The 72,089-nt window shown below is 40.1% G+C and overlaps 2 protein-coding genes across 2 annotated transcripts; both read left to right on the top strand.

Annotated features, from left to right (window-relative positions):
* Nucleotides 1–31,608: 31,608 nt before the first annotated feature.
* TCN1 (transcobalamin 1) lies at nucleotides 31,609–44,802 on the top strand (the record flags this gene model as incomplete). Its single annotated transcript, XM_082661108.1, has 9 exons — nucleotides 31,609–31,720; nucleotides 34,293–34,472; nucleotides 35,496–35,636; nucleotides 37,003–37,158; nucleotides 38,528–38,715; nucleotides 40,890–41,076; nucleotides 42,374–42,560; nucleotides 44,450–44,568; nucleotides 44,741–44,802. 9 exons carry the CDS (start codon nucleotides 31,609–31,611, stop codon nucleotides 44,800–44,802), a joined length of 1,332 nt encoding a protein of 443 aa, XP_082517234.1.
* A 12,226-nt stretch (nucleotides 44,803–57,028) lies between these two features.
* Nucleotides 57,029–71,732, top strand: CBLIF (cobalamin binding intrinsic factor; the record flags this gene model as incomplete). The annotated part of the gene is made up of 9 exons (XM_082660973.1): nucleotides 57,029–57,107; nucleotides 57,806–57,982; nucleotides 58,726–58,839; nucleotides 59,255–59,395; nucleotides 61,311–61,492; nucleotides 65,592–65,769; nucleotides 67,133–67,334; nucleotides 69,496–69,614; nucleotides 71,671–71,732. The coding sequence occupies 9 exons, from the start codon at nucleotides 57,029–57,031 to the stop codon at nucleotides 71,730–71,732; spliced, it is 1,254 nt and encodes a 417-aa protein (XP_082517099.1).
* Between the last annotated feature and the right edge of the window lie 357 nt (nucleotides 71,733–72,089).

Below are 72,089 nucleotides of genomic sequence, written 5' to 3'. Positions count from 1 at the left end.
ACAGAAAATTTCAGATCAAATTCTTCATGTGCAAGTGATCGCAGCTACAGCACACCTATCCACCAGCCAACTGTAATGTCATTGATTATAAAGCCTCTAAAATTTGGATGTCTTATTATATGAAAAAAAAAATGTGCTTGTTAGAATGAATGAAATATGTTATATGCCAGGTTCTGTTCTAGGCACTGGAGATACAGAAGTGGAGGAAGGAATCTCCTGGAGCTGATACTATAACGAAGGGATACAGAGAATATGAAATAAATAAGTAAAATATGTATCATATTAGATGGTGATAAACACTACAAAAGGTTTAGAGCTGTACATGGGATAAAATTTAAAATAATTTTCTCAGTCAAGGAAGGCCTCACTGTACAACTGAATCACTTTACTGTAGACCAGAAACTAACACAACATTGTAAATCAACTATATGTCAACAAAAATTTATAAAAAAATAAATAAAACTTCACAGCACAAAAACAAAAGGCCTCACTGAGAAAGTAACGTTTAAGCAGAGACCTGAAGTTGTCAGGTGAGCCAGCCATAGAGGCATAGGGGGCAGTGAGAATTCTAGGCAGATCATCAAGGTGCCAAGGTCCTAAGGCAGGAGCATGCCTGGCCTATTCAACGAATGACAAGGAGGTCAAACAGCTAAAACAGAGTGAGGGCAGACATAGCAGATGTGTGGTTGCCAAGGGAGAGGGGAGCAGGGGAGGGTTGGATTGGGAGTTTGGGATTAGCAGATGCAAACCATTATATACAGGATGGATAAACAACAAGGTCCTATTGCATAGCATAGGGAACTATATTCAATATACTGTAATAAGCCATAATGGAAAAGAGTATGAAAAAGTATACGTATGTATAGCTGAATCCCTTTGCTGTGCAGCAGAAATGAACACAACATTGTAAATGCTTCAATAAAATAAATTTTTTAAAAATAGAGGAGGATGGGTTAGCCTGGTAGGAGCTGAGTGCTGGCACGCCCTAGCCCTCTTCCCTGGAATATAATAAAAACAGACTGCAGAGTGCTTCCTGGGCCATAATTAAGACTGGAGTTTTTACGGTGAGTCAGAATGGATGAATAGGCAGGGCACAGAGGTCTTTTAGGCAACGAAATTATTCTGTGTAATATTTTAATGGTGGATACATGCCCAAACCCATAAATGTACGAGCGTGAACATTAAGGTAAACTACAGACTTCGGGTGCGTATGATGAATCTACGCTGACACATCAACTGCAACAGAAGTGCTACTCTGGTGCGGGATGTTGATAATGGGAGGCTGTGTCTGGTGGGGGGGGCAGGGGTATATGGGAAATTCCTGTCCCTTCCTCTCAATTTTGCTGTGAACCTAAAACTGCTTTTATCTTTTTTTAAATATAAGAATACATATTATCCCTCTCTATTAGTAGTATTTAAAAAAACACCTTTACACATATTTTTTCCTCCCATTCTCTTATTTTTGTGCATGTGATAAGAACACTTAACCTAAGATCTATCCTCTTAGCAAAAGTTTAAACGTACAGTATTGTTAACCACAGGCACTATGGTGTACAGTAGATCTCTAGGACTTACATAGCATGGGGATAACTGGATATCCGCATGCAAGAGAATAAAATTGGACCCCTATGGTACACCATTCACAAAAATCAACTCAAAATGGATTAAAGACTTAAATATAAGACCTGAAACTGGAAAACTCCTAGAAGAAAACATAGAGAAAATCTTCTTGACATTGGCCTTGGCAATGATTTCTTGGATACGACACTGAAAGCACAAGTAACAAAAGCAAAAATAGACAAATGGGACCACATCACACTAAAAAGCTTCTGCACAGCAAAGGAAACCATCAACAAAGTGAAAAGGCAACCTATGGAATGGGAGAAAATATTTGCAAACCACATATCTGATAAAGGGTTAATGTCCAAAATAGCTTAAATAAATAAATAACCTGATTTTAAAATGGCCAAAGGACTTGAATAGGTATTTCTCAAAAGAAGACATACAAATAACCAACACATATATGAAAAAGTGCTCAATATCACTAATCAGGGAGATGCAAAACCACAGTGAGATATCACCTCACATCCGTTAGGGTGGCTATTATCATAAATGAAATATAACAAGTGATGGCAAGAATGTGGAGAAAAAGGAACCCTTGTGCACTGTTGGGAGGAATATAAATTGGTACAGCCACTATGGAAAACAGTAGGAAGAGTCTTCAAAAAATTAAAATAGAACTGACATAGGATGCAGCAATCCCATTCTGGGTATATATCTAAAGGAAATGAAAACAGCATCTCAAAGAGATATCTGTCCTCTCATGTTCACTGAGGCACCACCCACAATAGCCAAGATATGGAAGCAACCTAAATGTCCATCAGTGGATGAACGGATAAAGAAACTATTATATTTACATACAATGTGATATTATTCATCTTTTAAAAATAAGGAAATCCTGTCATTTGCAACTTCATGGATGAACCTGGAGTACATTATGCTAAGTGGAAGAAGCCAGACACAGAAGAACAAAGAAATACATGATCCCACTTATATGAAGCATCTAAATAACGTAAGTAATTAAACTCTTTGGAGAAAGTATCATGGTGGTTACCAGGGACTGAGGCAGAAAGGAGATGCCTTAGTCATCTAACAAGGAGATGTCGGTCAAAGGGCGTAAAGTTTCCCATTGGCCTTTGTTGTTAGGAGCAAATACTCCTGTCAAAACCCCCACGCTGAAGGCCCATCACTGGCAATCATTCAATTAAATCACCATCAACCCAATATATCTCACCTATTTGGCAACAGCCCAGACCTAATAAACATCAAGGGACTAAGGAAAAGCAGCTCTCTTAACCACACAGAGGCCTTCATCTTGATAATGAACGCTCCCAGCAAGGACTGTTCAGGAAACAGAAGGTGAAGGTTTAGGAAGCCTCACAACATTTTAGGCCTGTGCCTGTGCTCAGGTGCAGAGTTCTCCACCAAAGGAAAACGTTTACAGCACTAGCACTCAGCCTCCTGAAAGGAACACTTTTATGATGGCTCTGGTACTCAAAAGTGTACGTAGGGCTCATACAGTTAAACAGCTCTTTTCCATGTTCGTGGACCTGGGGGATCTCTGAAATTCCTGAGAGTCTGTCCTACACAGGTCAAGTGACTTATAGGGGCCTTTGTGGGATCAGTTTAGGGATGCCACGAAGCTTTGTCTTAACTGATGGGGTTCTTTGATTACGTACTCGAAGTCATTATTTCAGATTTAAGGTGAGTTCTCCAAAAATATTTTGTTAAAATGCATCTATCTCCCTCTGGGGCACTGAGGGGAGCAGCTACAACAGACTTGAAGGCTTTTATCCATCTAGACAGGCAAGCTGAAGGGAATTCAAACCTAGAGGACCATCCTAGCCTGCTATGGAAATAAGCTTGGTGGAATCCCACCCTCCAAAGTGAGTTCTTAATTAGCCTCAGATCAATTGAAAGTACTGTCAAATAAGAAATCCCAAACTCATTAGAAAAAAAAATTATCCATTTACCTTGTTCCTAGAATCCAAGAATGAAAATTAAACTCATCCTATTGACCTTGGAGAAAGGTAAAGAAATATTCTTACTACAGCTGTTCCCAATAGGCCTGCAGTGTAGTCAAGCCTTGTATTCTGTCTCATTGTTGACCCGATGGTGGTCATTTCCACCATGGCTACTAAACCTTTCTTAAAGGACTTAAGCTACCAACAGGAAAGGATTATTATGTTTCTACTGAATTGAAAATATGACGTGTCCACAATTCAGAAAACCGCTAAACAGTAGAACAGTACTGCCTGCATCTGCCAATATTAACAACATCTGTGGAAGATTAGCGTATAAAAGACACCATTCAGGTCTGGCTTTGCTTCTTGAAAATGGCAATTCCACCTCTTAGGCTTTGTTCTCTGATTTGAAAAGTGAACTTGATAAAGAACACCTTGTAAAAGTGCAGACACACAAGCCAATGTTATTCCGGCTCTATATTCAAGGTGTAATTTATAAGAAAAAGAAAAGAACTTTTCAAACAACTGGAAAATTAAAGGATATAACATTTATATGCCCACCACTCAGCTGTAACAGATTTTAACATTTTTATGTTTGTTTCAGATATATTTTAGAAATAAAACATGACAATGTTTTATTGTTTTAATGTTAGCCCTTCCACACCAGCACCATGTGCCCCTACTTAACGCAATTCTCCTTCCCTCTCCTGAGATAGTAACCATGATCCCCATGCATGGTTTTACACTTTTACTAAATGAGTATATATATATAGGTAGCGTTCGTTTTACAAATATAGCACATTTGCATATTTTTAAAGCTTTACAAGTGAGGTCATGCTAAAAATATTCTGCAACTCATCTCTAAGAGTATTAAACTGACAGACCTATGGCTTATTCATTGTATCTGCTACATAGGACTTAAAGTTTGAACATATGTTGTTCTCAAAGTTTTCCATAAATTCATTCATTTAGTCATTAAAACAGTCCTAGGAGGTAGATATTATTTTCCTCCCATTATACAGATGATCAAGTGATACATGGAGGAATTAAATAACCTGCCCCGAGTCACACAGCTAGTAAGTGGCATGTAATCTGCATAGGATCAGACTCTGAGATAAGGGTTCAAAGCTCAAGATTGGTTCAAAAGGAGCACAGTAATACAATAGCTAATATTGAGGAGGGTTCCTGGTGGGCAGGTGTGCTTCATTAAGTGACAGGTGGAACCACGCACCTTTCTGAAAGTTCTTTATCAACTCTGTCTTTTCCAGCTTCATCTTCGCTCACCATAAGAAGTCAAACTAAAAGAATTTGAATGCGTTACCAGACAAACTACCAGTACCTCTGTCCGTGGTTTACTGAATGCTACTAACAGCTGTGTGGGTGACAATGACCCTTCCACACCAGCCTCCCAGCTTAGGCCCTGTTTTGAGGTTAATTATTCAGACATCAAGAAGTATAGCCACAAAGACACAGCATGTTTTATTTGTAGAATCATCTCTCCATAAAAATTATATATTTATATATATCTTATCATAAGAGAATATGCAACGGCTACATTGCCACTTATTTATAAGAAACACTTTTTTAAAACATATAAAGCATTAGGCACTACCTGAACCCTAACTTCTAGATGACCTCTCAGGACGTGGCACAGAAAAGTTCCAAAATCTATATTGATGGGTTTTAAAATTAAAGAATGCTATCGTAACAGAGTTATCAAGATTGCCACAGAATAATCTAGAACAGAACCACATTTGCACTCTCATGAACTAAAGAATGAGGCATTTTAAGTGGAAGTGACTGATGGGATGGCTTTGCCAGCAGAATAAAAAGACAGGGAGTTAATAAACAGCTGCAGTGTAGTTGCTGACACACTCAGTACAGAGAACACACTGACTAACACTCTGACCACTGAATATTGAGCATCTACTATGTGCCGGTCGTCAGAGGGAATGGTTGAGGAGATTGAGACACTTGACGATTTTTATCCCAGTAAAAGCTATTTAAAGTGAATGGTTTGCTTATCAGATTATGTTTAAACCAGACTGGAGATTTAATGAATCTGACATGATAACTGGGGTGAGGGAAGATTTATCAATAAGACCAGAACATATATAAACACATGGAAATAGCATTTTCTTCCCAAACATGATTGTAATTAATGTAAGACATCACGTAGACACCATTTAAAACAAAAACCGAAAAACCAAAACAAAAACACTAATTAGCAGAGCTTTGGGCTTTTTCTTTCCTTATATCAACCCCAGCACCTGCTGCCTGTTCTAAGGATCCTCACCGAGGAGTGTTGGAAGTATGGAATCCAAGGCAATTCAAACAGGTAAGGGTTGGTTAAGTTCCAGGAAGAACAAGAACTGGTAGAGGGAATATCATTTTTGAACTTTGTAAGATTGTTGTTGATAGTGCTTGGAGTGGCATCCAAAAATGGTGAGCTACAAGTTTTAAAGAAGAGAAAATCTGCACGTCGGGTTACATTTAAAAATAAACCATCGAGTCTCATTTTGGCTTGATTCATTGCTGTCCACTCTACTTTAATAGTCATAGGTTCAAGACCACCACCACACTGCCCCTACTGGATTTTTTAAAAATTTTATTGAAGTGTAGTTGACTTACAATATTATATTAGTTTTAGGTGTACAATCTATTAAAAATTGCATATTTTTCTAGATTATACTCCATAAAAAGTTGTTATGAAATATTGACTGTTTCCCTGTGCTGCACATTATATTCTCGTAACTTATATTATACCTTGTAGTTTGTACCTCTTAATCCCCTTCACCTATGTTGCCCCTCCTCTCACTCCCTCCCCTTTGGTAACCACTAGTTTGTTCTCTGTCTTCGTGAGTCTGTTTTATGTTTGTTGTATTTTGCAGAGTCCACCCATCAACAGATGAATGGACAAAGAAGATGTGGTATATATATACAATGGAATATTAGGCATAAAAAAGAATGAAAATTTGACATTTGTGACAACGTTGATTTTGGGGGAGAGGGAGTGGGAATAACACTATTAAGAATTCCACCTCCGCCTCCCAATGACCCGCTATTGAAGAATCTATTCCCCAATATAGAGAGTGTTAGCTCTGATAGCCTTATGAAGAAGTTATCCAAAGACAGCTCTCACTAGCATAAAGTAAGAGTCCTAGATCTTTTAAATTTTCCACTCATAAAATACCAGAACAGTAAAAGGGTTATTTCATTGATCCTTAAAATATAAAAAAAAAAAGTTTAGGGGGGGCCTACCTGGTGGCGCAGTGGTTGAGAGTCTGCCTGCCGATGCAGGGGACACGGGTTCGTGCCCCGGTCCGGGAAGATCCCACATGCTGCGGAGTGGCTGGGCCCATAAGCCATGGCCGCTGAGCCTGCGCGTCTGCAGCCTGTGCTCCGCAACGGGAGAGGCCGCAGCAGTGAGAGGCCCGCGTACCGCAAAAAAAAACAACAAAAAAACTTGAGGACTTTTTCCCAAAAGCCATAGGGTCATGGTATCTATATTAAACAAGCACCCGAATTCCCTTTTAGAAAAAAACCTTTTTCAATCCAATTATGTGCATTCGGGTGTACAGGATTTATCTAAGTTACCAAAATTGGAAAACATTAGGTCTTGTATAGAATAGAGAATTATAAACTGAAGTCAGGATTTAATTTCTTCTAAATGTTTGGCCTTAAAGAGTGGACAATGAGGGCTTCTCTGGTGGCGCAGTGGTTGAAAGTCCACCTGCCGATGCAGGGGACACGGGCTCGTGCCCCGGTCCGGGAAGATCCCACATGCTGCGGAGCGGCTGGGCCCGTGAGCCATGGCCGCTGAGCCTGAGCGTCCCGAGCCTGTGCTCCGCGACGGGAGAGGCCACAACAGTGAGAGGCCCGCGTACCGCAAAAAAAAAAAAAAGGTCTTTTTTGTCCCATTAGGTTTTCTCCAGGGGAGTGATTTTTTAATCAGTTCTCTGTTGTAACATAATGCAGAAAGAGGTCACTGGAAAAATTCCTTTAAGGTGTATTGTTTTCAGGTGCGTGTCACAGGCCAGCTGGTTCTCATTTTACTTTCTATGAACTACTTGTTAAAAGTAAAATGTTTATAGCACAGGGAGATCAGCTTCAGTGCTTTGTGACCACCTAGAGGGGTGGGGTAGGGAGGGTGGGAGGGAGATGCAAGAGGGAGGCAGGCAGACTCTCAACCACTGCGCCACCAGGGAAGCCCAAAAAAGACCTTTTTAATTGAAGTATACCATCTCACACAGAAGTTTTAATGAAATTGGAACAAGAAACAGATCAATTCAAGATGTAAGATCTTTACATTAAAGTCTCTTCCCATGGATTCTGAAGAGACTGTTTCCACAAAGACCACTAAGAAAATTCCAGCTCAGGCTTTGGACCATCGGTGCCACCAGTTAGCATTTCTGGAGACTGAAATTGTGAAATTGAAATGATGAATGGCCAGGCTAGAAACAAAGGCTACAGCTTCTACTTAATAATTTTACTCGGGAGATTTGGCTTCCAACATTACCACAGTGCTAGAAAGATTACAGAGAAGCACTTTTATGTAACGCCATGATTGGAGTTTTGTGTCTTCTGACTACGTGCTTACTGGGGAGACATTCAAAAACACTGTGTTATGGCAAAATAAAAATTTCCATAATCCTAACACAGGGACAACCTCTGTAAACACATTTAGGTGTATACTTTTGCTGTTACTCATTTTTAAATTGTCATACTGGATTACCATTTTTCAACCTGTTAATTTATACAATAAATATTCTCATGTAAATAAAATATTTCCAAGGACATTTCATAGGCATATAACATTCAGTAACGTGTTGCTATTAAATGTGTTATTTCAATCAAAATTCTATTAACTGGGGCTTCCCTGATGGCACAGTGGTTGAGAGTCTGCCTGCCGATGCAGGGGACACGGGTTCGTGCCCCGGTCCGGGAAGATCCCACATGCCACAGAGCAGCTGGGCCCATGAGCCTGTGCGTCTGGAGCCTGTGCTCCGCAGCGGGAGAGGCCACAACAGTGAGAGGCCCACGTACCACAAAAAAAAAAAAAAAAAATTCTATCAATTGTATATAAAGTATGGAAAATGGATACTGTGTGCTCCTTATTTCTCTTATTAATTAAAAATATATTCAATAGTAAGTTCCAGTATAGCAGAATAAAGATCACCAAAAATTCACTTCTCCAAAAGGGAACCCTCCCTACACTGTTGGTGGGAATGTAAATTGGTGCAGCCACTACGGAGAACAGTATGGAGGTTCCTTTAAAAACTAAAAATAGAGTTACCATATCATCCAGGATTCCCACTCCTAGGCTTATGTCCAGAGAAGACTCTAATTCAAAAAGATACATGCACCCCAATGTTCATAGCAGCACTGTTTACAGTAGCCAAGACATGGAAGCAACCTAAATGTCCATCGACAGATGAATGGATAAAGAAGATGGGGTATATACACACAGTGGAATATTACTCAGCCATAAAAAAGAATGAAGCATTGCCATTTACAGCAACATGGATAGACCTAGGGATTATCATACTAAGTGAAGTAAGTCAGACAGAGAAAGACAAATATACGGTATCACTTAATGTGTGAAGTTTACAAAATGATACAGATGAACTTATTTACAAAACATAAATAGACCCACAGACATACAAAACAAATTTATGGTTGCCAGAGTGGGAAAAGGTGGGGTAATGGATAAATTAGGAGTTTGGGATTAGCAGACACAAACTACCATATGCAAAATGGATAAACAACAAGGTCCAGCTGTATAGTACAGGGAACTAGATTCAATATCTTGTAATAACTACAATGGAAAAGAATCTGAAAAGAATATATATATATATATATATATATATATATATATATATATATAACGGAATCCCTTTGCTGTACATCAGAAACTAACAACACTGTAAATCAATTATATTTCAATTAAAATAAAAAAAACACAAAAATTCACTTTTCTAAAAAATAAAAGACAAAAAAAACTGGCAGAAACTGTCAAATTTAACTTTCTCACAATTCTAGAAATTAACCTAAGGCTTGCAACCATCCAAGGAGCATGTATTCAAGACTAATGGTGGAATCTCACCGTTAGTGAGATTTGTGACACTCTAAGTTGTTCTATGCCAATTCCTATCTCCCCAACTCCATAGTAGCCATGAAAACCAACAGCCTAGCAGAACCCAAAGAACACAGAACAGTCTGGGGCTCCCTAAAATCCCATCCCCAGAGAACTGTCATTACTGGAGCTCTGTGGAAGTTTTCCTGAAACCCTGGTCTTAATTTGACTTAACTCAAAATATGCTCAATTTGAATAGACCTAGATCAAGTAAGCAGATTGAATTAATAATTAAACACTACCCACAAAGACAAAATCCAAGCCTACATGGCTTCACTGGTGAATTCTACCAAACATTTAAAGAATTAATACCAATGCTTCACAAACTCTCCCAAGAAACAGAAGAGGACAAAACTGCTCAACTCATTCTATGAAGCCAGTATTACCTGGATACCAAAACCAGACATCACAAAAAGAACTACAGACCAATATACTGTATGAATGTAGATATGAAATTCCTTAATAAAATACTAGAAAAGTGACACATAGACAAATGGAAAACAATAGGGAGAGCCCAGAAGTAAACTGTTACATATTATAGTCAATTAATTTATGACAAGCCAAGAATCCACATTAGGGAAAGTAGAGTGTCTTCAATAAATAGTATTGGGAAAACTGGACAGCCATATGCAAAAGAATGAACCTGGACCACTATATTACACCACATATAAAAATTAACCCAAAGTGGATCAAAGACTTGAACATAAGATCTGAAACCATAAAACTCCTAGAGGAAAACATAGGCAATATATTTCTTGACACTGGTCTTGGCAATGTTTTTTTTGTTTTGTTTTGGATCTGACTCCAAAAGCAAAGGCAACAAAAGTAAGAATAAACAAGTGAACTACATCAAACTAAAAAACTTCTGCACAGCAAAGGAAGTCATCAATAAAATTAAAAGGCAACCTACTGAATGGGAGAAAGTATTTGTAAATCATATATCTTATTAGGGGTTAATATCCAAAATATGTAAAGAACTCATACAATTCAATAAAAAAATCCAATTTTTAAAAACAGGCAGAAGATCTGAATAGACATTTTTCCAAAGACAACATGCAGATGGCCACTAAGTACATGAAAAAATGCTCAATCATCAGGGAAATGCAAATCAAAACCACAATGAGATATCATCTCACACCTGTTAAAATGGCTATTATCAAAAAGGCAAGAAATAACAAGTGTCAGTGAGGATGTGAAGAAAAGGGAACAACTGTGCACTGTTGGTGGGAATGTAAATTGGTGCAACCACTATGGAAATCAGTATGGAAGTTCCTCAAAAAAAATTAAAAATAGAATTACCATATGATCCAGAAATTCCACTTCTGGGTACTTATATGAAGAAAATGAAAACACCAATTCGAAAAAATGTCTGCACCCCACCATGTTCACTGTAGCATTGTTTACAATAGCCAAAACATGGAAACAACCTACGTGTCTACTGATGAATGAATGGATAAAGAAAATATATACACACACATACACACACACACACACAAATGGAATATTATTCCAGGATAAAAAATAAAATCTCACCATTCACGACAACATGGATGGACCTTGAGGGCATTATGCTAAGTGAGATAAGTCAGATAGAGAAAGACAAATACTGCATGATCTCACTTATATATGGAAAGTATACATAACATACTTAAAAAGCAAAAACAAACAAAAAAACCCAAGCTCACACACAGAACAGACTGGTCAGACTGGTGATTACCAGAGGCAGGGATTGGGGGTGGGCAAAATGGGCGAACAGGGTCAAAAGGTACAAACTTCCGGTTACAAAATCAATAAGTGATGGAGATGTAATGTACAACATAGTGACTCTAGTTAATAATACTGTTTTGCATATTTTCAGTATACTTTTAAGTATATCTTGAAAGTTCTCATCACAAAATATGAAAGTTTGAAGCTACGTGTGGTGATGCATATTAACTAGACTTATCATGGTGATCATTTTGTAATATATATATAAATATTGAATCATTATGTTGTACACCTGAAACTAATGTAATGTTATATGTCAATTATACCTCAATAAAAATTTTTAAAAAGAAAAGAAATTCATTCAATAAAAGATACGCAATATACATTAAAAGATACGCAATATCATTAATCACCAGGGAAATGCAAATCAAAACTACAATGATACCATTTCACACCCCTTAAGGTTACCAGAATCCAAAAGACAGAAAATAGCAAGTATTGGCAAGGATGTGGAAAAACTGGACCCTCATACACTGCATGTAAAATGCGACAGTCACTTTGGGAAAGTCTGGCAGTTCCTCAAAAATGTAGCATTACCACGTGACCCCGCAATTTAACTTCTACATATTTACCCAAGATAATTCAAAACTTGTGCACAAATGTGCATAGCAGCACTATTCATAATAGCCAGAAAGTGGAAACAACCCACCTGTGGTATATCCATACAATGAACTACTATTCAGCAATGAAAAGGAATTAAGTATTGATATATACAATATGGATAAACTTTGAATACATGCTAAGTGAAAGAATTCAGTCACAGAAGGCTACACCGTACATGGTTCCATTTATATGCAATGTCGAGAATATGCTAATTTATAGAAAGAGAAGTTACATTAGTGGTTTCCAGGAGCTGGGGGAAAGCAGACCGGGGAGTGACTGCTAATGGATATGATGAGGTGCCTTTTGGGGGTGATTAAAATACTCTGGAACTACATAGTGATGATGATTGTACATCTTTGTAAATATACTAAAACCACTATATTGTACACTTTAAAAATTTTTAAATAAACTATTCTTCCCTACTCCATGACGGGTAGTTAAACCAAGTGATAAAGCCCTGCTTTTTTTTTTTTTTTAATGCTAACTAATGGAATTCTAGATGCTACCCTTTGATGGAAAATCTTCATAATAAATAAAAGTAAACCTGAGAAAGAAATGAAGCCACCAAGGAAGAGATCCTTTGTACCATATAACTTGTTCAAAGAATCTGACTTGGTAAGGTGTTAAATCAAAATCCCCCTCCCCCACCCCTCCACCCAGTCCTGGAACTTGAGAATTTTCAAAACCATAAACCAAATTGTTCCACACATACAAATCTATCCTTGAAAGTATAATTTCAAAAGGGTCTTGTAATACTGAAAACTTTAAAACTGGTTTCCATGCCCTAAGAAAATAACCTTTAAAGAAATCTAGCTCTGATGGGTTGTTTCATTTCATAGTTTTCTGTCCCTGTCATAACATTGTAGTTGATCTCTGTGCATCGCTCTTACTATCTCTTATTTAATTCTATAAACTTTGTAAAGCCATGCTATCAATCTTTTAGCCTTTGTTGTTTTTTCCCTTATGCCCGTAATAAGTCATGCTTTGAAATATGAGAAAGGTACATGAAGGCAAAAGAAATTAGAAATATGCGTACTTCAAAAAAGAAGTTGAATTAGCAAGTTTTGTGGATGTAAAGTAGTAAACTGAAGGAAACTGGAATTGTTTATATCACTCACAAACCACACACCTCTCCATAGATAGTTGAGTTATTCTCCATATAATGTTTCTCTACATACATATTTTTTTAGTTCATGTTGTAAAACCACTGCATGTTAAGTGCAAAGTCCATTTTTTCTTCCTCCACCAAAGGTCAATGTTGAATTGCCTGAAAGTTCCTGTCAGAAAATCCAGGTTCGTTCCCGCTCTCCCGCTCCTTAGTTCTATTACCTTAGACAAGTTACCTAGACTTGACTTCACTCTAGCTATATAACCACAAAGAAAAATGAAAAATAGAGGAGGTTGTACCACCAAGGATCAAAAAATTACAACCTTAGCCAATAACTCCAAGGAGTATATTTGAAAGGGCAATTATAGACCAAACTCATTCACGGACAGAGATGTCAAAATTATCAAAGTACTAGCAAATTCACCTCTCGTCAAACATTCTCAGATCTCTCCTTCTGAATCGCCCTAGTGCTTTCTATCTCTGACAAACATTGCAATCCACAATTTTCCATTGCCTCCTTCTTCCAAAGAAGGATGTAAATCTCAATTTACCAGTATCTAAGCTTCAGTCCTTCCTCTGTTGGACAGCTCCATGACTTGGGGTAAATTGTTAGCCTTTTTAGCCTCAGTTACTTAACATGAAAACTGGGAATGATACGTTCTTTTCAGTGTTTCTAGACTTTAGGAGATCTAAGGACCAAAGATGTATGAGTGGTTGAAAAGTCATAATAAAATATATGGCAATGTATTCTCCCCAATGGGCCATGAGCTTTTCAAGGCCAAGTCCTGGGCCCCATTGGTCTTTCTATTCTAAAAGTATCAAACTCAAGTGTCATAAAAATGAGCAGGTTCTTCACCTTTGGCTTTGACCTTGACTCCACCCATCCTTCACCAGCTAGGCACAGCAGCCACTGCAAGGTAAGATGGGGGGCGTAGTTTGTTATTGTGAAATGGTCACAGGTCTTACCTCTTTCTGAATCCCACACTCAATGACAAGATAATTAAACTCATACCCCTTCTCAGTTAGGCTGGTGACAGGACAGCCAGTTCTCAGAGACACTTCATCAGAATGCAAGAGGTGGCCTTGACCAAGGAGAGTCAGTGGAATAACAGTCCAGAATGTACAAGTACACCCTATGGACACTGTTGAAAGAATCCAAAAAAGAAAGATTCAGATAGAAATTTTTGTCCTAGAGGACACTGAAAGAAAATGTGAGCTTCTTATTAAAATATATATATAGATACATATATATATTTATCTATGTATATGTATATATACCCCTTAGAACACCCTTGACAGATGCAGTGTGATTGTTCAGATAAAGTCATAACAGTTGTGAGTGAAAATTAACCTCAGGTCAGACTTGCAGGCTTATCTGGAGACATCCTCCATCTCCTTCACCCAGTGCCATTTCCTTAAAAACTACAGACTTAAGCTAAACGTGGGATGCTATCTCTGCTTCACTTGCTGTGTGGGATGGGCCCCAGACTGGAGGAGCCTCAAGCTGGTACGATGGCCTTGGGTCTACATGACAAAACCAGTGTAAATGATGGGTGGGACATGAAAACAGCAGCTTCTCTGTAGCCTCTGGCCCTCCTCTAAAGCAGCCAAACACACCTTTTGTGGGTGAAGAGACAAAGGAAACCATATATTCGAGCAATATATGGTTCTGCCAATGTAATGAAGATCTGTACCTGCTGTGTCTCCTGCCCTGTATCCTTCTATAAAGCAAAATGAAGATAGTCTTAGATTAAAGCCTATTGGCGTCTGGTGAGTCTGACTGTGAAATCGAATCATCCACAGCCGTGGGCCCTCATTAATTCTACTACAAGGAATATATCCTAAGGAAGTTTTTAGATAGAGATGTAAAGGCATTCTTACAAATAAAGCTATCCATCACTATATTTTCATGATAAGGAAATACTAGAAATAAAAAAATGTTTAAAGTACTACATAGAAAGTAAACTTATCTAGTGACTTTTTTAATAAAGAAAGAGATATAGAGTTTAGGTGAGAAACAATGACTGTAAAGTAAGCCACAGTTCTGACACATGGACAAAGTAAGTGGGTTGCAAATAAAACAACAGATATTACCAAAAAAAAAAAAAAAAGAAAAGAAAAAAATCCCACTAACTCAAAAAGATACATGGACTCCAATGTTCATAGCAGCATTATTTACAATTGCCAAGTCATGGAAGCAACCTAAATGTCCATCAACAGACATGGTGTGTGTGTGTGTGTGTGTGTGTGTGTGTGTACACACATATACATATATACAATGGAATACTACTCAGCCATAAAAAAGAAGGAAATCTGGCCATTTGCAGCAACATGGATGGACTTGGAGGACATTATGCTAAGTGAAATAAGTCAGACAGAGAAAGATAAACACTGTATGATATCACTTATATGTGGAATCTAAAAATATAACAAACTAGTGAATATAACAAAAAGAAGCAGACTCACAGGTATAAAGAACAAACTAGCGGTTACTGGGGGTGGGTGCATTATAGGGGTGGGAGAGTGGGAGGTATAAACTATTGGGTGTAAAGTAAGCTCAAGATTGTATTAAACAACACAGGGAATGTAGCCAATATTTTATAATAACTGATTAAATGGAAAGTAACCTTTAAAATAGTATAAAAGATTTTTAAGCAGATATAAAAGATAACTTTATGACTTAGGAAAAATAAATGAGGAGAGAAAAATGAAGACCTTTGTTTCCACGCCTCGATTTAGAAGTAACACACAAACACTCAAATAGAGTTACAGATGTAGAAAACAAAATTATGGTTCCCAGGGGGTAAGGGGCTGGGGGGGATAAATTGGGAGATTGGGATTGACATACACACACTACTATACATAAACTAGATAATAAGGACCTGCTGTATATCACAAGGAACACTACTCAATACTCTGTAATAAACTATATGGGAAAAGAATCTAAAAAAGAGTGGATACATGTAAATGTATAACTGATTCACTTTGCTTTGCACCTGAAACTAACACAACATTGTAAATCAACTATACTCCAATAAAAATTTTTTAAATAAATAAATAAATAAAAACAAGGGGACAGGGGATGACCAGAGATAGGGGGCTGGATGATGAGTAGATCAGAATGGGACATGGAAAAGAGAGCTGAAACTTCAAGCAGGGAAATCTTTTCCCCAACGCAGGGTGAATGAGGTGGAGAGCTGTGCAGTGGAAAATACCTACATCTAAAAGGAAACATAAAAAATAGCTCTTGACATCCACCAGAGGGCAGACAGCAGAAGCAAGAAGAACTACAATCCTGCAGCCTGCAGAAAAAAAACCACATTCACAGAGAGACAAGATGAAAAAGCAGAGGGCTATGTACCAGATGAAGGAACAAGATAAAACCCCAGAAAAACAACTAAATGAAGTGGAGATAGGCAACCTTCCAGAAAAAGGATTCAGAATAATGATAGTGAAGATGATCCAGGACCTCAGAAAAAGAATGGAGGCAAAGATCGAGAAGATGCAAGAAATGTGTAACAAAGACCTAGAAGAATTAAAGAACAAACAAACAGAGATGAACAATACAATAACTGAAATGAAAACTACACTAGAAGGAATCAATAGCAGAATAACTGACGCATAAGAATGGATAAGTGACCTGGAAGACAGAATGGTGGAATTCACTGCCACGGAACAGAATAAAGAAAAAAGAATGAAAAGCAATGAAGACAGCCTAAAAGACCTCTGGGGCAACATTAAACACAACAACATTCGCATTATAGCTGTCCCAGAAGGAGAAGAGAGAGAGAAAGGACCCGAGAAAATATCTGAAGAGATTATAGTCGAAAACTCCCTAACATGCGAAAAGAAATAGCCACCCAAGTCCAGGAAGTGCAGAGAGTCCCATACAGGATAAACCCAAGGAGAAACATGCCGAGACACATAGTAATCAAATTGGCAAATATTAAAGACAAAGAAAAATTATTGAAAGCAGCTAGGGAAAAATGACAACATACAAGGGAACTCCCATAAGGTTAACAGCTGACTTCTCAGCAGAAACTCTACAAGCCAGAAGGGCGTGGCATGATATACTTAAAGTGATGAAACGGAAGAACCTACAGCCAAGATTACTCTACCCAGCAAGGATCTCATTCAGATTCAGTGAAGAAACCAAAAGCTTTACAGACAAGCAAAAGCTAAGAGAATTCAACTACACCAAACCAGCTCTACCACAAATGCTAAAGGAACTTCTCTAAGTGGGAAACACAAAAGAAGAAAAGGATCTACAAAAACTAACACAAAACAACTAAGAAAATGGTCATAGGAATATACATATCGATAATTATCTTAAACGTGAATGGATTAAATGCTCCAACCAAACGACACAGGCTTGCTGAATGGATACAAAAATAAGACCCATATACATATGCTGTCTACAAGAGACCCACTTCAGACCTAGGGACACATACAGACTGAAAGTGAGGGGATGGAAAAAGATATTCCATGCAAATGGAAATCAAAAGAAAACTGGAGTAGCAATACTCATATCAGATAAAACAGACTTTAAAATAAAGAATGTTACAAGAGACAAGGAAGGACATAACACAATGATCAAGGGATCTATCCAAGAAGAAGATATAACAATTATAAATATATATGCACCCAACATAGGAGCACCTCAATACATAAGGCAACTTTTACCAATGGACAGATCATCCAAAATGAAAATAAATAAGGAAACAGAAGCTTTAAATGATACAATAGACCAGATAGATTTCATTGATATTTATAGGACATTCCACCCAAAAACAGCAGATTACACTTTCTTCTCAAGTGTGCACGGAACATTCTCCAGGATAGATCACATCTTGGGTCACAAATCAAGCGTCAGTAAATTTAAGAAAATAGAAATCATATAAAAAATATATTCTGACCACAGCGCTATGAGATTAGAAATGAATTACAGGGAAAAAAACGTAAAAAACACAAACACATGGAGGCCAACACATGGAGGTTACTAAATAACCCAGATCACTGAAGATATCAAAGAGGAAATCAAAAAATACCTAGAGAAAAATGACAATGAAAATACAACGATCCAAAACCTATGGGATGCAGCAAAAGCGGTTCTAAGAGGGAAGTTTATAGAAATACAATCCTACCTCAAGAAACAAGAAAAAATCCCAAATAAAAAATCTAAGCTTACACCTAAAGGAACTAGAGAAAGAAGAACAAACAAAACCCAAAATTAGCAGAAGGAAAGAAATCATAAAGATCAGAGCAGAAATAAATGAAATAGAAACAAAGAAATCAAAAGCAAAGATCAATAAAACCAAAAGCTGGTTCTTTGAGAAGATAACCGAAATTGACAAACCATTAGCCAGACTCATCAAGCAAAAGAGGGAGAAGACTCAAATCAATAAAATCAGAAATGAAAAAGGAGAAGTTACAACAGACACCACAGAAATACAAAGCATCCTAAGAGACTGCTACAAGCAACTCTATGCCAATAAAATGGACAACCTGGAAGAAATGGACAAATGCTTAGCAAGGTATAACCTTCCAAAACTGAACCAGGAAGAAATAGAAAATATGAAGAGACCAATCACAAGTAATGAAATTGAAACTGTGATGAAAAATCTTCCAATAAACAAAAGTCCAGGACCAGATGGCTTCACAGGTGAATTCTATCAAACATTTAGAGAAGAGCTAACATCCGTCATTCTCAAACTCTTCCAAAAAACTGCAGAAGGAACACTCCCAAACTCATTCTATGAGGCCACCATCACCCTTATACCAAAACCAGACAAAGATACTACAAAAAAAGAAAATTACAGACCAATATCACTGATGAATATAGATGCAAAAATCCTCAACAAAATACTAGCAAACAGAATCCAACAACACATTAAAAGGATCATACACCATGATCCAGTGGGATTTATCCCAAGGATGCAAGGATTCTTCAATATACGCAAATCAATCAATGTGATACACCATATTAACAAATTGAAGAAGAAAAACCATATGATCCTCTCAATAGATGCAGAAAAAGCTTTTGACAAAATTCAACACCCATTTATATAAAAACTCTCCAAAAAGTTGGCATAGAGGGAACCTACCTCAACATCATAAAGGCCATATACAACAAACCCACAGCAAAGATCATTCTCAATGGTGAAAAACTGAAAGCATTTCCTCTAAGATCAGGAGCAAGACAAGGATGTCCACTCTCACCACTATTATTCAACATAGTTTTAGAAGTCCTAGCCACGGCAATCAGAGAAAAAAAAGAAATAAAAGGAATACAAATCGGAAAAGAAGAAGTAAAACAATCACTGTTTGCAGATGACCTGATACTATACATAAAGAATCCTAAAGATGCTACCAGAAAACTATTAGAGCTAATCAATGAATTTGGTAACATAGCAGGATACAAAATTAATGCACAGAAATCTCTTGCATTCCTATACACTAATGATGAAAAATCTGAAAGAGAAATTAAGGAAACACTCCCATTTACCATTGCAACAGAAAGAATAAAATACTGAGGAATAAACCTACCTAGGGAGACAAAAGACCTGTATGCAGAAAACTGTAAGACACTGTTGAAAGAAATTAAAGATAATACCAACAGATGGAGAGATATACCATGCTCTTGGATTGGAAGAATCAGTATTGTGAAAATGACTATACTACCCAAAGCAATCTACAGATTCAATGCAATCCTTATCAAATTACCAATGGCATTTTTTACAAAACTAGAACAGAAAATCTTAAAATTTGTATGGAGACACACAAGACCCCGAATAGCCAAAGCAGTCTTGAGGGAAATAAATGGAGCTGGAGGAATCAGACTCCCTGACTTCAGATTACACTACAAAGCTACAGTAATCAAGACAAGATGGTACTGACACAAAAACAGAAATATAGATCAATTGAACAGGATAGAAAGCCCAGAGATAAACCCACGCACCCATGGTCAACTAATCTATGACAAAGGAGGCAAGGATATACAATGAAGAAAAGACAGTCTCTTCGATAAGTGGTGCTGGGAAAACTGGGCAGCTACATGTAAAAGAATGAAATTAGAACACTCCCTAACACCATACACAAAAATAAACTCAAAATGGATTAGAGACCTAAGTGTAAGACCAGGCACTATTAAACTCTTAAAGGAAAACATAGGAAGAACACTCTGACATAAATCACAGCAAGATATTTTTTGATCTATCTCCTAGAGTAATGGAAATAAAAACAAAAATAAACAAATGGGACCTAATGAAACTTCAAAGCTTTTGCACAGCAAAGGAAACCATAAACAAGACGAAAAGACAACCCTCAGAATAGGAGAAAATATTTGCCAATGAATCAATGGACAAAGGATTAATATCCAAAATATATAAATAGTTCATGCAGCTCAATATTAAAGAAACAAAGAAGCCAATTCAAAAATGGGCAGAAGACCTAAACAGACATTTCTCCAAAGAAGACATACACATGACCAAGAAGCACATGAAAAGCTGCTCAACATCACTAATTATTAGGAAATGCAAATCAAAACTACAATGAGGTACCACCTCACAGCAGTTAGAATGGGCTTCATCAGAAAATCTACAAACAACAAATTCTGGAGAGGGTGTGGAGAAATTGGAACCCTCTTGCACTGTTGGTGGCAATGTAAATTGATACAGCCACTATGGAGATCAGTATGGAGGTTCCTTAAAAAACTACAAATAAAATTACCATCTGATCCAGCAATCCCATTACTGGGCATATACCCAGAGAAAACCATAATTCAAAAAGACACATGCACCCCAATGTTCATTACAGCACTATTTACAATAGCCAGGTCATGGAAGCAACCTACATGCCTATCGACAGACGAATGGATAAAGATGTGGTACATATAAACAATGGAATATTACTCAGCCATAGAAAGGAACGAAATTGGGTCATTTTTTGAGACGTGGGTGGATCTAGAGACTGTCATTCATACAGAGTGAAGTAAGTCAGAAAGAGAAAAAAAATATCGTATATTAACACATATATGTGGAACCTAGAAAAATGGTAGATGAACCGGTTTGCAGGGCAGAAAGTGAGACACAGACGTAGAGAACAAAGGTATGGACACCAAGGGGGGAAAGCCGCGGGGGGTGGGGGTGGGGGTGGGCTGAATTGGCCGATTGGGATTGACATGTATACACTGATGTTTATAAAACTGATGACTAATAAGAACCTGCTGTATAAAAATAAATAAATAAAATTCAAAAATTAAAAAAAAAATAGCTCTTCTCCCAAGCATGAGGATAAACTAGATAAATCACTTGCTTTGGGAGGGTGCGGAGGTAGAGGGAAAAAAGAGAGGAAGCAACACCACTACAGAAGTCAGGAAAATAAAATGGCAAATCACTTCTACTCAAAACAGCACACAGCAAAAGACCCAGCAACCTCTACACCTTCAGCAAAACATGAGAGCTGCTCTAGTACCTGACTCTTCCTCAGAAAACGCCGAAATTATGCAGAGAAGTAAAGATGATCGGAACCCCACAGAAGCCTTCACGATGTCAGCTCCCAACCAAAGACCCTGGAAAAACACAGGAAATTGGTAGCACCTGGCCTGTTTTGAATACTTTTTATAGCCAATGCCACACCCAGCTGACTGCATTTACAAGTCACTTTGTGCTGATTGATTTTATTTTCCAGGAATATGGATTGTTTTTGCTGATTCAAATTGCTTAATATCTGGAAAATAGGGAAAGCACAAAGAACGAAATTAAACTCTTTATAAAAGCCACCATGTTTTATATTCAGAGAAAGACTTCTTTCTACCACCTGAAACTTGACATTCTCCTGATCACTCCAGTACAGAAATCAGGAATGCAAAGAAAGTACCACCACAAACCTTTGAGAATGTGACTTCTCCAGGCCCTCTGAAGTTCCTGGGAGAAGAAGAAGTTCCTGAAGTTCCAGAGTGTCAATGTGTGTTTATTGAATTGTTGGGGAATGACATTTAGGGAGATATTTTAAGCCAGTAGTTTTCCAACCTTAGCAGGATCAGAATCACCTGCAGGGCTTGTTAAAACACAGATTGCTAGGCTGTGCCCCAGATTCTAATTCGAGGCTGCCATGGGGCCTAAGAATGTGTTTCTGAAAGTTCCAGGTGATGCTGATGTGCCGGTCCCAGGACCACACTTTGAGAACCACTGACTCAGATAATATTACTTTAGAGAACCACATAGTTCAATGGCTCACAAACTTGAGGTTAATTATCAAAATTATCAGGAGGGTTATTTAAAAATGTAGATGTCAGGCTTCCCTGGTGGCGCAGTGGTTGAGAGTCCGCCTGCCGATGCAGGGGACACGGGTTTGTGCCCCGGTCCAGAAAGATCCCACATGCCACGGAGCGGCTAGGCCCGTGAGCCACGGCCACTGAGCCTGTGCGTCCGGAGCCTGTGCTCTGCAACGGGAGAGGCCACAACAGTGAGAGGCCCACATACAGCAAAAAAAAAAAAATGTAGGTGTCTTAGTTCCACTCCAGTCCAATGGGATCTAATTATAGCTGAAAGCTTTAGAGTACATCTGAATCACTGCAGGTTCTTCTGAAAAAATGTACATTTCTAGAGTCTAAACCAGAGGGACAAGGCCCAGGAATCTGCATTTTTAACAATTGCCCCAGGTGATTCATGGAGGCTCATACTTTGAGAAACCTGGAGCAGAGGTCCTCAGGACTACTGATGAGGGAGGGAGGGAGGGAGGCCTCCAGTTCTCCTTCAGTGATTTCCATTTCATTTTCATCTGTTTTACATTGGAGCCTTTTTTTTTTAACCACCAACGTTATAAATCCTCTATGTCCTTTGAAGTGTAAGATCTTAATATTAAATTAGAAACTAGATGTGACTAGAGGTTGCTCCATAAATGTCATCTTTGATACACCAATGAGGAATAAAAAAGTAGGATTCCAAATCCTACTTCCCTTCATATATTCTCCTGGTATTTCCAACACCTATATAATATAAATGCTATAAATGTAAAACAAATGTTTTATAAATTTATAAAATTATACATTTACAAATGTAACACATTTATGTTATTTGTGCTAGTAGTTGTGCTCTTTTGAGGATCTGGAATGATCTAAAAGAAAACAGAGAGACCAGTCCAACCAGCATGATACTGGACCTAATTCCAGAATCGGCAACCTGAACAAAAAGCCTTTCCATAAGAGGGAAGAAAAACCTTCACACGAGGCAGCACTTCCCTCCTCCCAACTGTAGCTTCTTCTAGACATCCACACATTATAATAGGAAAAAAGAGGTGGGATAAATCAGCATGCCACCAGGCCATTTTGTACCACCTCCAGATCTGGGAAGGAAGGACCTCTGCTCACGACTCAGGCTCTAGAGGGCTTCACTCTGGCCTTCTCCACTGTGCCCTTCGCCTGGGGGAGAAGATGTGTTGGATCAAGAGGACAAGCCACCCAGAGCCCAAACCTCCAGAATTTTCTACCCAAATGGCCCTCATTTCACACCCAAGGCCCACATGAGTCTCTCCCCTGAGGCTGTCCTCCCTGGTGTGGGTACCCCTTGGCCCAGTGGGTGACCAAAAGGTAGTTGCCTACTAGAAATATGACCAGAACTTGGACACGTCATTTGTAGTGTCCACACCCATGCTCTCCGTGTGTGTGGGGCCCCTCACAACACAGATTGGAGTGGGATTGGGAAGAGAGGAGAAATTGGGCCACAGGCTATGGGTGGGCCATAAGTGGAGTGGAGATAGATGGTGGCTTTCACCACATTGCAATGTTCCAACACAGAACTCTGAGGACTCTGAAAATTCCAAATTAAAATCTGCCTTTCTATCTCATTATGAAAGTTGGTTCGTCAAAATAGGAGGTCAGAACATATCTTGTTTAACAGTTTCTTTGATTGATTTATAAGTTTTATAAGATATCTGGAACATGTGCCTCCACTTGTACCCTTGCTGCTGTCCCCATATATGCTGGTTAGGAACGGACCTGGGCCATTTGGGCTCAGCTCAGAGTAGCTGGTCCTGGGCCATATCTACTGACCTCCTTGGAAGCTCTTAGGACCTTGTCTAGCTCAGCCAATGACCGTGAAGGACCTGGATTTTACTAGACTTCTTGGTTCACCCCTCAATGTTCACCTCTAGTAAATCAAGCAAATAAACGGAATTACATAAGTCGTGTTTAACAGCATGTACAGAGGCGAAACAAAAGGAGTACAGATTATCTCATAGTGCATTTACCTGATTAGATAAAGAAATACTGAATAATAGATGACTCTAATGTACTTAATACTTGGGTGACCTTGACTTCAGACCCTAGATGCTTAAATCCCGAATTCTCTCTCAGTCTTGCTGGAAACCTCCTCAATCTTCTACTTTTATTTTCTAGTTTGTTCCTATGTAAACTTCTAACATTTATCGCAGTGTGATTATAGGCCAATACATGTTATTAATTTATTATTTGGTTTAAGCATCTGGGGCGGTTCCTTTCAGCAAATATTTGACAACCTCTCATGTAGCAGGCATTCTGCATGGTGCAGTAGGAGATACAATGGTGAACAAGGAAGATTGACCCTTGCCTTTGAGGAGCTCACTGTCTGGCAGGGAAACAAACACAGTTAAGAAATATTGATAATTCTGCAAATAACTAATTGCATTTCTCGTATGTGCTACAAAGGAAAGTACAGAGTGCCAAGGGTGTAGATAACAGAGGAACATAACCAAGTCTGGAGGTGCCATGAGAGTGTCCCTGAGGAAGTACAGCTCCCCTTAACCACAAGGGATGCCTGAAACAGAGGATAGTACCAAACCCTATATATACTGTTTTCCCTATACGTACATAGCTATAATAAAGTTTAATTTATAAATTAGGCACAATAAGAGATTAAGAACAATAACTAGTAATAAAATAGAACAATTATAACAACATACTATAATAAATGGTAGGTGAATGTGGTCTCTCTCTCCCAGGATACCTTATTGTAAGAATGTAATGCCTTTTCCATTTTAAGGAAGCACTTTTCATGCACTGTGGCCTTCCCTTTTGCAGTTTGAGGTGGCTAGGTAGACTTGATCCTGGGTGAAGCCTACTGGGCCTCAATAGTTTGATCATGAATCTGTATCCAACCTCACTGGTGCTGGTAGAGCAGAGTAGACATCGCTGGCAGGAGATTGGAGGGTGGGAGAAAAGGAGGATCTAGGGTATTTCTCCCCCTTAATCTCTCCTCATGAGACATCTCCAGTGAGGGTACCCCTGCCAGGCAGCACTACCTTCCACAGTTCCATGGCTTCCGTTGGCCCCTCCAAGTCTAGGGTAGTGACAGTCTGCAGTTGCTAAACTCTGGGGTGCCTCATCTTCTCCTATTTACTCTTTCAGCTCTTCTAAAACCCCTCGTTATTAGCAGAAAATGAGATATTAATAATCTGTGGCACGTGGTGGCATCACACTACTTAATTTGCCACCCGTTGCTTCTTACGATGATGAGCCAGTTGAAGGCAAGATTTTTGAAGGTCGGTTAGCTTCTGCAGTTGGCTGTGATAGCGACAGGAATGATTTAGGAGAATATGGGGTGAGATGGCTACTTCTGACGTCATGGACCACCTTACAGGAATAAAATTTGAAGTTCAAGATCTTAAGTTCTCTGTTTGACTTATGTTCAGAAAACCAGAGAACTTCTATACAAGCCTGACAAGATGTCATTATTTCTTATACCCACAGGCCAGAGGAGGCTGAGAATTAATGCCAAGAGCTAACTGTACAGCTTGCAGAATTATAATGCAAGTATAGCTTACAGCCCACCAAAGTCTCTGTTGTAAGGATTTGATCATTGACTAGGAAGGAGTGGGACCCTAAGAATCAAGATAGGTATTTTGAATATACTTGAAAGGACCTGAGAATCTTAATCATCTAATCAATTTGAAACTTTCTTGTTAAAAGAATTAGCTTCTCCTATCCTGGCTGAACAGCCTAGGCTTCCTTTGCTTAAAGACCCTATAATAATCTAATTTGCGGCAGTTTTCCTGCAAGGATACGGCTGTTCTCCTTAAAGCCTAGACCTATGACCACTCATTGTCTCTGGAACCATCACTAGGGTTAGATCCCACTATGCCCCAGGAAGACAAGTGCAAAGTTTGATCCAACAGGAGACAGCTTAAACACAAAAATAATTACGAGATCTTTCTAATTTACATTTGCAGAAACCTAGGAAAGATATTTGTAATTGGATTCTTGGCATATTAGATCAAAGAAAACAGAATATAATGTTGGATCATGAGAAATATTAATGTAGATGCAGTTATCAGAGACTACGAATTGTGCTAACTTTAGCTATAGGAAGTGACCCCAACATTTTACTTGGTTGAAAGCTGGACTTAATAGTGACCTACATTAGGAAGAATGAGAGGCCAGAAATGCACTGTCAGATGCTTAAGGAGATGGGAATGTTGAAGAGAATTTATGTCATGTGCAACCCACTCACCTAGCCTCTCTCTTCCTTGGGAAAGTCCAGAGAATACTCTCCTAAATACAGTATGCTAACACATATATATGGAATTTAAGAAAAAAAAAATGTCATGAAGAACCTAGGGGTAAGGCAGGAATAAAGACGCAGACCTCCTAGAGAACGGACTTGAGGTTATGGGGAGGGGGAAGGGTGAGCTGTGACGGGGCGAGAGAGAGTCATGGACATATACACACTAACAAACGTAGTAAGGTAGATAGCTAGTGGGAAGCAGCCACATGGCACAGGGATATTGGCTCGGTGCTTTGTGACAGCCTGGAGGGGTGGGATAGGGAGGGTGGGAGGGAGGGAGACCGCAAGAGGGAAGAGATATGGGAACATATGTATATGTATAACTGATTCACTTTGTTATAAAGCAGAAACTAACACACCATTGTAAAGTAATTATACCCCAATAAAGATGTTAAAAAAAAAAAAAAGAAATGAACTAGTGATGGGAAATGGATGAGAATGATAGTGAGAGACTTGACCATTGAAATTATCTCAGTCAGTCTGATGTGATCCTAAATTAGCCAAGATTAGATGACACTACTTAACCATCAAAGATAAGGTTGGAGCAATTACTATAACTGGTAAGAGAACCAGAGTGACAATAGAAGTGTTTTGACTGATAGACATCAGCTAATGAATAATGAGGTAGCTAGAAATGAAATAGATGGTCAGCTTACGAAAGTATTGCTTGAACTATATAACTGGAAAAAATTCTAAGTATCACATGTCAGTTATCGACTGCTGTGTAACTAATCACTCCAAAACCTAGTAGATTAAAAATCATTTTCTCACAAATCTATGGGTCATCAATTTAGGCTGGATTTAGCTGGATAGTTATTCTATTAATTTTGCCTGGGGTTATTCATGTTATTTTATTCATCTGGTGGCTAAACTAGTGCAAAATGATCTAGAATCACCTCACTCCTTGGCGGGGGTTGGCAGGCTGACAGCTAGACTGTCTCAGTTCTCCACAATACAGCCCTTCCATCAGGCTAGCTCATGTTCATACACACGGTGGGTCTCCAGATTCACACAACAGAACGCAGTGCAAAAGCAACTTTCAACCTTCCACTTTCATCATATTTGCTAACTTCCTATGGACCCAAGTGAGTCGCATGACCAAGCCCAAAGTCAAGTCTAGGATTAAGGAGATCTCCTGTATGGAAATATAAATTTTACAGACGTTAGTATACAGGTGTCACATAAAGCCTTGAGATTTAACGAGATCCAGGAACTGAACCCTAGAATATTACAACTTTTAGAAAATCAGGCAGTTACGAGGAACCAGCAAGAGAAAACGAAAAAAGGATCACTCAGAAAGGCAGGAAAAAAACTCCATAGGGCTTCCCTGGTGGCGCAGTGGTTGAGAGACCGCCTGCCGATGCAGGGGACGCCGGCTCGTGCCCCGGTCCGGGAAGATCCCACATGCCGCGGAGCATCTGGGCCCGTGAGCCATGGCTGCTGAGCCTGAGCGTCCGGAGCCTGCGCTCTGCAACGGGAGAGGCCACAACAGTGAGAGGCCCGCGTACCGCAAAAACAAAAACTCCATAAAAGGATGGTGTTCCAGCCAAGTAAAGTAAGTATTTGAGAAGAAAAGAGCAATCAATCATCAGGTGAGGTAAATGAGAATTTTAAATTCACAATGAAAGCAGCAGTGTGGAAGGGACTTTTGATCTCGATAAGACCAGTTTTAGTGAAAGGGTGAGGGTATTCAAGTCTAAATAGAATAGTTTTAAGCCAGAAATGAGAAAACAGTTTTTAGCTGCAGGACATTGCTTCTGATATAATAACTAGGAAAATATGACACATTTTTTTATTTTTCTCATTTTTATTGGCGTATAGTTGATTTACAATGTTGTGTTAGTTTCAGGTGTACAGCAAAGTGAATCAGCTATACATATACATATATCCAGTCTTTTTTTAGGTTCTTTTCCCATATAGGTCATTACAGAGTATTGAATAGAGTTTCCTGTGTTATACAGTAGATCATTATTCGTTATCTATTTTATATATAGTAGTGTGTATATGTCAATCCCTAACTCCCAATTTATCCCTCCCCCCCCTTAGATTGGAAAACTGTGGAAGTAATGCAGACTGAATGAATTAGAGGTAGTAGAATGTGACCAATAAACAGATCTGTCGACTGTAATGGACAACAGAGGTAAACCCATCAGTGATCAACATATCAGCATTAGCAGAGGAAAAAAATGGAGGAAAAGATGTCATAATTAAGCCCATAGCTAAGGTGATATATTCTCTTTTTTCCCAACTTTATTGAGATATAAATGACAAAAATTGTATATATATTAAGGTGAACAACAAGATGATTTGATATACATATATATTATGAAATGATCACCATAATCAAGCTAATTAACATTTCCATCATCTCACATAATACCATTTTTTTGTATGTGGGGGGAGAACACGTAAAATCTACTCTTAGCAAATTTCAAGCATACAATACAGTATTATTAACTATAGGCACTATGCTGTACATTAGGTCCCCAGAATATATTCATCTTATAGCTGAAAGTTTGTACCCTTTGTCCAACATTTCCCTTTTTCCCCCAATCCCCAACCCCTGGCAACCACCATTCTATACCATCTGCTACTATGACTTCGACTTTTTTTAGGTGCCACATATAAGTGATATCATACAGTATTTGTCTTTCTCTAATTTATTTCATTTAGCATAATGCCTTCAAGGTCCATCCATTTAGTCACAAATAGTAGGATTTCCTTCTTTCTCATGACTGAATAATATCACATTGTATATATATACCACGTTTTCTTTATCCATTCATCAGTTGACGGACACTTAGATTGATGCCATAATCCTGGCTGTTGGCAACAACGCTGCTAAGAATGTAGGAGTACAGATATCTCTGAGATACTGTAACTGTGCTTGTTTTTCAACCAAAGAATGGTTAATAGTTAAAGCTCAGGGGTTTGGTGGACTGGTTCCTGTTTCACTTTGAGTTTTTTGCTCTGTTTCTGCCTTTGTTCTTGTTTTTACAGAAATATATGACCACTGACCCATAGAACAGATATGTTGATCTGGACAATGTAATGACCACACTCAAGTTCTAATATCAGCAAGGTACTTCGTGATTAGTGTACACATCTCCGAAAACAGAAGAGCAGCCTACCCCCAGCAAGTAGCCTGCAGCCGTTTCCTGCTTCCCTTCTTATATAAATCCTGGCTAACACTTGAAGAGTTGGGAGTTGGTTCTTTCAGGCAGTAGTCCACTTTCTCCCCAGGTTGTCGGTTTCCTTAAAATAAAGCTACTTTTCCTTTACCCAACACTTGTTTCTCAGTGTTGGTTTCTTCAGCAAAAAGCAACAGAAACTGAGTTCCATCACAATACAGATTTCACTTCCTTTGGATATATGCCCAGAATTGAGATTGCTGAATCAAAAAATAGTTCTGTTTTTAACTTCTTAAGAAAATGCCATACCGTTTTCATGATGACTGTACCAATTTACATTCCCACCAACATGGCACAGGGGTTCCCTTTCCTTCAAATCCTCACCAACACTTGTTACCTCTTTTCTTTTTGACAACAGCCATCCTAACAGGCGTGAGGTGACATCTCACTGTGGTTTTGATTTGCATTTCCCTGACGATAGTGATGTTGAGCACCTTTGCATGTACTTACTGGCCATTTGTGTATCTTCTTTGAAAAATATCTGTTCAGGTCCTTTGCCCATATTCCAGTGGGATTATTTGGGTTTTTTGCTATTGATCTGTAGGAGTTCCTTATATATTTTAGATGTTAATACCTTATCAGGTATATGGTATCTAATAAATATTTTTTTCCCATTCCCTAGGCTGCCTCTTTATTTTGTTGATGGTTTCCTTTGCTATGCAGAAGCTTTTCAGTTTGATATAGTCCCGTTTGTTATTTTTGCTTTTGCTGTTTATGCTCTCAGTTGCATATACAAAAAAAATCATTGCCAAGACAAATGTCAAGGAGCTTCCTCCCTATGTTTTCTGTACATGTCTGTTAGGTCTACTTATTAGTTTCATTCGGTGGTGTCACGTTTGCCTGCTTCTTTGTGAACACAAGTCTGTTTCCTCTGGTTTGCTTTCTCTATACAGTCCTCCTTGATGGCTCCACTGGCGTTTTACAACCTCCTACCTGGAACCCATAGTTTCCACATAGGAACTTTTGTCCACGGATGGCTGCTAAGGTTACTATTGCTGTGGGGTTATATATGAGAGACCTCCTATTCCACCATCTTGCTGACCCAGAGCAAACATTGTAAAGCCAAACAGAGTATTCTCTAATAGTTTTTGGAAGAACTATGATAGACAACATTTCCTACATGTAGCATGTAGCATCCTTCCTGGCATACCCCCAAATCCACATTTGATGTATATCTCTATGGTTTTCCTCCTGGGCTAGAAAACTCTCAGGGCATCTATCTTAGGAAAAAAATTATAGGTCAAAAACCACTATGCTTAAAATAAAAAATAATAATAATAAAAAACCACTATGCCAAAGACCTTCCCATATGCCAGGCTCCCCCATCCTGCCTGTTCCAACTTCAGACTTACAACTTCTACTTCCATTTTTATATGTTGTAAGCCCTTGCCCCCATCAAATCCAATCTCTCAGGAGACATAAATAAAATACAACCAAAGTGGAACGGGAAAGAGAGAACATTACTGACAACAGTCATTCACATAATTTATTCTCATTGGGCTGAAGGCAAGTAGGGAATATGAATCCTAAAGTTTGGGGATAGGAAACAAAGAAAAATTATTTCCTCATTCTCCCTGACTATACTTTCAAGTCTTCTTCCTGGTTTATTACGTTATTTGGACAACCACACTTGACCACACCTCCTGACATTACTCAATATTTGCTTGAGTGAAAGAGACTGAGGCAAACTGAAGGAGCAGCTCTCATTACCCTCTGTCCATCACCCAGCAAACAGCCAGCCATGTCCTCACCATTCCTGTACACTGTTGGAGAGATGAGACCATCACACCAGCTGTGCCTACTGGGGTTGCTATTGTTTTCTCTTATTCCAAGTCAACTATGCCAGATCTGTGGTGAGTATGGTTTGACCTAAATTGCTCTAGCATGATAGTCTGAAGACTATTGACAGGGAGCTTTGTGTAGAGTTACCTGAGAAAAGACCTTATTCCAATTCTGTATGCCGTTGGACTCTATGAGTAACGTGAAGGGTGGCAGGAGATGGTGAGGAAAGTTCCACAATGTACGTTGTTTTAAGAGGGATCATAGATTCAACATTAACTTGCCTAACTCTTCTTCCTATGCTAAGAGCCTTTCTACCACAACAGACCTGCCCAGTAGCTGTCTATTCTTGTTCATTTTCAGTGATAGAAAACTCATGACCCAGAAATTATTCAAGATCATGGAAAGGTGTCTTTTGATTCTGAGATGCAATCTGTTTTTCCGAAGTTCAGCCTATGGGTTTTAGGTTAACTCCTTGTTTAACTATGAAGAAAAAAATAATGTTAATAATCTCTTTCAAATAACGAAGACTGTTCTCTTGTCATTATTGAGTTCAGATATTCCAAGCTACACATCTTCTTCTTTTCAACTCTTCCCCACAGGACGTGGGTAGAAACCCATCATCTCTCCTCTGCATGTAGGCTCCAGAGAGTATGTGATTCTATTTCAAAAATACTAACTAAGAGAAAGAAAAACTGGTTCAGGTATAGTCTGACCCCTTAATAGCCAAATGATCCAATGTTTCTGAATTTTTTTAGCTTCGTCTATAAATGGAGGATAATCAGGGAAAGGTGTTGAAGCAGGTGATTTCTTAAAGTCCGGTATAGCTCACAGGTGCATGATTTCTCTATTATAAGTCTTTACCCTGGAATTGAGCTTCAAACCAGTCCAAAGATGGTGCCACAATGTGGTGTCAGCTGCGGCTACATCTTCCTGGTCTCTACAGCCCACAGGAAGCAATCCATCGCACAGCAGAAACACTAAAGTTCCGAATCTGCCAGCTCTAATTGTTCTTCCTGGCCTGTCATTTCTTCTGTTGTATCCTAAGAACAGGGGGTCTCCGTGGAGGCTTTGGAGTTTCATTCATTGTACAAAATAATTAACTTTGTTTTTGTGGTTAAGGAAGCTGATTTGAGCTGTTGACCAGGAACTAAAAAGTCTATTTCAGTGCCAGAAAATCCGCTGAACTGGATGCTTCCATAAAATCTCAGAGGCGACTCACAGTTGTCCAGTTGTGCCTGTAACAAACCATGACCTTCTACAATCACTCCACTCAGATCTTCCCGACTCTCTCTTTTAAAGTGAAGAAAGGTGGGCAAGGAAAATAACATTTCCTGGACTCTCTAAGTATGTGATCCTTAGAAACTCGAGTTGAGCTAGAGGGAATAATATGTACAGTATTTTATAGTTTACTTAGTGGGGTTTTTTTTGTCCAATATCCATGAAGTAGGTGTTACTATCCACCATTTCAACTGAAGTCAAGAAAGTTACATTAACTTGGGGCTGCCCTGGCGGCGCAGTGGTTAAGAATCCTCCTGCCAATGCAGGGGGCACAGGTTCGAGCCCTGGTCTGGGAAGACCCCACATGCCGCGGAGCAACTAAGCCCGTGCGCCACAACTACTGAAGCCCGTGCGCCTAGAGCCCGTGCTCCACAACAAGAGAAGCCACCGCAGTGAGAAGCCCGTGCACCGCAACAAAGAGTAGCCCCCACTCGCCGCAACTAGAGAAAGCCCGCGTGCAGAAACGAAGACCCAACACAACCAAAAATAAATAAATTAAAAAAAAAACAAAAGAAAGTTACGTAACTTACCCCCAGTTATAAGTTAAGGAGCAAAGAATCCAGCCAAGGCCTGCCTGAACTCAGGGTTCATATTCTTCTCACGATTCTACAAACCCATGAGATAATCTGGAGGTGGGTAGGATTTTCTTAAGATTACGGTCAAAGAATATTTAGAAATGTTTTCAGTGATAGTTAACTCTTCTTATTCTCCAGTTCCTGGGGGGTCCGGATTCTCCTTTTATTTCCACAATGTAATGGGACTCCCTCCATCCTTGCCCCTGGGATTTGGACACGTCTTAGGCTAAAACCAGAAGGTTTTCCAAAGGGTCCATGATGCTGAATAACGATCTTGATGCCTGGCCAGTTGGGCAATCAGACAATGCAGCTTTGGGCTCAATCACCAATGACACGTAGAATTTTTGCCTTCTTTCTCTTCTCTCTTCTTCCCTTCAGCATTAACCCAAGTGAATTAGAAGAAGATGGAGAAGGAACCAACTGACTCTAGAAAGTAGATTGGGCTAGGCTCCAATGACCAAGGTCTCTTTAAGGATACCCTCTCTAGGCCTCAAATTAGGTAACGGTACTAGATCTACCAGGCAGGACTTATATTCTGCCAGGACACAATGGTAAGGCTGAATAGTTGTTAAAATAGTTAACACTTCCATGCTGGTTGGCAAAAAAAGTAATACCTGGCAGAGCGGGGCTCCAGACCCACCTTTGTATTGTTACAGCAACACTGCCAGCGACTACTGGAAGGGTCTATGCCTGTGCCACATCTGCTCCTAAATCTTTTAATATCATCCCTGTTCCTAGCCCTAATATTTCATGAGTGTGTGTTTCTTATTTCCTCCCTCCCTTGCCACAGAGGTAAGCAGAGAAAACTGCTCCTATCTAAATCCTCTAATAAACACAATGGTAAATGCAAACTATACCAAAGGAATCCAAAGTGCCAACATCCTGTTGACCTTCAGACTTGTTCAGATTCAGAACCAAAGGCTAGAACAACAGCTGACTCGACAAATTCAAGAAGATATAAAAAAAAGAGGTGAGTGCCTATATTCCCCGGAAGAGTTAGGAAAAGACTTACCTATCTATAAAGATGATCTCCAGGGAGTTCTAAAAATTGTGTGTCCAAAACATCCCTGATACATCAATCTTAGCTGTAGAAAACTTGAGGTGAACAGGGGTAGATATAAAATGTAGTACACTTGAAACTTATTTAATGTTATAAACCAATGTTACCTAAATTTAAAAAAAATCTAACACAAGTATGTAGTGGGGTTTTTTTTTGATAAAGTTCACATGAAATTCAAAAAAAAATTGAGATGACACAAAGGTACCTCAAAAGATCAATCCCCTGCCACTTACTCTAGAGCTAGGCCTTCCTTCTTTGAGCCCTGAAAATCATATTCCTTCAAGAAGTTACAAGGAAAAGCAAAAGAAATTATAGACTCTCATCCATTAAGACTGTTATATGATATAGTTGAGTTCATGACCAGAGAGGGTGTGGACCACAACCAAGAAAGCTGACAGTCGAGAGGCAACCACAGAGCAACAGAGATGTGGACTGGGTTTGAGACCAGATTCCACTTCGAGCCTTTCTTTTCAATACCGAGCTTTAGCTTTCTCATGAGTATAAGGGGGAAATACACCGCCCCCACCTACCTAGCAATATTATTGTGAGAATTAGGAGCAGCCTGAGAGTTTGGACGCTCTCTAAGGCAGAACATACAAGTCAATTATTCCTATCCAGGAAAGACGGCACCCACAAGGAGAGAAAATCCCAAGGCTTTATTATTTATCTATTTTTATTCTTTGTTCATTTTTATAAGGATTACATGATTCCAGAAAGAACCCATAATTTCACGGGAAAGATTAAGATCTCGCTTGCATTTATACAGTACTGCTAGAAAAGGCTCTGTTTGGGGGATAAAGAAGAGAACAACAAAATATTAGTAAAGAGTAGAACAGGAGAAAGGAGTGACAGCAATATAAGTCTCCAGGAAGACAGGAGGCCAAAAAAATTATAAGCATGTACCTTGTTTAACTTGAATACTTTTCTTTTCAGAGCCAGAGATAACCTCAGGAGAGCTGGCCTTGGCTATCCTGGCTTTGGGAGCGTGTAAAAACTCTAGTGAAGTGTTTATACGTGATGCTCATCTGGTTAGCAAACTAGGAGAGAAATTCAAAGCAGAAATTGAGAATATGGGTGAGAATCAAATGTTCAGAGACCCTGGACATCCTTGTCTTTTCCTCTACTGACTCAGAACTGTATGAAGTTTCCCCCTATTTTTTCCATCTCCTCTTCACTTCATTCATCCCACTATACCTTTGAAGATCACTTTCCCTTCTTCCTTCTTTCAACATGCATCTTGAGTTTTCTTTTCCAATATGTTCAACTGAGCATTGACCTTACGTTGGATGATGAATGCACACACCAACACACAAACATACAGGTCACAGTTCTCTAGTCCTCCAGAAGCTTGGCATTTAGACAAATTACACCAGAAATAGTTGAGCAATACGAGACACTGTGTCATAAGTATCAAAGCATATACATACGATTCTATAATATTACAAGGGCTAAAGATGGCAAAAAGTACTTTATCACTGGGAAAAATAGGTTGACCATCACAGCTGCTAGTGAGGTACATTTGTGCATTCTAGTCCTAACTATGTAACCACTTGAACATCAGGATAGTATTTTTTTTTAATATTTATTGGAGTATAGTTGATTTACAATGTTGTGTTAGTTTCAGGTGTACAGCAAAGTGAATCAGTTATACATATACATGTATCCACTCTTTTTTAGATTTTTTCCCACATAGGTCATTACAGTGTATTGCCCTGTGCTATACAGTAGGTTCTTATTAGTTATCTATTTTATATATAGTGGTGTGTATATGTCAGTCCCAATCTCCCAATTTATCCCTCCCCCCCTTATTCCTTGGTAACCATAAGTTTGTTTTCTACATCTGTGACTCTACTTCTGTTTTGTAAAAAAGTTCATTTGTACCCTTTTTTTAGATTCCACATATAAGCGATATCATATGACATTTGTCTTTCTATGTCTGACTTACTTCACTCAGTATGACAATCTCTAGGTCCATCCATGTTGCTGCAAATGGCATTATTTTGTTCTTTTTATGGCTGAGTAATATTCCATTATATACATGTACCACATCTTTATCCATTCCTCCATTGATGGACATTTATGTTGCTTCCATGTCCTGGCTATTGTAAATAGTGCTGCAGTGAACATTGGGGTGCATATATCTTTTCAAATTATGTTTTTTTCTGGATATATGCCTAGAAGTGGGATTGCCGGGAGTATTTTTTATACCTTTAGTGCTGAATCTCCTCAGTTATAAAATGAAACGAGTTGAGTTGAATTTGGTGGCCCTTAAGAACCTTTAAATTTCTCAACTTTGCCGATTCTATGAGCAATATCTCCCCTCTGTTATTCACCTCTCTTTAAATGTAAAGAAATGGAGATAAAGTAAGTAGAAATAAGTTAAAAATGTACTATTCCGGTACCACTTCCGTGACTAAGGTATTTCTTTTCTCTCTGCCAGAAACACACAGTGACAATCCGCTGACTAACTATTACCAGCTCAGCCTGGCCCTCCTGGCCTTGTGTCTGTCCAGTGGGAGCTACTCAACCACCAACGTTATTCCTTACTTCACTCCTGAAAATAAAAACTATTATTTTGGCGGCCAGTTCTCAGTAGGTGAGTCATTTAAACCCAATTCCCTTGGTTTCAAGGACATAGGCACCAATAGGCCTTGCTCTTTGAATTTTTCTACCAGTAAGTACTTGAATTTTTTCTATCCTCTTTACCCTAGTCTCCTCAGAAGAGAATTTTTGTTTAGAAGAATGGATATTGAGTAGTATTTAAGCCTCTTTATGGATGTGCAGTATAGTAGAAAGATGTGGTTCCTACTCACACTTCTGAGTAACCAACAGATGTTAACTCTTGACTTTAATTTTCCCATCTTTAAAATGAGGATAGATCATGAGACTCTTCAGATAAGACATCTTAGGAAGTATAAATATTAGAGAAAGGGAATGCGGTGGAATTCATTTATCTCAACCCTGCACCTTTCTCTCATCTATTGGGACCATTTGGATGTGTGGGATTACTTCCAAATAATAGATTTGGAAGTAATCTTTCTTCCAAAGAATAATAGATTTGGAAGTAATCTTCTCATCTATTGGGACCATTTGGATGTGTGGGATTATTTCCTAATAATAGAACCTCTCCAGTGGTCAGGCCCAATAGTTTGATCAATAAAGTGCGTATCCACCATGGAGAAGGACCAGAAATTCCCCACTGGATCCGCTTACACATCCAAAAAGAAGTCCCTTTAAGACAAGTAGTGTTGTTGCCCTAGGGGCCCAGATCCACAAGCTCATTTTTCTCTAAGAAGTTCAAAGAGAACCACCATTCAGTGTCTCAGGATAGTATGGAGAAAGTGAGCTTCTTATACTCCTTCTTCTATGAGAGAGGTAAGGCACCGTGCCTGAAGAACATAGAGGAAACCAAGTAAGGAGCCAGGAAAAAAAGACCTTATCCTCCATCCTTCCAATCTCTTGCCTCCTCCTCCCCATTAAGAAGGTTTACTGAATAAACTGCTCTCAAGCACTATTTCTTCATCAGTCTAATGGAAACCTTGGAACTTTACAAAGACATATTTGTTTGGAGTATTATCCTGGGTTTTCTCAATTTCTTTGCCAATGTGGCTAAAAGATAAAAAAGGATGAGAACAACCAGTATGTAAAAGCAGACCATTCATGTGTTTGCACCTACAAATCCATATGTGTTTCTATGACCAAGATGTGAGTTTCTGAGTACAAGGTACATGGCTATTCAACATAAGGAAAGAATCTTGCAATATTTGAGAGGCTAGTGCCAGAGGGATGACTGCTGTACCTTGAAATTCTTATCTCCCATCATTAACGAGCATAACCAACCATCCCAGTTTGGCCAGATTTGTCCTGTTGTTAGTACTGAAAGTCCCACATACCAGGAAACTACTCAGTCCAGGGTGAACCAGGATGGTTAGTCACCCTATCACCGGTGTTTTGCTTCCTGACAGATACTGGAGCAATGGCTGTTCTTGCTCTAACCTGTGTGAAGAGGAGAATAGAAAAGGAGGAGATTGAAGCAGATATAAAGGATTTAAACAAAACCAATGTTTATATAACATCCCTGGTAAATAAGATTCTGTCTGCAGAAAATGATGGTCTCTTCGGAAACATATTTAGCACAGGAGAAGCTATGCAGGTAAGTCAGAGCGTAAACCAGGAGACAGGGAAGGGATTCATGGAGAAAAGCAACATCTTCATCCTCCCTTACTGGCCTCCTAAAGACTTATTATCCATTCTGTTTCCTATACTGACTTTGATCTTACTCATGTGATTCCCCTGCCCTGCCTGAAATGTATTCTCCTCTCCTTTACCTTTCCATATCCAATGCTTCTATGAAGCTCTTCCTGGCTCCATTTAAGCAATTCTACAGCCTGCTACAATCTATCTTGTTGTTTTATCACATGCAGTTTCACACTTTACCATATACCATTGTTTGGCGTTTCACCTTACCTCCCAAATCAGTTACTGGTATGGAAATAATAAGTGGTAGTGGAATCTGGTAGTTATTGACATTAAGTCATTAATGCACAACCACCCAGTGAAGAAAGAATTATTATCTCTATTTCCTAGGAAGTAATAATAATGAGTGTGAACCATGGAGTACCGGTAACTTGCCTAATAGTACAAAGCCAAAGAGCGATGCAGATCGTGATAGGACTGAAATAATTGGTTTCAAAACTCATACTCAATGCCAACACTATCTTGTATATGTTCCTTGAAGACTGAGAATTTATTCCTGCATTTACTCACTGATCTACTCAACTCTAAGGAGTAGATACAAGAGGAGATGAAGAAAGGTTTATAGAAAAAAAAAAAAGATTTCACTGAGTCTTTGGTATGAATTTGGGTCTGCTAGGCTGACTCAGGGTGAGAGGACTTTCAAAGGGAGAGAAGAAGCAAGGACAAAGGACAAAGGTACAAAAGAACATTCCATATTTTAGGAAGATCAAAAGGTTCAGCACAAGGTGCTTGGGAAAATTACAAGACGGGGCTGATGATGTAAGCAAGGGTCCAGTCATAAAGAGTGTTCATATTGTTGTTACTGTTCACACTTGATAAGTTTGAAATTAATATAAAACCGTGGTTTCCCATTCTGGCTGCACATTTGAATCACCTGGAGGAGCTTTTATAAAATACTAATGTTTACACCCCAAACCAACCAGTTAATACAGAAATTTAGGGGTGGAACATGGGCTTTGGTCTTGTTTAAAAACCCTACAGGTGGTATTCATTCACAGCAGGACCAAGAGCTGCTTACCTACCACAGTTTATAAGAGAAGATAAAATATGATGAGTTTTTTTTAATATCCCACAAATGCTGGTTGACTACCTGGTTATCTTTAAGAGTCTTCAAGAAAAAATGAAAAGGAGAACTGTCCTTCCTTGAGAAACCACAGAGCAACATCTTCAAGTTTAGTCCATTTTAGCCCTTGACTTACTCTAATACCCTCTTAATTTTTCCTACCCTGTAATTCTTCCCCTTCAGTCCAGTTTATATCTGCTGCCTGGATAGTTTCTGTTCAAGAACCTGTTAGACTTCCCACTGTCAAGCAAATGATGGCAGACACCGCACCGTGAAATTCAAGGGTCTACCAATCTGGTCCCAACCTCCTTCTCCGGGCTGTCCTTCCACAATTGCCCTGAGTGTTCCCTCTACACCAGTTCTCCTAAGCCAGGAGGAATCCTCTGGGGATTTTACTAAAATGCATATAACTCTCATCATAGCCAGGCCAGGCTCTGGCCATTCCTACTTTATCCCCTATGGTCAGGTTGTTGCCTCCTCATGTCACCTACTGAAATGCCATCATACCACCAAGCCTATTCAAGTACTGCCTTCTCCACCAAGACTTTCCTCAGTCTCACTAAATGTTTATGAGCTCTTCCTCTTTGGAAAGGCCATGCCGCTAGATGCTTCTCTTAGGGCATTCATCTTAGGGACTCCTTTACAAGAATCTGTTCACACTATTTATGGATTGCCTCCTATATGACAAGTACTGTTTCAGCATCAGTGGTACAAGAGTAAATACGGTAGAGAAAGTCTGTTCTCACTGACGCTATGAGAGTTTGTGTGATTTAACAATTTCCACCTCCCCACCCAAACTAGCTTATAAGCTTCTTGATGGCGGGAAAGGTATTTTAGTGGTCTAAGGTGGTTCCTATGTAGTCAATGTCCAATAAAGATTTACTAAGTTAGTTAGATGCAGGCTTTCCTGTTATGTGAAGTTTCTCTCATTTATTCCCATTCTCTCTCACTCTCTCTCTCTCTCTCTCTCTCTCTCTCTCTCTCTCTCTCTCTCTCTCACACGTTAGGCTCTGTTTGTCTCATCAAACTATTACAAAAATAAACGGAATTGCCAAGAAACTCTGCACACAGTACTTCACAACATCCTTCAGGGAGCATTCCATCTGCCAATTGCTGCAGCCCAGATCTTACCTGCCCTGATGGGAAAGACCTACTTGGATGTCAACAAAAACTGTTCTTGTGCCTGCAGTCCAGGTATAGCACTAATGAGCAAACTGTTTTGCCTTTCAGCATAACACCCAAAGTGTGTGAGACTTAGGTTTCCTCAGGGACCAAAAGTGACCAGTTAAACCTCTAAAGCATAACAGTTCCCAGATAGAATTCAGTCTTCCATATGTGATCATAACCCCCTGAGGATTTGTCCTTGAGTAGTAGATGCCGTTCTTGGTTCAAACACTGATGAACAAGGTAGAGTTTATTAAAGGACGTCTATCTCCGAAGGGATGTTTTCTGACTGCTGGATACAGAGATTTTCTGAGCATCATTCCCATCCTAAAAAGTATGGTGTCTCTGACTTTTCATTATGCTCAATGAGTGGTCCCTCAGAGACATAAGACATCAATGTGGAAAGAATATGGCAGTATTATAAGAAAATTGCAGCACGAATCATTAATCAAACAACTGATTTTGCAACAAGGTACAAAAAAAGACTTTTCCTTCTATCTATCTTGTTCATTTCTGGTTCAGGCACATGTAGGTTTAGGGATCTTAGACAAAATGTTTAACTTCTAAGCTTCAGTTTTCTACTATAAGAAATGCAAATGATAATAGTATGTAACATAGGTATTTGTAAGGACTGAAGGAGAAAATCCATGTAAAATGATTAGTACAGTGCCTGGCACATAATGTTTTCAATAAAGGTTAGGAAATAAAAAGGCTAGGGATTGGGAAAAAATAGGGGAAGGGCACTAAGAGATACAAACTTCCTGTTGTCAAATAAATAATTCATGGGAATATGAAGTACAGCATAGAGAATATAGTCAATAATATTGTAATAACTTTGTATGGTGACAGATGGTTACTAGACTTTCCATGGTGATCAATTCGTAATGAATATACATGTTGAATCATTGTTTTACACCTGAAACTGACATAATATTGTATGTCAACTATACTTCAATAAAAAAATTAAAAGGCAAAAAAAAAAAGGGGGTGGGAAGCATTACTGTATGCTGCACCAAAGCAAAAAAAAAAAAAAAAAAAACAGGAGCCTCTGTGGGAAATGGGAGATGGGGTAATTGAATTGCTGAGACAGCTGGAAGCTGACGCAGGCACAAGCCCGCACGAGCCGGTGAGTAGTGTGTGGTTTTAATTTGTGCTTTAGTCATATGAGAGATCTGCCCCGTGACTGCTGACCCTCGCTCCTTGCACAAACCTTCCTCTGCATAAAGGGAAGGAATCGTTGCATAGGGCTTGGATAGGTGTGCAGACTCTAACCTCATTTTTTATTATTCCTTATAATAATTCTTCTCTGCCTTTCTGTCTCTGCCAGATAAATTCAACATCTCCACAGATGAGCCTGTACCTGTGACACCTACTATCTCACCCTCCAATATTTCAGTCAATTACTCTGTGCAAATCAATGAAATTTTCAATTCCACCAAAGTCACCGTGAGAAAGGGTTCTGTCTTCCTCGATGTGATGGTGGCAGCTGAGAAACAAAATAAGGCTGCATTTTGGTATGTCTGTACATAACCTAAGGTTAAGGAATTTAATGGGATTATGACTCAGCAAGAATACATCTGCACCTGAATACAATGTACATTTAAAACACCTCCCAGTGAGTACTTTTACTGTTCACCAACATCGCACGGCCGGGGTTAAAAAAAGGGAGGTGAAATTTTTCCTCCTCTAGCATGTAGCAAGTATTAAATTATTGCTCACTGAATAGATAAATAAGTACCAGGGATCCCTCTTCTGTCAGTTAAACTCCTTCAATAAATAGAACCTCTTAAGTCAGACATTTTGTGTCTGGAACAGTGGTTCTTAACTATTTTTGAATCACTGACCCCTTTGAAAGTCAGATGAGTGGGATTCTCATCCCAGAAAAAGGAATATACACACAAAATGTGTCATTCTTAAAAAATTTTTATTTTATATTGGAGTATAGTTGATTAACAATGATGTGTTAGTTACAGGTGTACAGCAAAGTGATTCAGTTATACCCATAAAAGTGTCCATTCTTTTAAATTGTTTTCCCATTTAGGTTATTATAGAATGTTGAGCTGAGTTCCCTGTGCTATACAGTAGGTCTCTCTTGGTTATCTATTTTAAATATAGTAGTGTGTACATGTCAATCCCAAACTCCCAATCTATCCCCCACCCCCGCTACCCTTTACCCTTTACCCCTGGTAACCGTAAGTTAATCCTCTAAGTCTGTGAGTGCAAAACTTGTCATTTATGTTTTTTTTACATGTGCGGTTTTTTAAAATTAATTAATTAATTAATTTTTTTTTTTTTGGCTGCGTTGGGTCTTCATTTCTGCATGCAGGCTTTCTCTAGTTGCATCAGGTGGGGGCTTCTCTTCGTTGCAGCGTGCTGGCTTCTCATTGCAGTGGCTTCTCTTGTTGCGGAGCATGGGCTCTAGGTGCGCGGGCTTCAGCAGTTGTGGCATGTAGGCTCAGTAGCTGTGGCTCGTGGGCTCTAGAGCACAGGCTCGGTAGTTGTGACACACCGGCTTAGTTGCTCCGTGGCATGTGGGATCTTCCCGGACCAGGGCTTGAACCTGTGTCCCCTGCGTTGGCAGGCAGATTCTTAACCACTGCACCAGCAGGGAAGTCCCCAAAACTTATTATTTAAATCAGAGGTCTTACAAATGCCTCCCCCACCTTTCAGGAGGTTCATGGACTCCTAGATTAAGGTTCCCTGACCTAGAGAGTTCAAATATTAAAATTAAGATATTGACTCTGCCTCTGAAAAATATGGCTTATTTGGCTCCTTAAACCTAACTGACAATAGTTTATTGTATTTAATAACATGCTGTAAGATGCGACAGAGAAAATCGTATATATATGAAAATTATGTCTATGTGTATATATATAACTATAAAGCCTGCTTTCAAGTGTTCCCAGGAAGGTAGAGAAATGTGAATAAAGAATGTGAAAAAGACATTGACTATGTCACTTTTTAATAACCAGGTATGAATTACTAAATTATCCTTTCCTGTTCCTCTTTCCTCAGTGCCTCTAGGACAACCAATTAACACTTTCTTGTACTGCTTTAGTGTCTTCATCAGTTACTGTCTTGGGTAGAAGATTTGAAATTGTTGATGGCAAAGTGTCTACTATGGCAGGAAGGAGGGGCAGAAACCAGGGGAATCATTTCTCTAATTTTGCATGGATTGTAGGAGGGCCTGCATCAGAATGACCTGGAATGTTTATAGAATGTGCAGATTCCTGGTCCCAGCCCAGACCGACAGAATCAAGGTATCTGGGGATAGGGCCAGGAGATCTGCATACTCTGAAGCATCTTCAAGTGATTCTTAGGTGTGTTAAAGTTTGAGAAACGCCCATGGAGAGTTGCCTTCGACCATTCTAAGTTCCTGGAACCCATTCACTGTCCCCCACAGTTTCGAAACGGAGGACAGCCCATGGGGGCCCTACATCACCACTGTTCAGAACATAAGTGCCAACAATAATGACAGAACCTACTGGCAACTTCTGAGCAATGGCCAACCGCTGAGCCAAGGTAAGGGAGAGTACGACAAACAACGCTACAGAGTGAGATGCCCAAAGCATTCAGGTGTGAGGGTGTAAGCTTTGGCGGGGAACGTGCCAAGGAGCTGGGAGAGCCATATCCATTATCTGATGATTTGGTGGTCAAATCATTTGACCCACTTCTCCTTCTTCTTCCTTTTCAGGACCTGGGAGTTATGTTGTCAAAAATGGAGAATATTTGGAGGTTCGTTGGAGCACGTACTAATAAACCCAAACCATCCTCAGCTGGGTCTAACCCTTTTGTAGTGAGATTCCATGTGGAAATTGATCTCACACCTTCCTTTTCACTTATCTCGACCCCAATAGCATAGTCAATAACCTCTAATTCTCTCTTCGCATGTTCAATAAAAGATCAACAACTATACAAAAAGAGCATGTTCTAATAATTTCATAGCAAAAGGGAATTACTATTAGAGAGAAGAACTACCTCAGGAGGAAACAAAGTGAAAGAGATTAGACCCACTTGTCTAATAAACTGAGTTCTACTCAAGGTTCCCCTGCTAACTGTCTGGGTGACCTTGGGCAACTGGGGAAAATGGAGATAAAGTTCTGGGTCTAATGGTGCAGCAGCAACCAATGAGATCAAGGAGAAAGTTCATAGGGAGACTGAGCTCTCTGAGACCCAGATGCAAGGGAGGAACTGAGGGGACATATTGCTTCATACAGGCAGTGGGTAGAGAGAAAAATATCGCCATGGAGAAAGGGTGAATTGTGAAGCTTACACATCGAAGTCAGTCCACAGAGTTTGAGGGACACTTTCATTCCCTCTTCCAGCTGCCTCCCCTGGGTCCCACTTGTTCTCCCACATTTATTTTCCTTTCATTTCACCATAAAAATCACCCTTATAGTCATATCATCAAAATACACATGTAAAAGAAGAATGACTCCAATGTTCATTTCAGCAGAATTCACTTTAAAGAAAAAGTTGAATCATGTCTTAGCATGAGCCGGGTTACACCTCTTACTGAGTACCTGAGCTATGTGCACATTCAGTCAGGAACCAGAAGTGCCTTTAAGAAGCCGGAGGACAAAAGGTGCTTCAGATAAAGCATGAAGTAATCCGTTTAAAATAACCTCCAAAAGAAAGAGCCCTTTAGGTAGAATTAGTTAACTTATTTCAAAAATGTCTTCCTCGTTGCTCCTTGTGTTTTCATGATACTCTTCTCTTCTCCCCCTCCACCAGTAACCCTGATTCCTACACACAGTAACCCTCTTCCTACACACTGCTTTCTGGCACTGATCTTCAACTCTCAGGTTCAGCTCTGCCCTGGCCTTCATTAACCGGGTGTGACAGATGCCTTCACAACTACACAGCAAGGGATTCCATCCTCTTGGGTCTGTGTCACATCTTGAAAGCTAAATTAGAGACAGGGGGGTCTCCACGGTGCTGTGAGCATGCAGTACCAGCTGTCAGATCTATTTGTAGACTATACAATCTATGTGAAATTGAAGGATAATGGTTTAGGTCACAAATATGCAAACTATTAGGACTGGCATTGCTGTCCAGCACAGTGTGACCATACAGTTTATCATCCAACCATAACTCTGTTAAGAGTGAAAGTGAACATTATTAATAAATATACTCAGAAAAAAAACAGATTAAAAACTGGGACTATCCTGGGAAAACCAGAACATATGGTCAATGTTGTCCATAAAGGAAGCTCAAGCAAAAAATATAAACACAGGGGCTTCCCTGGTGGCACAGTGGTTGAGAGTCCGCCTGCCAATGCGGGGGACACGGGTTCGTGCGCCGGTCTGGGAAGATCCCACATGCCACGGAGCGGCTGGGCCCGTGAGCCATGGCTGCTGAGCCTGCGCGTCCAGAGCCTGTGCTCCGCAACGGGAGAGGCCACAACAGTGAGAGGCCCGCGTATCGCAAAAAAAAAAAAAATATATATATATATATATATATATATATACACACAAACACAAATATGTCAAAATAACAGGAAATATTGCCCCTGAAATAACCAATGAAACTGAATCTCAATGTAACAAAGTTGGAATGGGTCTCTCCAACATCCCTAACTCTCTCTCAATGATTCTAGCTCATTTTCTGTAATATTCAGTCAATACCAGTAAAGCACCCAATTTATGTTAGACCTATTTTCCCAAATGTGGTACAAGAAATTAAACTCATTGGTATACCAACATGGAGTCAAGTAACATGCCATCACAACATTAAAGTCATTTTCTTTTCAATTCTCATTTAATTCTGATTGGATTAAATATCAAACCTCACTTTATGCCACTATGTTTTCCAACACTCCCCTCTAGCACTGCTAACCTCCGTTTCTGTTGGAGAAAGATGAGTTTCTCCCAGCCCATGGTCTTTAAGTAGAAGGTAGTAACACTGTTGTCTGATAGGAATGCCTTCAATCTCTGAAACAGACATGAAGGTCAATGGAATAACGTTTCTTTAGCATTCCACTAACATTGGCCAGTGAAACATAGCTCTGGCCACACTTGCATTCTGAGAAGATCCTATGGCTTGAGATTATGTCAGAACCTAGACTGAGTCTGAGGGGAGAAACTTACACCTACAAAGAAGTAATCAACACAAATAAACCTTTCAGATGTCCAGAGAGAATCTCAGTGCTTTGATACCAGAAAATGAGGCACAGGAGAAAACAAACAAGGAAATAAATCAATAAGTCCAGTCAAGAGTTAACCAAAGACTATCAAAACATATGCTTTAAGAAACTATAGAGGAGATTGGTTCAAGATGGCGGAGTAGAAGGACGTGCTCTCACTCCCTCTTTCAAGAACACCGGAATCACAACAAACTGCTGAACAATCATCGACAGGAAGACACTGGAACTCACCAAAAAAGATACCCCACATCCAAAGATAAAGGAGAAGCTGCAATGAGATGGTAGGAGGGGCGCAATCACAATAAAATCAAATCCCACAACTGCTGGGTGGGTGACTCACAAACTAGAGAACATTTATACCACAGAAGTCCACCCACTGGAGTGAAGGTTCTGAGTCCCACGTCAGGCTTCCGAACCTGGGGGTCCGGCAACGGGAGGAGGAATTCCTAGAGAATCAGACTTTGAAGGCTAGCGGGATTTGACTGCAGGACTTTGACAGGACTGGGGGAAACAGACTCCACTCTTGGAAGGCACACACAAAGTAGTGTGCGCATCAGGACCCAGGGGAAAGAGCAGTGACCCCGTAGGAGACTGAACCAGACCTACCTGCTAGTGTTGGAGGGTCTTCTGCAGAGGCGGGGGGTGGCTGTGCCTCACCGTAAGGACAAGGACACTGGCAGCAGAAGTTCTGAGAAGTACTCCTTGGTGTGAGCCCTCCCAGAGTCCGCCATTAGCTCCACTAAAGAGCCCGGCTAGACCCCAGTGTTGGGTCGCCTCAGGCCAAACAACCAACAGGGAGGGAACCCAGCCCCACCCATCAGCAGACAAGTGGATTAAAGTTTTAATGAGCTCTGCCCACCAGAGCAACAGCCACCTCTACCCACCACCAGTCCCACCCATCAGGAAACTTCCACAACCCTCTTAGATAGTCTCATCCACCAGAGGGCACACAGCAGAAGCAAGAAGAACTACAATCCTGCAGCCTGTGGAACAAAAACCACATTCACAGAAAGATAGACAAGATGAAAAGGCAGAGGGCTATGTACCAGATGAAGGAACAAGATAAAACCCCAGAAAAACAACTCAACGAAGTGGAGACAGGCAACCTTCCAGAAAAACAGTTCAGAATAATGACAGTGAAGATGATCCAGGACCTCATTAAAAGAATGGAGGCAAAGATCAAGAAGATGCAAGAAATGTTTAAAAAGGACCTAGAAGAATTAAAGAACAAACAAACAGAGATGAACAATACAATAACTGAAATGAAAACTACACTAGAAGGAATCAATAGCAGAATAACTGAGGCAGAGGAATGGATAAGTGACCTGGAAGACAGACGGTGGAATTCACTGCTGTGGAACAGACTAAAGAAAAAATAATGAAAAGAAATGAAGACAGCCTAAGAGACCTCTGGGACAACATTAAATGCAACAACATTCACATTATAGGGGTCCCAGAAGGAGAAGAGGGAGAGAAAGGACCAGAGAATATATTTGAAGAGATTATAGTCGAAAACTTCCCTAACATGGGAAAGGAAATAGCCACGCAAGTCCAGGAAGCACAGAGCGTCCCATACAGGATAAACCCAAGGAGAAACACGCTGAGACACATAGGAATCAAATTGGCAAAAATTAAAGACAAAGAAAAATTATTGAAAGCAGCAAGGGAAAAACGACAAATAACAAACAAGAGAACTCCCATAACGTTAACAGCTGACTCCTCAGCAGAAACTCTACAAGCCAGAAGGGCATGGCATGATATACTTAAAGTGATGAAACGGAAGAATCTACAGCCAAGATTACTCTACCCAGCAAGGATCTCATTCAGATTCAATGAAGAAACCAAAAGCTTTACAGACAAGCAAAAGCTAAGAGAATTCAACTACACCAAACCAGCTCTACAACAAATGCTAAAGGAACTTCTCTAAGTGGGAAACACAAAAGAAGAAAAGGACCTACAAAAACTAACACAAAACAACTAAGAAAATGGTCATAGGAATATACATATCGATAATTATCTTAAACGTGAATGGATTAAATGCTCCAACCAAACGACACAGGCTTGCTGAATGGATACAAAAACAAGACCCATATATATATGCTGTCTACAAGAGACCCATTTCAGACCTAGGGACACATACAGACTGAAAGTGAGGGGATGGAAAAAGATATTCCATGCAAATGGAAATCAAAAGAAAGCTGGAGTAGCAATACCCATATCAGATAAAATAGACTTTAAAATAACGAATGTTACAAGAGACAAGGAAGGACATAACACAATGATCAAGGGATCGATCCAAGAAGAAGATATAACAATTATAAATATATATATACCCAACATAGGAGCACCTCAATACATAAGGCAACTGCTAACAGCTCTAAAAGAGGAAATTGACAATAACACAGTAATAGTGGGGGACTTTAACACCTCACTTACGCCAATGGACATATCATCCAAACAGAAAATTAATAAGGAAACACAAGCTTTAAATGACACAATAGACCAGATAGATGTAATTGATATTTATAGGACATTCCATCCCAAAGCAGCAAATTATACTTTCTTCTCAAGTGTGCACGGAACATTCTCTAGGATAGATCATATCTTGGGTCACAAATCAAGCCTCAGTAAATTTAAGAAAATTGAAATCATATCAAGCATCTTTTCTGACCACAACGCTATGAGATTAGAAATGAATTACAGGGGGAAAAAAACGTAAAAAAACACAAACACATGGAGGCTAAACAATACGTTACTAAATAACAAAGAGATCACTGAAGAAATCAAAGAGGAAATCAAAAAATACCTAGAGACAAATGACAATGAAAACACGATGATCCAAAACCTATGGGATGCAGCAAAAGCAGTTCTGAGAGAGAAGTTTATAGACATACAAGCCTACCTCAAGAAACAAGAAAAATCTCAAATAAACAATCTAACCTTACACCTAAAGGAATTAGAGAAAGAAGAACAAACAAAATCCAAAGTTAGCAGAAGGAAAGAAATCATAAAGATCAGAGCAGAAATAAATGAAATAGAAACAAAGAAAACAATAGCAAAGATCAATAAAACTAAAAGCTGGTTCTTTGAGAAGATATACAAAATTGATAAACCATTAGCCAGACTCAACAAGCAAAAGAGGAAGAGGACTCAAATCAATAAAATCAGAAATGAAAACGGAGAAGTTACAACAGACACTGCAGAAATACAAAGCATCCTAAGAGACTACTACAAGCAACTCTATGCCAATAAATTGGACAACCTGGAAGAAATGGACAAATTCTTAGAAAGGTATAAGCTTCCAAGACTGAACCAGGAAGAAATAGAAAATATGAAGAGACCAATCACAAGTAATGAAATTGAAACTGTGATGAAAAATCTTCCAGTAAACAAAAGTCCAGGACCAGATGGCTTCACAGGTGAATTCTATCAAACATTTAGAGAAGAGCTAACATCCATCATTCTCAAACTCTTCCAAAAAACTGCAGAAGAAGGAACACTCCCAAACTCATTCTATGAGGCCACCATCACCCTTATACCAAAACCAGAGAAAGATACTACGAAAAAAGAAAATTATAGACCAATATCACTTGAATGAATATAGATGCAAAAATCCTCAACAAAATACTAGCAAACAGAATCCAACAACACATTAAAAGGATAATACACCATGATCCAGTGGGATTTATCCCAAGGATGCAAGGATTCTTCAATATACGCAAATCAATGAATGTGATACACCATGTTAACAAATTGAAGAAGAAAAGCCATATGATCATCTCAATAGATGCAGAAAAAGCTTTTGACAAAATTCAACACCCATTTATATAAAAACTCTCCAAAAAGTTGGCATAGAGGGAACCTACCTCAACATCATAAAGGCCATATATGACAAACCCACAGCAAACATCATTCTCAATGGTGAAAAACTGAAAGCATTTCCTCTAAGATCAGGAGCAAGACAAGGATGTCCACTCTCACCACCATTATTCAACATAGTTTTGGAAGTCCTAGCCACGGCAATCAGAGAAAAAAAGAAATAAAAGGAATACAAATCGGAAAAGAAGAAGTAAAGCTGTCACTGTTTGCAGATGACATGATACTATACATAAAGAATCCTAACGATGCCACCCAAAAACTACTACAGCTAATCAATGAATTTGGTAAAGTAGCAGGATACAAAATTAATGCACAGAAATCTCTTGCATTCCTATACATTAATGATGAAAAATCTGAAAAAGAAATTAAGGAAACGCTCCCATTTACCATTGCAACAGAAAGAATAAAATACCGAGGAATAAACCTACCTAGGGAGACAAAAGACCTGTATGCAGAAAACGATAAGACACTGATGAAAGAAATTAAAGATAATACCAAGAGATGGAGAGATATACCATGTTCTTGGATTGGAAGAATCAACATTGTGAAAATGACTATACTACCCAAAGCAATCTACAGATTCAATGCAATCCTTATCAAATTACTAATGGCATTTTTTACAAAACTAGAACAGAAAATCTTAAAATTTGTATGGAGACACAAAAAACCCTGAATAGCCAAAGCAGTCTTGAGGGAAATAAATGGAGCTGGAGGAATCAGACTCCCTGACTTCAGACTACACTACAAAGCTACAGTAATCAAGACAAGATGGTACTGACACAAAAACAGAAATATAGATCAATTGAACAGGATAGAAAGCCCAGAGATAAACCCACGCACCTATGGTCAACTAATCTATGACAAAGGAGGCAAGGATACACAATGGAGAAAAGACAGTCTCTTCAGTAAGTGGTGCTGGGAAAACTGGACAGCTACATATAAAAGAATGAAATTAGAACACTCCCTAACACCATACACAAAAATAAACTCAAAATGGATTAGAGACCTAAATGTAAGACCGGGCACTATAAAAGTCTGAGAGGAAAATATAGGAAGAACACTCTTTGACATAAATCACAGCAAGATATTTTTTGATCTATCTCCTAGAGTAATGGAAATAAAAACAAAAATAAACAAATGGGACCTAATGAAACTTCAAAGCTTTTGCACAGCAAAGGAAACCATAAACAAGACGAAAAGACAACCCTCAGAATGGGAGAAAACATTTGCCAATGAATCAATGGACAAAGGGTTAATCTCCAAAATATATGAACAGCTCATGCAGCTCAATAGTAAAAAAACAAACAACCCAATCCAAAAATGGGCAGAAGACCTAAACAGACATTTCTCCAAAGAAGACATACAGATGGGCAAGAGACACATGAAAAGCTGCTCAACATCACTAATCATTAGAGAAATGCAAACCAAAACTACAATGAGGTACCACCTCACACCAGTTAGAATGGCATCATCAGAAAATCTACAAACAACAAATGCTGGAGAGGGTGTGGAGAAGAGGGAACCCTCTTGCACTGCTGGTGGGAATGTAAATTGATACAGCCATTATGGAGAACAGTATGGTGGTTCCTTAAAAAACTAAAAATAGAATTACCATATGACCCAGCAATCCCACTACTGGGCATATACCCAGAGAAGACCATAATTCAAAAAGACACATGCACCCCAATGTTCATTGCAGCACTGTTTACAATAGCCAGGTCACGGAAGTAACCTAAATGTCCATAGACAGACGAATGGATAAAGAAGATGTGGTACATATATACAATGGAATATTACTCAGCCATAAAAAGGAACTAAACTGGGTCATTTGTAGAGACGTGGATGCATCTAGAGACTGTCATACAGAGAGAAGTAAGTCAGAAAGAGAAAAACAAATATCGTATATTAACGCATATATGTGGAACCTAGAAAATGGTACAGCTGAACCGGTTTGCAGAGCAGAAATTGAGATACAGAAGTAGAGAAAACACATATGGACACCAAGGGGGGAAAGCGGCGGGGGTGGGGGGTGGTAGTGGGATGAATTGGGAGATTGGGATTGACATGTATACACTGATGTGCATAAAATGGATGACTAATAAGAACCTGCTGTATAAAAAAATAAACTAAATTTAAAAAAAAGAAAGTATAGCCTCTGGGGTTCCTGTTCTGAACGTTATTTGCTAATAGAAACAACTGTGTCAACATTAGTCTTGAAGCAATACCGTGGCTGTAACGTAATTTACAAGAAAGTATGTGTTCAAAGAGCAGGCACACCAGGTGTGCACGGGTTATCTCAGGACTGTTACAAGCAGGCTCTGGAACCCAAGGTCAGCACCATGCTGGTTCCTAATCCTGTATTAGATTCTTGCTGCTGCTCTAACAAATTACCACAAATGTACTGGCTTAAAACAAAGACAGATATATTCTCCTACACTTCTGGACGTCAGCAGTCTGAACTGGGACTCACTGGGCTAAAATCAAAGTGTTGAAAGGGCTGTGTTCTTCAAGAGCTTCTAAGGGGAGAATCCATTTCCTTGTGTGTTCCAGCTTCTGGAGGAATCCTGCGCTCCTAAGCTCATGGCCCCGCCGCCTTCAAGGCCAGCAATTGTATCATGCTGACCTCTGCTTCCTTCATCACATCTCCTTCTCTAAGTCTCCTGCCTCCCTCTTTCACTTATGGACTCCTGTGATTATATTGGGTCCATCGAGATAACCTACAATAGTCTTCCTATTTTAAAGTCATTTTAATAATGACCTTAATTCCCTTTGTTATCGACCAGGGTTTTTGGACTCCTTAGTCAGTAGAAATTGATCAGAGGCCAGACAAGAAATTCAGGCAAGGCTTTATTGGGACCCCTGCCACAGCAGGGGGCAGCAAGAACAAGTATCATGTTCCCTTGCTAGCTCACTCCCCGAGCAGAACAAGCTGGTTCCTTACGTGGGGGTGAAGGTAGGGATGTGTCTGGGGCTCGGGCCTGGGGGGTGGCTAGGTGGTCTGCCCACCCCTTTGGCGGTATTGTGCACAGGAGGTACCCTGCTTTTGCTCCCAGCTCTTCAGAGGTGCCAGTTGAGCTTGTTTGGTCTTTTTGTATTTTTTGTCCAGAATTTGCCCCAACTGCACATTCATGAAGTTATTTTTAGACCCTTATAGTTTCTTTGTATTTTGCTGCTCAGGGAGACGTTTGTCCAGGTTCAAGCGTTGCAGCACAGCACAAAGGGTCCCAGGTCCCAGCCTGTCTCACCTTTACCATGTAACTTAGCATATTCACAGATTCCAGAGATTAGGATATGGACGTCTTGAAGGTGGGGGAATTATTCTACTCCTTCATAGGGCATACAAGGCTCTCTACCATGCAGACCAAAATTGTCTTTCTGGCTTCATCCCCCACCAAAGGCTGTGTATTAGTGATATATGGCTGTATAACAAGTCACCCTAAAGCTTAATGGCTTAAAACAACAACACTTATTATCTCACAGTTTCTATGGGGGAGGAATCCAGGGACAGGTTACCTGGGTCCTCTAGCTCATGGTCTTTCATGAGGCTACAATCAAGATATGGGCTGGGGCTGCTTACATCTCAAAGCTCAACTGAGGAAGGATCTGCCTTCAAGCTCATTCTCGTGACCCTTGGCGGGATTCTTTCCTCCCTGGCTGTGGGATAGAAGCTGCTCTCAGTTCTTTGCTGCACCGGCCCCTCCATAAGGCGTCTTACAGCGCGGCAGCTGCTTCATCAGAGCAAAAAGCAAGAAGAGCCAGAGAGACTGCAAGCAAGACGGAGCCGGTCTACTGCAACCTCATCCCATCACTTTTGCTGTATTATATTTATTAGAGGCAAGGCCAGCCCACACGCGAGAGAAGGGGATTAATTACATAAGAGCATGAATGCCAGGAGGTGGGAACATGGGTCGATGTTAGAAGCTGTCTAGCACACCCCAATACGTATCCTGCGTTCTCACCTATGAAACCACCAAATTAGTCCAAGAAAGAAAAAAAAATGCTTTTTTTAATCACCCATGCTATATATTTGTTCATTAATTCACTCATTCAAAAAGTATTCATTTGATAATGCCACTTGCAGCAACATGGATGGACCTAGAGATTATCATACTAAATGAAGTAAGTCAGACAGAGAAAGACAAATATCATAAGATACTTACATGTGGAATCTAAAATATGATACAAATGAACTTATTTACAACGCAGAAACAGACTCACGGACATAGAAACCAAACTATGGTTACCAAAGGGGAAAGGGGGTGGGGGAGTGATAAATTAGGATTTGGGGATTAGCAGATGCAAACTACTATATATAAGATAGATAAACAACAAGGTCCTACTGTATAGCACAGGGAACTATGTTCAATATCCTGTAGTAAACAAAATGGAAAAGAATATGAAAAAGAATATATAACTGAATCACTCTGCTGTACACCAGAAACTAAAAAATGAAATGAAATAAATAAAATGAAATGAAATAAAAAAGTAAATAAATAATTTTTTAAGTATTCATTTGATTCCTACTGTGAGCTGGGTAGTGTCTCAAGTACCTGGGACAAAGCAGTGTACAAAATAGATTAAGCTCCTGCCCCTTTGGAGCAGACATGCTAGTGGGGAAGGAGACATACAGTAAGTGAACTACACATAGAGTATGACAGAGGGTGAGGCGCTAGAGCAGGTAAGGGGCACGGTGGGTGTCAGGGAGGTGAGGCTGTCTCATATGTAATGGTCTGGAAGGCTTCTCTAAAAGCTGACCTTTGAGCGGAGACATGAAAGAAGTGAGGGAGCCACCATAAGAGTATTTGGAGTAAGGATTTCCCAGGCAGAGAGGACAGCAAGAGCAAAGGTGGCTGATGGGTTCAAGGAACAAGAAGTGCTGCTGGAACAGAGTGAACAAAGGAGAAAGTGGGTGGAGGTGAAGTCCAGAAGGAAACCAGATGCCAGATCTTACAGGGCCTGGAGGTCGTCAAAAGGAATTTGAATTTTTCTTTTTGCTTTTTCATCATATGGTACATTTTCTCAATTTTTATCGGAGTATAAGTTGATTTACAATGTTGTGTCAGTCTAAGCTGGGAGTCACTGTGAGAATGGCCTCCTAAAAGGAGCTACTTAAAATGCGGTGGTTAGAAAAAAAACTAGCCCCCTCCTTCGTAATCTCATTACTTCCAGTTCTCTGTGTGAGGGGGAGATATACTTTGCTTTATTATACAGCTACAATTCTAAAAACATTTTATAATATATACATATTACTTAATATAGTTCATTGAGCTCACGTTTTGCAATTACTTACTTTCAAAGATAATATCTGAAAGCCCAGGGTGTTTGAGACTGCTTTCATCCCCAGATAAGGAAAGAGAAATCAAACAAAACCATTTATGGCCCATTGCTTTCCCAACATCAAACAACTTCAAAGAGCCTAGGCTGGAACCCAGGTCACGTCAATTTAATTCATTGCATAAAGCCAGACCTCACCTGGCTGATGCTCGCCTGAGAGCCAAGAGGGCTTATTGTAAAGCAAGTGCCTCAGACTGTGAGGTGCTGCCTTAGGGATCCCCCAAACCCCAATGAAGTGGTTGCCGAGAGGCGGTCTGGGTGCGCAAAGGCTTAGGAGAAGGTCTCTGTTACATTCGCACGTTAGCCAGCCTGCCAGGATTTTAGTAAAGGACACTTGGTCATCGCTGCCTTCACCACATGTAAGCCCTGAGTGTCTCCTATGACTGTGCGGCCTACATGTGACCTTCAGGCACCTTGGAGGCTCTATAGTAGGTAAACTTAGATAAGCAAGTGGATAGTTTTATCTCGGAGAGTGCAGTGAGCATAAGTGGTTAGGAGCGCCTGGAGGATGGGGGAGGAGAGCAGACTGTTTTACAAGAGAAGCATATATAAGAAAGAGTAGAGAAATACTCTACTTGCAAACACTGGGACTTGTGAAGGGAGACGTGGACAGGAGACAGCGGGATGACCCGGGTCACCCTCCAACTCCTGACCCTTCTCTGGGCTATGACTGGGACCAGCACCCAGACCCGAAGCTCATGCTGTGAGTAGAGCATTTTTTCCAAGGTCAGGGAAGCAGTTACCCTGGGGATAGGCAGAAACCTCAGACACTGAAGTCTGCTCATGAGACAGTGCCTGGAAACAGTGATCACTCTAGGAGTTCCAAAGCGGGTGAGTCAGGGTGTGAGTGTGTGTGGTTCATCTTTCCTGACTTAACAGCATAAGTTCTTTGAGAGGCAAGTCTATGCATTTTACTTTAAGAGAAATTGAAATATCATTGCAGGAATGATGGTTGATGATACAGAGAAAGGTCTTCAGTGGCTGTTCTGACCAGGTACCACTATTAGTGAGAACGTTGGGTACCTGCTGAGGATAGGTCATATCCCAAATCTTTCATATTTGTCATGTAAGAGGGAGAAAAAAAATGGATGCAAGGAAATCAGTGACTTCTAGGAACATGCTAGAAATAGCATGAAATGTCTGTGAGCCATAGTGCTCGACGTTACTAAGTGAAAAATCACTTTCTTAAAGATAAAGGCTATTTGGGAAGATGTAGGGACTAATTGGCCTCCAAAGAAAAAGCCCAGTGTTTTCTCCATGGCTCTTTAATAATCACCCCAAAGGGAGCATCCCTGAGGATACCAAGGCTAATCCTGTCTTCTCCTAAGAGACACAGGAAACATGTTTCTGAGAAGAGGGAATGAGGATGAGGGGTTTGGTAAACGGCTTTGTCCCCTGCAGCTGTTCCCTTAGCAGAGCAGCCCTTGGTTAATGGCATCCAAGTGCTCATGGAGAGCTCCGTGGTCAACTCTGCCTTCCCAAACCCCAGCATCCTTATTGCCATGAACCTGGCCGGAGCCTACAACTTGGAGGCCCAGAAGAACCTGACTTTCAAGCTCATGGACAGTGACACAGCTGGTGAGAAGCCAGGGCCCCTCTGCCTGCTCCCTGAATCTCCATCCCCAGGGCCCACCTCCTTGTGCCCCCACCCCAGTGCTACCTGTGATGGTACCTGAATCACCCGAACACCTTTCCCTGCATCCCTGGAAGGACTCATGTGTGAAGTCAGGGCATTCACACAGGAGGGCAGCAAAGCAGAAAGAGCTCTAGATTAAATGTAAAAGAGCGGATTTCCAGGTCTGGCTCTGCCACTTACTAATTCTGTGACCTTGAACTAGTCACAGATCCCCATCAACCACTCGGTCGTCATTTGCGAAATGCAAATAATTCTAATAACAATAACACTAATAGCAATAACAACAATAACAATAATAATAAAATCTCTGTTCTGCCTACCTCACAGGAGTTGCCTTCAGGTTCAAATTAGATAAACTTGAGTAAAGTTAAAATTATCTTGTAACTATACATTTTTTTAATATATGAATTTCTATGGGTATTCTTGCTGCTTTTCTAAACAGATACCAGGAATTCCTGATGGGGTTGTCAAGTCACATAGAGGCCACTAGATTAATGGCCTATTTAATGTTTGTCCATACTTCTTCAATGTTTTTCCATACTTCTTTCCTTGAGAAAGATCAAAAAACTAATCACATTATTTAAAAAATCGAAATGATCTGGAAAGAAGCAGAGAGCTCAGCCTGGCCCCTGGTGCTCTCCCCTGAGAACGCCTTTGTTTAACTATATTGTTCTCTCTTCCACAGACCTTACCGTTGGTCAGCTTGCCCTCACCATTATGGCCCTCACCTCCTCCTGCCACGACCCTGGGGAAAAAGTATCGATTCTACAGAGAAAAATGGAGAACTGGGAACCTTCCAGTAAGACCTCATCAGAAGGGAGGGGGAAGTGAGGCAAATGGCTTTTCCTGAGAATTTTAAATCTATAAAGAAAAAGGAAGGGAGAGTGGAAGTTTAGGCAAGAGACACAAAGTACCTCTGATGATCCCACAAGTGAGATCTCCACTTCCAATCCAATGAACTAGAAAAGACCACTATCCCAGGCAAACAGTTCTATGCCATCATTGAGGACAGCAGCATCCCTCTTATTCTGTTCTCACGCCAGATGACAGTCTTATTCTGAGACACATGGAAGTTATCTCTTGCCATATGGTATCTTTCCTTTTGGACAGGTTTTCTGGCAATGTATCTTTAAAAGGTTTAGCTTTTCCTTTTTCACAAATATCTTCTTTACAGTGAACGTGAGTCTTATGAAGGCCCTCTATCCCTTTCCAAGGCCTCAATATCCCTGCTTCATCCTTCTATGGGCCCAGCCTGGCGATCTTGGCGCTGTGCCAGAAACACCCGGCAACGACCTTACCCATAGCAGCCCGCTTTGCCAAGAGCCTGCTGGCCAATTCCTCTCCCTTCGACGTGGGTGAGTCGGTTACCACTTTCACACAGTGCCCCGAGCTGGGAACATCAAGGTCACTGAAGGGTAGAGCTGGAGGGAAAGTGGGAGGGGGGGAGCTTTCCATGGAAGAGGAGCTGAGGACCGTGAAAATGCCTGGAGATGAGAGATACTGGGCAAATATTTGTTGGACATGTGAATTAAGGTATAAATGAAAGAGAGAAAATAAAACAGAAACCAGGACAATACTTGCCACGTCTGACAGTTACAGACAAATCAGGATCTCCACTGAGGACAATAAATACGTCATCCAAGGCAGGAGTTGCTCCCAGACGAGTGATTAAATTATCAAATCAGTGTCGGACTCAGTCCCGCCCTGAACCTCCTCTTTAGTCGCTGCTGATGCTTCCACACTCTATTCTTCTCGATGCTCCTCCTTACTACATCCAAATATTCTTTTCTTTTTTTTGGCTGTGTTGGGTCTCTGTTGCTGTTCGTGGGCTTTCTCTAGTTGCAGCGAGCGGGGCTGGAGCATGGGCTCTAGGTGCGTGGGCTTCAGTAGTTGCAGCACGCGGGCTTCAGTAGTTGTGGCTCGCGGGCTCTAGAGTGCAGGCTCGGTAGTTGTGGCTCACGGGCTCTAGAGTGCAGGCTCAGTAGTTGTGGCGCACGGGCTTCGTTGCTCCGCGGCATGTGGGATCTTTCCGGACCAGGGCTCGAACCCGTGTCCCCTGCGTTGGCAGGCGGATTCTTAACCACTGCCCCACCAGGGAAGTCCCCAGATATTCTCTTTAACTAAACAGCTACCCTCTGAACACTAAACCCATAATGCTCCCCTTCAAGGATGCACTGGAACCATCTTATTCCTTCATCCTGCAAGCACGTGGCTGCTTGTGAATGGAAGCTCTATCCTCTACCACACCATGTCCTTCTTCTGCACATAACGATCCCTTCTCTGTATGATGCCCTCTGTGGGGGGCACTGTTATGTCCCTCATTGGTGGTCATCTTTTCTCCTCTACCACTATCTAAGCAACAGGATTATCTCAGGGTTTCACCCCTTATACGTGCCACATCAGCAACCTCTCTCTTTTCAGGCTTTAGCAGACCAGCACACAGGTAGGTATTTACTCAAGTACCCTCCCCATGGGTCAAACACACACTGGCCTCTGTTTCCCATCTGGGACCTCATGCATTGCTGGGGCCTCTCTGCCAGTTCAGGAAATTGGGGCTTCTTTGCCAACATTTTCATCCTTAATGAGGTGATGAAATTTTGGGTGGAGATTAGGGTGGGGAGGGAAAGATCGATGAAAAAAATGCCATCTGGCAAGTCTTTGATTTCTTCTGGTCTCGTCATGCCAGAGTTTTTGCCCATTCAGTTCACACATAATAAGAATGAAATAATGAAAAAAGCCCTTGTGCTGGGTACTATGGGAGATGAAAATCCCCGCCCCCCGCCATCTGAGAACTCACAGGGCACAGTTAACAGCAGACAGTGCTGAGATTGCAAAACAGGTACAAACAACAAATGCTAAAGGAATCCAGAAAAGAGACTACACTTGTTGTAGTGTAGTCTCTTTTCTGGATTGACAGAGAGGATTCCGTGAGAGGTGGTGATGGCTGGACCTTCACCAACTGCTGACATCTTGAAAGATAAACATTGGGACAAGAGAAGTGGGATTGAAAATGTTGCTAGTCGACTTTCATTCAAAGCATGAGCTGTGGAGTCATACACATCTGCATTCAGGTGTGTGGCCTTGGGCAGTTACCTAACCTCTCTGAGCCTCCATTTCCTTGTCCCCTAAATGGGGATAATTATAGGTCCTATTTCACAGATTGTCCTGAAGGGTAAAGGAGATGATGAATCTGAACACAATAAGCACACAACTGTCAGCTGTTCATATTGTGGTGGTGGTGGTTGTCTTATCCCGTGCTGTGATTCTCAGACACAGGAGCAGTGGTGACCTTGGCTCTGACCTGTATGTACAACAAGATCCCCATAGGTTCAGAGGAAGGTTACAGAGCCCTGTTCAGCCAGGTACTAAAGAACACTGTGGAGAATATCAGCATGAGCATCCTAGACAACGGCATCATCGGAAACATCTACAGCACTGGCCTTGCCATGCAGGTAAATGCGTCACTGATGCCCTTCGCTGGGTCCATGTCCCTAAGCCTGGATTGTAGGACCAAGAGACCAGGCTTCTGGTAGTATCTCTGTGGAGGACCAGCTACTGTGACTAGAGGTAGATTCCTTACGGCACCTGTGCCTCAGTTTCTCTACTGGTGAAATACAGGTACGTGTTAATTCATCCCTACCTCACAGGTAAAGTATAAAATCAAATATGCATGAACTCTTTTCCCTTCCATGGGAAAAAAAAAAGAAATAAATAAATCCAAGAAATGTATTGGTTTATTATGAATAATGATCAGTTTGTTCATAATAATTATAGACAATTGAAAGTTTGGTGTATTAGAAAATAACTATATTCAAGGAGGTCCTCAAAAAATATTGAATCTTCTGATTCCATGCTGCCAATCAAGTGTTCTTCTATCAGATCTTTACCTTGATCCAAGAAAAGGTGGGATTGTATTCAAAATGATTAATGAAAATAATCTAAAACTGCCTGGACATCTAATCTTTGTCAAGGTCTTTTACTATCTCAGTCTCAGTTCAACCTCACAAAGATCCCTAATATATGTCAGCGCCAGATGTGTCTGGTCATCAAATCTATGCTCAGTCCTATGCTTCCCTACTATAGAGTTTCAGGCTTGGATTCTATAAGATGCTGCTTGATATAGCTCCAAATACAACCACACACACACACACACACACACACACACACACACACACACACACACACACACACACACACACACACACACACACACACACACACACACACACACACACACACCTCCCCTTCCGTTGATTAGGGCAACATCTTCCCCTGGAAAACACACCAATAATAATGGGGAGAGAGAACCAACTAGAATCAAAAATTAAAGGGTCACCTGTGGCCAAATCCTGTAGTCCAAACTAAGAAATTTATGCTCCAGAGTCCCAAAATGCCCCATGGGATTAAGAGAAAAACTACATTATGACCTTCCCAACTTGGAAATCCCATAAACAGAGAATCGTAATATCATGCTTAGTGAATTAAATCAAGCAAAGAAAGATAAATGCTGCACGATATCACCTATATACAAACTTGTGGTTACTGAAGAGGAGAGGGAAGGCGGGAGGGACAAATTAGGGGTATGGGACTAACAGGTACAAACTACTAGGTATAAAATAGATAAGCAACAAGGATATACTGTATAGCACAGAGAATTATAGCCATTATCTTGTAATAATCTATAATGGAGTATAATCTGCAAAAATACTGAATCACTATACCATATGCCTGAAACTAAAATAATATTGTAAATCAACTATACATCAATAAAAAATAAAGAAACAGAACCATGGAGTTACAATGCCCACCCTACACCTAATTTAGCTCTGAACTAGTGCAGGGGGTTGGAGACTGGTCTGATATTCTATACATTAAAAATTAGTGACGTAATGTACAGCGTGGTGACTATTGTTAATAATACTGTGTTATATATTTGAAAGTTACTAAGAGAGTAAATCTTAAAAGTTCTCATCACAATATAAAAAATGTGAAACTATGTGTGGTGATGAATGTTAACTAGACTTACTATGATCATTTGACAATATATACAAATACCAAATCATTTGTTACTACACCTGAAACAAAGATAATATGTCAATTACATCTCAATTTTAAAAATATTTTTTAAAATTAAGATTAAAAAATGAGCAAAGGGCATAAATAGACTAGAAATTAGTTCACGTTAAACATAAGAGTAAATACACAGTCCCCACTCCAATGCGCTATAGGACCAACTAACGAAAATAAAGTCAGTTTCTACGTCATGTCGTGGCCAATAAAATTTTGTCAGAGAGCAAAACACTGTTTGTTTTTATGGCTGAATCATACAGAAGCTTTCCCAGGCCTCAGGTCTAGAAAGCTTTGTGGGGGAACAAGGAAGTCTTGAAGAAATCTAGGCAAGTTTTATTCGTGACTCACTTAAAATAACCTTGCTCACCTTAGAGCCAGACGGAGAAGTGTTTGCTTTTGCTAATTTGGTTTGTGCATTCTATCTGGGATTTTAGCACCTGCAGAGTACACCGTGAAAAGCTGTACCTGGGAATTAGTTTTTCCTTGGAAAAAGGCAGGACCTCACCCATATGCAGATAGCAAAGGCCACGTGGATTACTGGTCAGTTAGGATACATAACCTCTCCCTACCCGCCTTATGCCAGAGTTTACCCAGGCAGCCCGAGGTCTGAAATCACCAGATACCTACTATATAAACTTTTTCTAATCTCAAATGTTCTGGTGTCAAAAACAAAGGGTTTCTAAGGCTGTAACAACTTGGGTTTGCATTCCAGATTGGCCACCATCTTGGGCAAATATTGAATTTCCTGGAATTTCATTTTCCCCATGATAGCAAAGGTATAAAAAAAGTCACAGGCACAATGTGGCATTTAATAATTATTTGTGATCTCTCCCAGTGGAAGAGACGTGATATTTAGCTTCCTTTGCAGCCTTCACTCACCCTCTGCCAGCTGTCAGTGCCCTTCAAGTGACCTAGGCCACCCACATTGTTTCCCAGAGGCATTTCCTCCTCTTTCTTCCATAAATATTCCAACACTTTCAAGGTTCCTCTGACAAGAACCTAACTTGGGGACATAAAACTTCTTCATGCGAAGTTATTACTGACTTCTAACTAGCTAATGCATTACTCCTTTCTAAAGAGTTGGTGTTGTGATGTTTTATCCCAAGGGGATACATCTCACTTAGTGGGATTTGGGATATGAATATGGCAAGTGGACAAGATACAGATACCATTGCTGGGAAAGCCTGACTGATGCCCTTTAACCAAACTGTCCTGTAAAGGGGCCTCTGGGAAGAGCCATTGTCATGGTTATGGAGGTTAACAGAGCCTGTCAAAACCGCCTAGTTGCTCACAGTACTGCCTCTAGCTCACAGCCATTTCTGGTTCCCCTCCCTTCACCCATTTCCCATTCAAAGCTTCAAGTGAATGGGTCATCAGCAACCCCAGACCATTAACATGCTGTGGTGGATGAGTCAGCACAACTGTAAAGGCAGGGAGGTGCTAAGGACAGCTTCCGCAACACAACGTTACAAAATGCTTTTGCATAGCATCCCATCTGAACCTCCAATGACTGCCCCAAAGGTAGGCAGGAGCTATGATTTCTATTTTACCCGTGAGACAGAAAACTCAGCAAAGTAGAGTGACTTGCTTGGTGTATTCATCAAGACTCATTTTGCAAATAACAGAAACCCAAATAATTTTTGCTTAAGAAAAAAAAATGGACATTTACTATTTCACAGAAACTGGGGGATCCAGGGCTCGATTAGGTGATTTCAGGATTAATCAGAATAAAGGGCTCAAATCACATCAGGGATCACTCTTTCATCATCTCTCAGCCATGGTTTTTCTCATTCTCTCCTGCTGTATGGCTTCCTCAGAGTGGCTGAGAAAGATGGTCACCAGCACCTCCATGATTACTAACCCCAGCAAGGGGGAAGAAATGTTTCTCTCTCCCAATGTCTGTGTATCCTGGAAGGACTCTGATTCGTGCATGTGTCCATCAATCACTGTCACCAAGAGGATAGTACTCTACGATTAGCCCAGCCCATGAGTCCACCCTTGTGGCCAGGATCGTGGAGCCTCTAGCTGACAGTACTGACATGATCAAAGAATGGGGGAAGAGTCCACCAAAGGGTGTGTAGAACAACAAGAAACAAGAGAAGTCTACTACCGTTAGATGGCCAGGCTGTCCTACAATAAAGCTTCCCCAGGAGCTTGCTTTGCCAGCTCTCATCCTCCTCCTACATGCAAGAACTGTTAGTAAATACTGCAGCCCTAATAGCACTCCCTGAAACTGAATGTAGCTCAGATATTTATTGTGTGACTGCTACGTGACAGACACTGAACTAAGCAGTGGGGACACAGCCGTGAATAAGACAGATGTCGTCCTGAACCTCGTGCAGCTTCGGTTTTGGACTCTGGTTGATCACAAAGATTAGTGATCAAGTCTGTCCCTTATAAGGTTAATAAAGGCCAACTCTCAGCTATACCTAATCTGTCTCTCTCTCTCTACCCACCCTCCCACCCCCACCCCGGCCCCAGGCTCTCTCCGTGACACCTGAACCACCTAAGAAGGAGTGGAACTGCCAGCAGACCATGGATTCTGTACTGGATGAGATGAAGGAGGGGAAATTCCACAACCCCATGTCCATTGCCCAAATCCTCCCTTCCCTAAAAGGCAAGACATACCTAGATGTGCCCCACGTGTCTTGCAGCCCTGGTAAGAACTCTTTAACATCTGTCTCTCCCTATAAAGTGGCAACTTATGCCAGGAATGATACGTGGACCAATTTTAAGTGGCATAAGGTCTTGTTATATACATGACTGCCGTGTAGGCAGGGCCAGTTCCCAAGAGTTGTGTGTTAGCACACAGCCATGCTGTCCTGCCCTCAGAATTCTGCTCCCACATCCACTCCATTCGACACACATTTACTGAGAACCTACTATAGGTAAATCATTTTGTTGGATGCTTGTGGAGAGAGAAGATCCATGGTCCTAACAGTCAAATAACATATGATGTCATTCATTCATTTGACAAATGCACCAAACACTAGGCAATATCTTATCATATCTGCTCTTTACAAAGTCAGGAGATGGTATGTAGACAAAAACTACAATATTTGGAAGAATGAAATAAGTATTAAACAGAAATAGAAGCCATATACAGTGCAAAAGCAAAGAAAGTATGACCAATCATTGAGTTTGGGAACCTTAGGAGAAGAACAGAGTTGACATTTCAGCCAAGACTTGGAGATATAAAAATGTGCTCACAGCACACCAAAGGGATGGGGTGGAAATCTGGCACGTTACCTTTTTATTTGAAATATCTTTATTTTATCCATTTACAAATATAATACAGAGATACTTAAAATTCAAACATGGCAGAAATATACATCTAGAAAGTAGAGTCCTGCAAAAAAATTTATCACCCCAGAGTCTTTGGTATAGATTCCTCCAACTCTTCTTTCTAACCAAATACTAACATAAAGTATGATTCATCTTATGTTGCATGGACTTCCTGAGATAAGTAAGCTCCTTGTCTATCTCAGTACAGAATCTATAGAGACCACAATTAAGCAACCTGACCACAATCATACCAAACATAGCCACATTCACTAACTCCTTAGGCTGCTTCCCAAAGATTTCCCAACTTGAACAAGGTGGCCATGGAGTCCTTCCTAGGATTCTGCACTAGGTGCCCAGGTATTTTGTTAAATGGCCTGAAACTTACTACCTTTGCTTCCAGATTCTTCGGGCTAACAAAAAACCCCAAGAGAACAGTGAGCACCATGTAAAATACATGACTTAGGGCTCACAACCCTCCCTTCAGTTGACAAATCCTTTTAACAAAATAAACGTTCGTTATTAAGCTAGCTGTCAGTTCTTCAGCTACGATCAATTCTCTAGGATGGAAATGAGAGTTTCATAGGTCACACCAGTTCTTCAGAACAATCCACAGAGGACACAAAACCACTGTCATCTCTTAAAATGTGTTCTGGGATAAGCTGCCAATAACAGAGATTTTGTACCTATACTACAAACCCCATAATCTTTAACAAATTTGGCCTCTTTGCTCTTCCCAGGTCATGAGGTGCAACCAACTCTGCCCAGCCATCCTAGCCGTGTTCCCACCTCAGCATCCAATATCACCGTCAAATACACCATAAATAACCAGCTGAGGAGTGTGGAGCTTCTCTTCAATGAGACCATCAATGTTAGTGTAAAAGGAGGATCAGTGCTACTTGTTGTCCTAGAGGAAGCACAGCGCAAAAACCCCACATTCAAGTGAGTGTTACAAGTGACATTCACCATTCCTCCCAAGCCCAACCTGAATTCCCATTCTCTCTCTTCTTCCTTCATTTTCTTGCTTTTTTGCCTTCTGATCATGTAACAGATCTTTATTTAATAGCCCCCTGAGGAGCCTGCGATCTAGTAACTAGGCAAGGCTCTCATAAAAATTAAATCATTCAAGTCAATATAAGATGGAGTTTTTAAAACAGGAATTCAAAGGAGAGAGAGCACAGTGTGGATTAGAAGAGTCAAGGAAGGCTGGTGGCTTTGGACCACATTCAAAGAATAGGTACCATACAGGAAGATAGGGAAGGATGGTATTCTGGGAAGAGGGGGATGGTGAGGACAAAGCATTCGAGACAGGACTGAGTAAGGAATTTAGGGTCAATGAGTAGACCAGCTTGACGAGACAAGAGAATACAGGACTGAATTAAATGAATGATGTCTGGAAGGATACATTGGGTGATATCGTAGAAAGCCTGAAATACCAGGCTAAGGAATTCGGACTTCATATTGCAGAGAAGCATTGAAAGTTTTTGAGTAAGAAAAGTCATGTTGTAAAATGTTCATTGGTTTGGGGAATGAGTGACAAGGAGGAAAGCTACGGCGTGACTACAGAAATGAAGCTGTAAACTGATGGGGACTTCATCTAGGAGACATGTACTCATACCAAGGAAGATGCCCCAGGGCTCATGAGTGACTGCATGTGGGGGTCAAGAGCAAGACGCTTCAAAACTATTGGTAGGAGTGTCAGGAAGAAAGAATGTCCTTCAGAGAAAAACCTAATTCCTTTAGATGATTAATTGTTGGCATTCGAAACAGAAACATTAGGAAGCTTTTGGAGGTATAAAGGAAGTCCTAGAAAAAGAGGTCAGGACAAGCAAAAGAGACTGGGTAGTCATCTGATAGAGTTGACGACTGAAGTTAGGGACGGTGTAGTAGGTGGCAGATACAATGCTTCCAATAAACCATGAGACAGATAGAATCATTCCCATTTTACAGACAGAACCACGGAGGCCCAAAACGGTTAGGTAACATTCTGAAGATCACATAACAGGCAAAGTATAGGAACTGAGATCTGAAGCCAGATTTGACTGACTCTTATGCTCTTTCTACTACCCAGTTGGGAAAGGGAAAAATATAGAAATAAATCACAAGGGAGAACATTGAACTTTGGGGAATGTTTATGGTTTGCAAAACGAGGGAACAGTAGAGAAACATGGAGAAGCCTAAGCTATAGGAGGAGGAGGGGGAAGATGCCAGGTCATTGCAGGTCATGGAAAGGAAGAGAGGAGATACTTTCAAAGGGAAGATGGCCCAATCCAAATTCTGCAGAGAGCTGTCCAGGAGAAAGACTGACAAAGGCCAAGGAATAGACGAGTGACGTGGGATCTATTCTCCAGGGTTAGGATAAGTACACGTGTGTCTGCTGCCCACAGACCAGCTCCATCACTTCCCTAACTTCTGTAGAACAGGTCAAGATAAAGATCGCATTTCGAGAATACTTAATTTTCCAACAGCCTGCTGAATGTACATTACTTCTTCTCTAAGCTCAGCTTTAATTTTACCTGATTTAACTTTTCCTAACTATAAATGTAATAAATACACATAGGAGAAATTTTGAGGGGGGGGAAGCATAAAGAAGAAAACAAAACATCTATAGTCTATCTATAATATAATCACTGTTGGTATTTTTTATAATTTTATAGGTATTTTCTCCATGCATATTACAAATAGTTGTGATCCATAATTAACGAGATAGATAGATATTTCTGATACAATGTGTATCCCACATTTTCACTTAATATTATTGCATAAGCATTTTCCCATTTCACTGAAAAATATGATTTTCTTAACTGCAAAAGAGTCAATCTTGGATATTCATTCCATCTCTCACCCAATTTTTTTGCCCATTGTTGGACATTTACATTTAAAAAATCTGCTTAATGATAGGTTTTTAAAAAATCTGTTCATTTTATTTTTATTTAATTCCAAGTGAAGTAATTTTATGTTCATTAGTCATTTGCGTTTCCTCTTTGAAACATGATTTTTTTCTGATCTTTAAAGCATTTAGAAGGTCTCTGTCCCTTCATCTTAACTTCTTATTGCCTGACTTAAAGTGAGGTATTAATCGTATATGATTTTATTCTTACAGATTTGAAACCACAATGACATCCTGGGGACTTGTGGTCTCTTCTATTAACAATATCGCTGAAAATGTTAATCACAAGACGTATTGGCAGTTCCTGAGCGGCAAAACACCTTTAAATGAAGGTGAGAGAAGAAAAGGAATGTGGGCATTTTCTCCATCGTTTGAAGGCTAATTCTTTCATTTCCATATTTAATTTAATCGATAAATAATTGTGAGATTCTATGTATATACAATAATTGTACATATAGCTGTTACATACGTATGTACATATGCAGATATATTATGAATATATATACAGTGTTGATAGATAGATAGATGGATAGATAGAACAGATGGGTAGCTCTCTAAAAAAGCTTTTGAAAAAATCAAGAATCCTAACTCCACCCCGAGCCAGTGGGAAAATATCCAGTGAACAAGAAAAGTGGATTGACCTAAAGTAGTAAGAGCTAAAGAAGGAAAAAGCAGATGTGAGAAAGATTTTTTTTTTTAAGTGTGTGATCTAAGAAGATGGCCAATTTGGGGTTAAAAAATTAAACACGTATGTGTAAAGCAAAAGAACAGTGAATTCATAGCCAGTGGGAAATAAATGAGAGGGATAAGATAACATCTATTAATGTAGTAATGTTATCTTATTTCATACATCAGCTCTGTAGGCATTAGTGACTCTTTTTACAACAAAAAAAAACTAAGTCTCGCAAACAAAAAAGGGACTTGCCCAAAGCATCCATGTAGTATGTGATAGAGCAGATAATCAAGGCCACAGCTTCACTCAAAATCCATTCTTCGCCTTCTTTTGTTGTAGTGTTGTTAAAAATCACCAGAAAGAAGAATGTTTGTGTGGGGAAAGTGGGAAGAATAAAACTCAGACTTCAGCAAAACCTTAACAATCTTTAAAATGTTTGCGCAAATACTAAAACATCCTGCAGCTTAAAAAGAGTACTGGTCTATGGTTTTGTCGAAGCACGATGTTACCTAGTTAACCTGATGTTCATTGTCACCCTTCTTTGTCAAGATGCTTCATTATCCAAGATTACAATGAGAGAGACGTTTTTCCTGGAGCCTACCATGGATTTGACAAAAAAATCTGGCCAGTCAGAATTTGTGGAATTGTAGCACAGCATTTAAGAAAGATCTTAGAGTCACATAAACCTTGGTTAGAATCCCTTTCTCTCTGTCTCTGTCTCTCTTTTTTTTTTTTTTTTTGCCACACCATACAGCTTGCAGGATCTTAGTTCCCTGACCAGGGATCAAACCTGGGCCCAGCAGTAAAAGCGCTGAGTCCTAACCACTGCACCATCAGGGAATTCCTGAAGCCCCTTCTCTTATTTTCTAGCTACACTAGGCAAATAATGAATCTTCTCTGAGGCACAGTGCCCACAGCTATAATATGGAAAGAGCAGTAACCATTTCTTAGGTTATTGTGAGGATTAGAAATAATGTGTTTGAAATGAGTAAATTCAGTGCCTTTTGCATGGTATCTGTTCAAAAATGCTAATCACTATCGTTATTAATTCTCTTACCACCTTCATCTCAAGAATTGCCCTGGGAACGCAGATCAGGCTAATTCTCATGTCTGCCAGTTACTTTTCTTCTCTGGGGAAAAGCAAGTCCTCTGAGATCCAAAAAGATCTGGGCCTGGAATTGTCATGCTTTCTGATGCCTCGCTACTTCAGAGTGAATCATCGATTATGTCACCATCTGTGCTTCCTGCCCAGAAAGACGAGAATTCTCAACCCATTGCCCTTCCTCACTTCTTACAAAATCTTCTAAACGGAACATGAGTTCCCGCCTTGAATGCTCTAAATTTGGCTTACATAAGCCCTTTTAATAGAAATTACTTTCTTGCATACTTATTATGTGTCAGATACTGCATGAGGCATTTGGCAATCATTATTTCTAATCCTGAAAATAATTCTTCAGCATAAATACTAGTAGTACAATACTGTATATGAGGGAAGGAGGCTGGCACAATCTAAGGGGCTTGGCCAAAGACGTGCTCCACATGGCAACTGAGAGCCTGGAAACAAGGACCCCTGAATCTCAGTTCCATGCTCCCTTCATACTAATCAACTCTATGGCGATTTTGTCTCTCTAACCAATTTGATGGGCTGGTCCCGTGGGAGAGTGGTGTGGTTAGGGCACCGTGGGCACCTCGTGTTGTTCTCTGCTTGTTTCCAGGAGTTGCTGACTACATACCCTTCAACTGCGAGCACATCACAGCCAACTTCACACGGTACTAAGGAGGAGAAGGATTGAGCTTCTATCAAACGTCCCCAGAGGACGGCTGGAATTTTTTTTTCACCTCATTTCAAATCTGTGCAAAAAAGTCGGCATTTACAAGGCTACCATATTCCTGGTTAAAACATGGAAACCACAATGTAAAATAAATGATGCAAACTTCACTGGAGTTTCAACATCTGTGACCCATGAAAGCAAAAGTCCGGCTTCTCAAGACAATGACCCCCAGTCATCATTTAAACCTAGGGTGAGGGGGGAAAGGGGGCGTCTGGCTGATATTCTGGAAGGTCATTCTGACCGTTTTGATTAATTAACCAACACACTCTTTTATTCTATAAAGGAAATGATGTATCTTTAAA

Source organism: Grampus griseus (genome assembly GCF_964374135.1).
Source record: "Grampus griseus genome assembly, chromosome: 8".
Classification (NCBI taxonomy): Eukaryota; Metazoa; Chordata; class Mammalia; order Artiodactyla; family Delphinidae; genus Grampus; species Grampus griseus.
This window is presented reverse-complemented; position numbering and strand designations above follow the sequence as displayed.